We start from the raw sequence: 67,633 nt of genomic DNA, 5'->3' as shown, positions 1-67,633 counted from the left end.
GGCATTGTCACCGTTGCCCGGGGTGGCAGCGAGTTGTGTGTTCTGGTGGCCGTGGAGGGCGGCTCCCCTGGCCGCAAGGTTGGTGTCCTCGTGGGCAGCCGGGGAGCTAGCGTGGGGCTCAGCACTGTCATTGCCGTGGTGCAGCGTGGGGGGCCCCGAGCTGTGTGCGGGCCTTGGGGCCGAGGGAGCTGTGGGGAGTTGTTTGGGGCCTGGGGCCTGGCAGCTGCTGCTGCTGGCTTTGCTCGTCGTTTGCTTTGCGCAGGGGCCGAGGGTGGCGGAGAGCAGCTCCCGAGGACGTCCCAGGCCCCTGCAGTGCAGTGCAGGCGAGCGCGCCGCGGTGTTGGCGTGCGGAGGGGCCGCGTGCCGTGGCGGAGGTACGCAGCCACGGGCCGGGCCCCGGAGGGTTGGGGCTGTTTGGGAGGGGTTGGAGAGCCCCGAGGAGCCTTTTGGCTTGTGCTGCCTGGCCCCTCAGGGGTCTCGCTGGAGTCCTCCACAAGGGTGGGATGAGAGTGCCGTCGGGGCCCAGGGGGCTTGTCTCTTGGGGCTGTGGCCTGGTGGCAGCCGCTGATGGCCTCACTCCTCCTTTGCTTTGCACGGCGGCCGAGCGTGGCGGTGAGCAGCTGCCGAGGATGTCCCGGGCCCGTGCGCTGCAGTGTGCAGGCAAGCACGCTGGCGTTGGTGTGTGTGGCCCCGGGAGGAGGTGGTGGTGGGTGGAGGGGGTCCCTTCGCAGCAGAGCAGCTAAGCGGCTGCGTGCTGGGCTCCGGTGGGCAGGAGGTGCTTGGGAGGTTTGGGAGAGGTGGCAGGGCCCTTTTGGGTGGTCCCAGCTGGTGCCTCGGGGGGGATCCTCAGTGGAGTTGCCCAGGGCAGCAGGAAGGGAGTCCCCTAGGGCTGGGGAATGTGTGTCACGGAGGGGAGGGGGGGGTCAGCTGCTTGTTTCTGGGGCGGCTGGGGCCCATGTGCGGCCACTGCTGGTCTCGTTGCTGCTTTGCTTTGCATGCCGGACGAGCGTGGTGACGGCGGTCAGCTCCCGAGGGCGTCCTGGCGCTGAGCGGCTTGGCGGTGCACAGGTGATGGCACCAGTGTTTGCATGCGGGCCCCCCGCCCCCGGCTGCATCAGAGGTAAGCGTCTGCATGCCAGGCCAGCTGGGGGAGAGCTGGGTGTGCAGGCGGGGCCGGAGAGTGCCCAGGGCCCTTCTGGGTGGTCCTGCCAGGCGCCTCGGGGCTCTGGCTGGGGTTGCCCAGGGCAGGGGGTCCCCTGAGGCTGCAGCCTTTGGGGGCGCGCCTTTCTTTGGAGGGCTGGGACTGGCATGGAGCGCTGACGGCCTCGCTCCTCCTTTTCCTTTGCCCAGCAGCCAAGGGCGGCGGCGGCGAGCAGCTCCCGAGGGCATCCTGGGGCCGTGCGTCTTGGTGGCGGAGGCGAGCGCGCCGGCGGCACCTGAGGGAGGGCATTCGCTTTGCCCCTGAGAAACAACATGTGTCTCGTCCACTTTTGTAGAAAAGGAAAGACCTTATTAAAGAAATGATGCTCGCTGAGTGGCTCTTTGGGTTTGTCCGTTGCAGTCTCGAAGAGAGAGCGGTGTGCCTAACGAGGTCACTGCTACCGAGCAAAACAAAATAGCAAGGCAAGAAACAGCTCCCGGTGGAACTGCTCCCCCTGTGCTTTGGGAGTTTGTCTGGACGTCAGCTTGGCGTTCTGAAAGGCGCGCTCTTGCAAGCACGGGGAGTGCGTTTGCGACTTTCTGCTGGCCACCCACATGGAGCAGCAGCTGCTTGCTGGGCATATGGCAGCGTGCGCGTGGTGAGGGAACCGCCAGGGTGATGAGCGGCAGAGGAGCCTTTGGAAGCCAGCAGCAAAGAGCAAGAGCCGAGAAGCAGCAGATGGCAAAAGTGCTCTCGTGAGGCTGTTGAAGCCCAGGCAGTGTCCAGGCAGCTGAGGCCGGGCAAAGGCAAGGCTGCAGGCAGCTAGGGCTTTGACGTCTTTCCGAGGTAGTGGTGCTAGTACCCTCCTCTCAGCCTTCGAGAAGAAGCCCTGCTGCAAGGTAGCTCGATGCCTCTGAGTGCCTGTGCTCGGTGTTGACTTTTTCCCGTGTGTTTGTGATGGCTTGGCCGCTGAGCGCCAAAAGCAGCTGCAGCTCTTGTAAAAGGGCCTGTATGCCTGGAAGAGGCCTAGCCTTCTGCCTGCGCCATTTCCTTGCCAAAGGCTGCAAGTTGCTCAGGCCTTGCTCTTGATGCGCTGCCAAAGGTGCTGTAGCCCCCACACAGGTACTGTCCGCGTTCCAGTTGGCAGCACGCTGGGGAAGCCAAAACCGTCCCTGGCTTGTTTGAAATAAGGCAACCAGTGTTTCGCCTGAGACCACTGGTGCCTGTTTTGCCCACGGAAAACAGCCCTGGCCGCTGTGCGGTTTTCCCACTTGGGAACTCACGGAGCCCTTGCTGACGGGAAGGGCTGTGTTGGGACAGACCGCTCTCCCGCGATGCCTTGCTCTTCTGCTCTGCGCTAGCCCTCTGCTGTTAGCCAGCGCCAGCGAGAGGCTCCTGGAGCACAACTGGCCTTACCTAATGACCATGTTCATCCGAGGGCTCAGCAGCTTGACGTTCTGCACAGTGTGCACCTGTTGTCCCAAAGAAGGGTTCTTTCGCCCGGTGTGCAATGAGCCTAAACCACACAGAGTCGAGATATTTGTTTAATTCATTTCTGCGCAGAGATGGGTGCTAGGTGGTAACTCCACCAAGCTAGCACACCTCATTACTACACAGCTTACACTTTATACAGTTTAAGCAACAGTTCTCAGTATAGTTTACAAGGCCATTAAGTCCTCCTCATTCTTATTGGTTCTGTTAGGTCTCCTCTTCATTGGAAGTCACAGTATCCTCTTTTTCTACTCGGCATGCTCTATGGGGAAGGGGCTTTGATCAGCAGGGGGCTTCCCTGCTTGCAGGTGGGTTTTTTATTATGCTAATTAGGATAGTTCACCCGGAGTTCAAGTAGTTCTCTCTCCTCTGTTTATCAGCTGTTTTTGTTCTCTTCAGGTTTATTTGGGAACTTCCTTATCTGGTTGCCTTATAGTGTTGTCTTGCTCCTTCCTTCAAGGCCTTGTTTTGTTAACTACCTGTGAAAGACTGAATAATACCTTACTCTCCTTTTTCCCCATACCTCCAACACAACCACTCTGGCCTTTCTCGCTCTTCTCTTCACTTTTCCCCTGTAGCTTTTGCCTTGAGAACCGCTTCTGTAGCAGAGGAGCGGTCTTTCGTGCCAAAAACGTCCAAAGTGTAGAAGAGGTGGAAGCAGGTGGTCGCGTGCCTCAGGACACATAGCTGGAGACAGCGTGTGAGCAGGTGCGTGCACATGCGCGCGAGGCTGGCATTAGGCAAGCTAAAGGCCCCCTGGAGTTGAAGCTGGCCAGGGCCACGAAAGGCAACAAGAAAGGCTCCTAAGCATCCACCAGCAGCAAAAGGAAGGCGAGGGAAACTGGGGGCCTGCTGCGAGAGGGGGCGGGGGCCCTGGGCACAAAGGAGCCTGACAAGGCAGAGGTCCTGAAGGCTTTCTTCAGCTCAGGCTTCACCAGGAAGACCGGGCTTCAGCACTCGCAGGTGCCTGCGAGCAGAGGGGAAGGCTGCTCTAAGGGTGACTGCGCTCCCCAGTACAAGAGAGACCTGGCACTACTGGAGAGAGTCCAGCGGAGGGCTACAAAGATGATTGGAGGACTGGAGCACCTTTCCTATGAAGAAAGACTGCAAGAGCTGGGCCTGTTCAGCCTGGAGAAGAGAAGATTGAGAGGCGATCTCATAAACGTGTGCAAGTATCTGAAGGGGGAGTGTCAAGAGGATGAGGCCAGACTTTTCTCTGTGGTGCCCAGCAACAGGACAAGAGGCAATGGGCAGAAACTGAAGCACAGGAAGTTCCACCTCAACCTGAGAAAAAACTTCACTATGAGGGTGACAGAGCCCAGAGAGGTAGTGGAGTCTCCTTCCCTGGAGATATTCAAAACCCATCCGGATGTGATCCGGGGCAATATGCTCTAGAGGTCCCGGCTTGAGCAGGGAGGTTGGACTAGATGATCTCCAGAGGTCCCTTCCAACCTAAACAATTCTGTAATTCTGTGACCCTGGCTGGACGATCAGGTAAGGGAGCGTGGAAGCAAAGTGGACGCAGGCGCGTGCATGGGCCCGGGTGGGCTGCACGCGTGAGCGCGGCGGGCGCTGGCCCGTGTCATTGTAAGGCCACGCGCTATCATCTCGGAAAGGTCGTGGCGATGAGGCGAGGGGCCTGCGGACGGGAGGAGGGCAAAAGTGGCTCCAGCCTTCCAGAAGGGCAAGACGGAGGGTCTGGGAAACTCCGAGCAGCCTCTGCCCTGCACCTCCTCCTAGACAAGCCGAGCAAGGACAGGCTAGGTAAGCGGTCAGGGAGGTGCAGGCAACACTGCCTCGAGCGCTGGTCTCCGCGGGCTGTGCTCGGGGGCACAGGGAGCAGCGAGAGGCCAGGCACCACAGGTGTCCGCCAGGGCTCAATGCTGGAGCCAAGCGTGTGGAACATAGTGCTCAGGAGGTGGGCAAGAGAGGCTCGGCTACTGGCCGAGAGACCCTCAAAGCAAGTGGGTTGGGGGGGGTGGGTAACACAGGAAAGGACTTGCAGTCCGAGCTGCACGGGGAGCCGCGGGAACCGCGTGGCGGGGCTCGCTGATGGGAGGCTGCTGGAGGCACGGGCCGGCCGCCCAGGCGGGACTGGACTCGTTGCAGCCTACGGGCCCCTTAAAGCTATGCCAACTCTTCCCTTAGCTCAGCTGTGCTAAGCCTGAGAACCTGCTGTCCGGGAAGCAGCTAGACATTGTTGCCAAAAGGGCGACTAGGCCCGCCTGGCCCTGGTGGGCACTTGGTCAGGGTGTAGTTGCACACACTGGGCCTGCTAGCAGCTACTCTGCCAGGCACTGACAGGTGTGCCAGAGCTTGCACAGGTGTTCTCACTCCAGAGGTCTTCCTTAGCAGCCTGGCAGATGCAACTGAATGCACCTGCAGCAAGGTCACACAGGTGATGCAAGCCTGGGAGGAGTGGCTGATGGCCCAAGTTGCTGTGCTGCTTTTCCCAGGGCCCTGCAGAGGCTGGCAAAAGGGGCAGAGAGCAAGCTCCTGGCGTGCCACAAAGGCAAAGGGTGCGCCCCGGGGCGGGGGAGACGAAGAACGCGGGCACCGGTCCGTGCTAGGGGCCAGGCAGCTGGAGAGCGGCTCGGCGGAGAAGGCCCTGGGGGTGGTGGTGGTGCACGAGCTGAGCAGGAGGCAGCAATGTGCCCTTGTGGCCAAGAAGGTATCCTGGGAAGCATGAGAAGAGCATTGCCAGCAGGTAGCGGGGGAAGGGTGGGTGTGGGGGAGGCTCCTTGCCCTCTCCTCAGCCCTGGGCAGGCCACCCGCGGAGTACTGGCTCCAGCTGTGGGCTGCCCAGGACACGAGAGACATGGACCGACTGCAGCGAGTCCAGCAAAGGGTCACCAAGGCGAGGAAGGGGCGGCAGCCTCTCTCCTCGGAGGAGAGGCTGAGCAAGCTGGGAGCGTTCAGCCTGGAGAAGAGAAGGTGGCGGCGGGTGGAGCTTGGCAAGCTCTTCTCTGGTGCTGAGCTGGGCCTCTGCCTCGCACTGGCTAAGGGAGGGCATCGGAGGGGCCCAAGACCGCTTTTCTGCAACTTCAGGCGAGTGCGTGACCGTTGCGAGGGGCAGGGGGGCCTGATGCTTTGGTGTCAGGGTCTGAGTGGGCACGGTGTGGGTTTGGGAGGAGCGAGCAGAAGCGTGGACGGGCAGGTCTCTGGAGGCTGCACTTGGCACGCCAATGCTACGGGGGGGGTGGGGGGGGCAGGGGCCGAAGAGGGCTTCTCGGCAAGCGCTTGGTGGTGGGTGAGCTGTTGGAGAAGCTGTTGCATGCTGTGCGACTCTCGCCAAAGCAGAGAGTTGACTTGTCGTTAGTGCCACTCGTGTCCTGCGTGCCCACTGCAATCTCAGAAGAGCTGCGCTGGTGTGTGGGGAGGTTGGTGTTGGGCACTTGTGGGTGCAGAGAGCGAGCCTTGGGCTGCTTTTGGGACAGGTTTGCTGGAGTTGGTCTTGACCCCCCAGCTCCAGCCCCCGACCTGGTGTCATTTGGGAAAGCTGAACCGGGGGCCTTGGTCTTTTTTCCCTGCAACGTCCCCTCGGTGTGGTGCATCCGAATTGGGCGGCCATTGCTGGCTGGGGGAAGGGGTGCCTGCAGCCTGAGCAGCGTGCCCATCATGTCGCCCTTTTTGGTGTGGGCAGACGGAGCGTGGGCTGTGTGCCTGCAGCGTGGAGGGGGTGGTGGTGGGTCAGGTGAATGGGGGAGCTGCTGCCCTTGAGGAGAAGTGTGCTGGGAAAGAGTCGCCGTATAGCCTGCTTCTGCTGGCAAAGGTGAGCCTGCACTTTGCCACTGTGTTTGGTGGTGGGAAGAGAGAGAAAAGGGCCAGTGGGCAGGGGGCTCCTGGGGCCAGAGCGTTGGCGTTGGGTGTGGCGGGGCTGGCGGGGGTGGTTTGTCCAGGCAGCGGCTTCTTGCCGCCTTTGCTTTGCGTGGCGGCCGAGCGCCTGTCGTCTTCTTGGCAGGGTGTCCTTGTGTGAGGCAGCCTTTGCGAGAGCAAGTGTCGAGTGCTGCAGAGGGATCGGGAGGTTGCGGATGAGGCCGGAGCAGCGGGAGGGTTTCTGAGCATGGGCTTTTGGCTGCCTGGGGCCCTCGTGCCAGGCTTCTTGGCGTGCGGGTGCCACGGTGGGAGAGTTTGGTGGGGGGACTGGGGCGCTTGTTGGTCTTGCCGGGGAGGTAGTGCCTGTTGCTGAGGGCATTGTCACCGTTGCCCGGGGTGGCAGCGAGTTGTGTGTTCTGGTGGCCGTGGAGGGCGGCTCCCCTGGCCGCAAGGTTGGTGTCCTCGTGGGCAGCCGGGGAGCTAGCGTGGGGCTCAGCACTGTCATTGCCGTGGTGCAGCGTGGGGGGCCCCGAGCTGTGTGCGGGCCTTGGGGCCGAGGGAGCTGTGGGGAGTTGTTTGGGGCCTGGGGCCTGGCAGCTGCTGCTGCTGGCTTTGCTCGTCGTTTGCTTTGCGCAGGGGCCGAGGGTGGCGGAGAGCAGCTCCCGAGGACGTCCCAGGCCCCTGCAGTGCAGTGCAGGCGAGCGCGCCGCGGTGTTGGCGTGCGGAGGGGCCGCGTGCCGTGGCGGAGGTACGCAGCCACGGGCCGGGCCCCGGAGGGTTGGGGCTGTTTGGGAGGGGTTGGAGAGCCCCGAGGAGCCTTTTGGCTTGTGCTGCCTGGCCCCTCAGGGGTCTCGCTGGAGTCCTCCACAAGGGTGGGATGAGAGTGCCGTCGGGGCCCAGGGGGCTTGTCTCTTGGGGCTGTGGCCTGGTGGCAGCCGCTGATGGCCTCACTCCTCCTTTGCTTTGCACGGCGGCCGAGCGTGGCGGTGAGCAGCTGCCGAGGATGTCCCGGGCCCGTGCGCTGCAGTGTGCAGGCAAGCACGCTGGCGTTGGTGTGTGTGGCCCCGGGAGGAGGTGGTGGGGGGTGGAGGGGGTCCCTTCGCAGCAGAGCAGCTAAGCGGCTGCGTGCTGGGCTCCGGTGGGCAGGAGGTGCTTGGGAGGTTTGGGAGAGGTGGCAGGGCCCTTTTGGGTGGTCCCAGCTGGTGCCTCGGGGGGGATCCTCAGTGGAGTTGCCCAGGGCAGCAGGAAGGGAGTCCCCTAGGGCTGGGGAATGTGTGTCACGGAGGGGAGGGGGGGGTCAGCTGCTTGTTTCTGGGGCGGCTGGGGCCCATGTGCGGCCACTGCTGGTCTCGTTGCTGCTTTGCTTTGCATGCCGGACGAGCGTGGTGACGGCGGTCAGCTCCCGAGGGCGTCCTGGCGCTGAGCGGCTTGGCGGTGCACAGGTGATGGCACCAGTGTTTGCATGCGGGCCCCCCGCCCCCGGCTGCATCAGAGGTAAGCGTCTGCATGCCAGGCCAGCTGGGGGAGAGCTGGGTGTGCAGGCGGGGCCGGAGAGTGCCCAGGGCCCTTCTGGGTGGTCCTGCCAGGCGCCTCGGGGCTCTGGCTGGGGTTGCCCAGGGCAGGGGGTCCCCTGAGGCTGCAGCCTTTGGGGGCGCGCCTTTCTTTGGAGGGCTGGGACTGGCATGGAGCGCTGACGGCCTCGCTCCTCCTTTTCCTTTGCCCAGCAGCCAAGGGCGGCGGCGGCGAGCAGCTCCCGAGGGCATCCTGGGGCCGTGCGTCTTGGTGGCGGAGGCGAGCGCGCCGGCGGCACCTGAGGGAGGGCATTCGCTTTGCCCCTGAGAAACAACATGTGTCTCGTCCACTTTTGTAGAAAAGGAAAGACCTTATTAAAGAAATGATGCTCGCTGAGTGGCTCTTTGGGTTTGTCCGTTGCAGTCTCGAAGAGAGAGCGGTGTGCCTAACGAGGTCACTGCTACCGAGCAAAACAAAATAGCAAGGCAAGAAACAGCTCCCGGTGGAACTGCTCCCCCTGTGCTTTGGGAGTTTGTCTGGACGTCAGCTTGGCGTTCTGAAAGGCGCGCTCTTGCAAGCACGGGGAGTGCGTTTGCGACTTTCTGCTGGCCACCCACATGGAGCAGCAGCTGCTTGCTGGGCATATGGCAGCGTGCGCGTGGTGAGGGAACCGCCAGGGTGATGAGCGGCAGAGGAGCCTTTGGAAGCCAGCAGCAAAGAGCAAGAGCCGAGAAGCAGCAGATGGCAAAAGTGCTCTCGTGAGGCTGTTGAAGCCCAGGCAGTGTCCAGGCAGCTGAGGCCGGGCAAAGGCAAGGCTGCAGGCAGCTAGGGCTTTGACGTCTTTCCGAGGTAGTGGTGCTAGTACCCTCCTCTCAGCCTTCGAGAAGAAGCCCTGCTGCAAGGTAGCTCGATGCCTCTGAGTGCCTGTGCTCGGTGTTGACTTTTTCCCGTGTGTTTGTGATGGCTTGGCCGCTGAGCGCCAAAAGCAGCTGCAGCTCTTGTAAAAGGGCCTGTATGCCTGGAAGAGGCCTAGCCTTCTGCCTGCGCCATTTCCTTGCCAAAGGCTGCAAGTTGCTCAGGCCTTGCTCTTGATGCGCTGCCAAAGGTGCTGTAGCCCCCACACAGGTACTGTCCGCGTTCCAGTTGGCAGCACGCTGGGGAAGCCAAAACCGTCCCTGGCTTGTTTGAAATAAGGCAACCAGTGTTTCGCCTGAGACCACTGGTGCCTGTTTTGCCCACGGAAAACAGCCCTGGCCGCTGTGCGGTTTTCCCACTTGGGAACTCACGGAGCCCTTGCTGACGGGAAGGGCTGTGTTGGGACAGACCGCTCTCCCGCGATGCCTTGCTCTTCTGCTCTGCGCTAGCCCTCTGCTGTTAGCCAGCGCCAGCGAGAGGCTCCTGGAGCACAACTGGCCTTACCTAATGACCATGTTCATCCGAGGGCTCAGCAGCTTGACGTTCTGCACAGTGTGCACCTGTTGTCCCAAAGAAGGGTTCTTTCGCCCGGTGTGCAATGAGCCTAAACCACACAGAGTCGAGATATTTGTTTAATTCATTTCTGCGCAGAGATGGGTGCTAGGTGGTAACTCCACCAAGCTAGCACACCTCATTACTACACAGCTTACACTTTATACAGTTTAAGCAACAGTTCTCAGTATAGTTTACAAGGCCATTAAGTCCTCCTCATTCTTATTGGTTCTGTTAGGTCTCCTCTTCATTGGAAGTCACAGTATCCTCTTTTTCTACTCGGCATGCTCTATGGGGAAGGGGCTTTGATCAGCAGGGGGCTTCCCTGCTTGCAGGTGGGTTTTTTATTATGCTAATTAGGATAGTTCACCCGGAGTTCAAGTAGTTCTCTCTCCTCTGTTTATCAGCTGTTTTTGTTCTCTTCAGGTTTATTTGGGAACTTCCTTATCTGGTTGCCTTATAGTGTTGTCTTGCTCCTTCCTTCAAGGCCTTGTTTTGTTAACTACCTGTGAAAGACTGAATAATACCTTACTCTCCTTTTTCCCCATACCTCCAACACAACCACTCTGGCCTTTCTCGCTCTTCTCTTCACTTTTCCCCTGTAGCTTTTGCCTTGAGAACCGCTTCTGTAGCAGAGGAGCGGTCTTTCGTGCCAAAAACGTCCAAAGTGTAGAAGAGGTGGAAGCAGGTGGTCGCGTGCCTCAGGACACATAGCTGGAGACAGCGTGTGAGCAGGTGCGTGCACATGCGCGCGAGGCTGGCATTAGGCAAGCTAAAGGCCCCCTGGAGTTGAAGCTGGCCAGGGCCACGAAAGGCAACAAGAAAGGCTCCTAAGCATCCACCAGCAGCAAAAGGAAGGCGAGGGAAACTGGGGGCCTGCTGCGAGAGGGGGCGGGGGCCCTGGGCACAAAGGAGCCTGACAAGGCAGAGGTCCTGAAGGCTTTCTTCAGCTCAGGCTTCACCAGGAAGACCGGGCTTCAGCACTCGCAGGTGCCTGCGAGCAGAGGGGAAGGCTGCTCTAAGGGTGACTGCGCTCCCCAGTACAAGAGAGACCTGGCACTACTGGAGAGAGTCCAGCGGAGGGCTACAAAGATGATTGGAGGACTGGAGCACCTTTCCTATGAAGAAAGACTGCAAGAGCTGGGCCTGTTCAGCCTGGAGAAGAGAAGATTGAGAGGCGATCTCATAAACGTGTGCAAGTATCTGAAGGGGGAGTGTCAAGAGGATGAGGCCAGACTTTTCTCTGTGGTGCCCAGCAACAGGACAAGAGGCAATGGGCAGAAACTGAAGCACAGGAAGTTCCACCTCAACCTGAGAAAAAACTTCACTATGAGGGTGACAGAGCCCAGAGAGGTAGTGGAGTCTCCTTCCCTGGAGATATTCAAAACCCATCCGGATGTGATCCGGGGCAATATGCTCTAGAGGTCCCGGCTTGAGCAGGGAGGTTGGACTAGATGATCTCCAGAGGTCCCTTCCAACCTAAACAATTCTGTAATTCTGTGACCCTGGCTGGACGATCAGGTAAGGGAGCGTGGAAGCAAAGTGGACGCAGGCGCGTGCATGGGCCCGGGTGGGCTGCACGCGTGAGCGCGGCGGGCGCTGGCCCGTGTCATTGTAAGGCCACGCGCTATCATCTCGGAAAGGTCGTGGCGATGAGGCGAGGGGCCTGCGGACGGGAGGAGGGCAAAAGTGGCTCCAGCCTTCCAGAAGGGCAAGACGGAGGGTCTGGGAAACTCCGAGCAGCCTCTGCCCTGCACCTCCTCCTAGACAAGCCGAGCAAGGACAGGCTAGGTAAGCGGTCAGGGAGGTGCAGGCAACACTGCCTCGAGCGCTGGTCTCCGCGGGCTGTGCTCGGGGGCACAGGGAGCAGCGAGAGGCCAGGCACCACAGGTGTCCGCCAGGGCTCAATGCTGGAGCCAAGCGTGTGGAACATAGTGCTCAGGAGGTGGGCAAGAGAGGCTCGGCTACTGGCCGAGAGACCCTCAAAGCAAGTGGGTTGGGGGGGGGTGGGTAACACAGGAAAGGACTTGCAGTCCGAGCTGCACGGGGAGCCGCGGGAACCGCGTGGCGGGGCTCGCTGATGGGAGGCTGCTGGAGGCACGGGCCGGCCGCCCAGGCGGGACTGGACTCGTTGCAGCCTACGGGCCCCTTAAAGCTATGCCAACTCTTCCCTTAGCTCAGCTGTGCTAAGCCTGAGAACCTGCTGTCCGGGAAGCAGCTAGACATTGTTGCCAAAAGGGCGACTAGGCCCGCCTGGCCCTGGTGGGCACTTGGTCAGGGTGTAGTTGCACACACTGGGCCTGCTAGCAGCTACTCTGCCAGGCACTGACAGGTGTGCCAGAGCTTGCACAGGTGTTCTCACTCCAGAGGTCTTCCTTAGCAGCCTGGCAGATGCAACTGAATGCACCTGCAGCAAGGTCACACAGGTGATGCAAGCCTGGGAGGAGTGGCTGATGGCCCAAGTTGCTGTGCTGCTTTTCCCAGGGCCCTGCAGAGGCTGGCAAAAGGGGCAGAGAGCAAGCTCCTGGCGTGCCACAAAGGCAAAGGGTGCGCCCCGGGGCGGGGGAGACGAAGAACGCGGGCACCGGTCCGTGCTAGGGGCCAGGCAGCTGGAGAGCGGCTCGGCGGAGAAGGCCCTGGGGGTGGTGGTGGTGCACGAGCTGAGCAGGAGGCAGCAATGTGCCCTTGTGGCCAAGAAGGTATCCTGGGAAGCATGAGAAGAGCATTGCCAGCAGGTAGCGGGGGAAGGGTGGGTGTGGGGGAGGCTCCTTGCCCTCTCCTCAGCCCTGGGCAGGCCACCCGCGGAGTACTGGCTCCAGCTGTGGGCTGCCCAGGACACGAGAGACATGGACCGACTGCAGCGAGTCCAGCAAAGGGTCACCAAGGCGAGGAAGGGGCGGCAGCCTCTCTCCTCGGAGGAGAGGCTGAGCAAGCTGGGAGCGTTCAGCCTGGAGAAGAGAAGGTGGCGGCGGGTGGAGCTTGGCAAGCTCTTCTCTGGTGCTGAGCTGGGCCTCTGCCTCGCACTGGCTAAGGGAGGGCATCGGAGGGGCCCAAGACCGCTTTTCTGCAACTTCAGGCGAGTGCGTGACCGTTGCGAGGGGGAGGGGGGGCTGATGCTTTGGTGTCAGGGTCTGAGTGGGCACGGTGTGGGTTTGGGAGGAGCGAGCAGAAGCGTGGACGGGCAGGTCTCTGGAGGCTGCACTTGGCACGCCAATGCTACGGGGGGGTGGGGGGGGCAGGGGCCGAAGAGGGCTTCTCGGCAAGCGCTTGGTGGTGGGTGAGCTGTTGGAGAAGCTGTTGCATGCTGTGCGACTCTCGCCAAAGCAGAGAGTTGACTTGTCGTTAGTGCCACTCGTGTCCTGCGTGCCCACTGCAATCTCAGAAGAGCTGCGCTGGTGTGTGGGGAGGTTGGTGTTGGGCACTTGTGGGTGCAGAGAGCGAGCCTTGGGCTGCTTTTGGGACAGGTTTGCTGGAGTTGGTCTTGACCCCCCAGCTCCAGCCCCCGACCTGGTGTCATTTGGGAAAGCTGAGCCGGGGGCCTTGGTCTTTTTTCCCTGCAACGTCCCCTCGGTGTGGTGCATCTGAATTGGGCGGCCATTGCTGGCTGGGGGAAGGGGTGCCTGCAGCCTGAGCAGCGTGCCCATCATGTCGCCCTTTTTGGTGTGGGCAGACGGAGCGTGGGCTGTGTGCCTGCAGCGTGGAGGGGGTGGTGGTGGGTCAGGTGAATGGGGGAGCTGCTGCCCTTGAGGAGAAGTGTGCTGGGAAAGAGTCGCCGTATAGCCTGCTTCTGCTGGCAAAGGTGAGCCTGCACTTTGCCACTGTGTTTGGTGGTGGGAAGAGAGAGAAAAGGGCCAGTGGGCAGGGGGCTCCTGGGGCCAGAGCGTTGGCGTTGGGTGTGGCGGGGCTGGCGGGGGTGGTTTGTCCAGGCAGCGGCTTCTTGCCGCCTTTGCTTTGCGTGGCGGCCGAGCGCCTGTCGTCTTCTTGGCAGGGTGTCCTTGTGTGAGGCAGCCTTTGCGAGAGCAAGTGTCGAGTGCTGCAGAGGGATCGGGAGGTTGCGGATGAGGCCGGAGCAGCGGGAGGGTTTCTGAGCATGGGCTTTTGGCTGCCTGGGGCCCTCGTGCCAGGCTTCTTGGCGTGCGGGTGCCACGGTGGGAGAGTTTGGTGGGGGGACTGGGGCGCTTGTTGGTCTTGCCGGGGAGGTAGTGCCTGTTGCTGAGGGCATTGTCACCGTTGCCCGGGGTGGCAGCGAGTTGTGTGTTCTGGTGGCCGTGGAGGGCGGCTCCCCTGGCCGCAAGGTTGGTGTCCTCGTGGGCAGCCGGGGAGCTAGCGTGGGGCTCAGCACTGTCATTGCCGTGGTGCAGCGTGGGGGGCCCCGAGCTGTGTGCGGGCCTTGGGGCCGAGGGAGCTGTGGGGAGTTGTTTGGGGCCTGGGGCCTGGCAGCTGCTGCTGCTGGCTTTGCTCGTCGTTTGCTTTGCGCAGGGGCCGAGGGTGGCGGAGAGCAGCTCCCGAGGACGTCCCAGGCCCCTGCAGTGCAGTGCAGGCGAGCGCGCCGCGGTGTTGGCGTGCGGAGGGGCCGCGTGCCATGGCGGAGGTACGCAGCCACGGGCCGGGCCCCGGAGGGTTGGGGCTGTTTGGGAGGGGTTGGAGAGCCCCGAGGAGCCTTTTGGCTTGTGCTGCCTGGCCCCTCAGGGGTCTCGCTGGAGTCCTCCACAAGGGTGGGATGAGAGTGCCGTCGGGGCCCAGGGGGCTTGTCTCTTGGGGCTGTGGCCTGGTGGCAGCCGCTGATGGCCTCACTCCTCCTTTGCTTTGCACGGCGGCCGAGCGTGGCGGTGAGCAGCTGCCGAGGATGTCCCGGGCCCGTGCGCTGCAGTGTGCAGGCAAGCACGCTGGCGTTGGTGTGTGTGGCCCCGGGAGGAGGTGGTGGGGGGTGGAGGGGGTCCCTTCGCAGCAGAGCAGCTAAGCGGCTGCGTGCTGGGCTCCGGTGGGCAGGAGGTGCTTGGGAGGTTTGGGAGAGGTGGCAGGGCCCTTTTGGGTGGTCCCAGCTGGTGCCTCGGGGGGGATCCTCAGTGGAGTTGCCCAGGGCAGCAGGAAGGGAGTCCCCTAGGGCTGGGGAATGTGTGTCACGGAGGGGAGGGGGGGGTCAGCTGCTTGTTTCTGGGGCGGCTGGGGCCCATGTGCGGCCACTGCTGGTCTCGTTGCTGCTTTGCTTTGCATGCCGGACGAGCGTGGTGACGGCGGTCAGCTCCCGAGGGCGTCCTGGCGCTGAGCGGCTTGGCGGTGCACAGGTGATGGCACCAGTGTTTGCATGCGGGCCCCCCGCCCCCGGCTGCATCAGAGGTAAGCGTCTGCATGCCAGGCCAGCTGGGGGAGAGCTGGGTGTGCAGGCGGGGCCGGAGAGTGCCCAGGGCCCTTCTGGGTGGTCCTGCCAGGCGCCTCGGGGCTCTGGCTGGGGTTGCCCAGGGCAGGGGGTCCCCTGAGGCTGCAGCCTTTGGGGGCGCGCCTTTCTTTGGAGGGCTGGGACTGGCATGGAGCGCTGACGGCCTCGCTCCTCCTTTTCCTTTGCCCAGCAGCCAAGGGCGGCGGCGGCGAGCAGCTCCCGAGGGCATCCTGGGGCCGTGCGTCTTGGTGGCGGAGGCAAGCGCGCCGGCGGCACCTGAGGGAGGGCATTCGCTTTGCCCCTGAGAAACAACATGTGTCTCGTCCACTTTTGTAGAAAAGGAAAGACCTTATTAAAGAAATGATGCTCGCTGAGTGGCTCTTTGGGTTTGTCCGTTGCAGTCTCGAAGAGAGAGCGGTGTGCCTAACGAGGTCACTGCTACCGAGCAAAACAAAATAGCAAGGCAAGAAACAGCTCCCGGTGGAACTGCTCCCCCTGTGCTTTGGGAGTTTGTCTGGACGTCAGCTTGGCGTTCTGAAAGGCGCGCTCTTGCAAGCACGGGGAGTGCGTTTGCGACTTTCTGCTGGCCACCCACATGGAGCAGCAGCTGCTTGCTGGGCATATGGCAGCGTGCGCGTGGTGAGGGAACCGCCAGGGTGATGAGCGGCAGAGGAGCCTTTGGAAGCCAGCAGCAAAGAGCAAGAGCCGAGAAGCAGCAGATGGCAAAAGTGCTCTCGTGAGGCTGTTGAAGCCCAGGCAGTGTCCAGGCAGCTGAGGCCGGGCAAAGGCAAGGCTGCAGGCAGCTAGGGCTTTGACGTCTTTCCGAGGTAGTGGTGCTAGTACCCTCCTCTCAGCCTTCGAGAAGAAGCCCTGCTGCAAGGTAGCTCGATGCCTCTGAGTGCCTGTGCTCGGTGTTGACTTTTTCCCGTGTGTTTGTGATGGCTTGGCCGCTGAGCGCCAAAAGCAGCTGCAGCTCTTGTAAAAGGGCCTGTATGCCTGGAAGAGGCCTAGCCTTCTGCCTGCGCCATTTCCTTGCCAAAGGCTGCAAGTTGCTCAGGCCTTGCTCTTGATGCGCTGCCAAAGGTGCTGTAGCCCCCACACAGGTACTGTCCGCGTTCCAGTTGGCAGCACGCTGGGGAAGCCAAAACCGTCCCTGGCTTGTTTGAAATAAGGCAACCAGTGTTTCGCCTGAGACCACTGGTGCCTGTTTTGCCCACGGAAAACAGCCCTGGCCGCTGTGCGGTTTTCCCACTCGGGAACTCACGGAGCCCTTGCTGACGGGAAGGGCTGTGTTGGGACAGACCGCTCTCCCGCGATGCCTTGCTCTTCTGCTCTGCGCTAGCCCTCTGCTGTTAGCCAGCGCCAGCGAGAGGCTCCTGGAGCACAACTGGCCTTACCTAATGACCATGTTCATCCGAGGGCTCAGCAGCTTGACGTTCTGCACAGTGTGCACCTGTTGTCCCAAAGAAGGGTTCTTTCGCCCGGTGTGCAATGAGCCTAAACCACACAGAGTCGAGATATTTGTTTAATTCATTTCTGCGCAGAGATGGGTGCTAGGTGGTAACTCCACCAAGCTAGCACACCTCATTACTACACAGCTTACACTTTATACAGTTTAAGCAACAGTTCTCAGTATAGTTTACAAGGCCATTAAGTCCTCCTCATTCTTATTGGTTCTGTTAGGTCTCCTCTTCATTGGAAGTCACAGTATCCTCTTTTTCTACTCGGCATGCTCTATGGGGAAGGGGCTTTGATCAGCAGGGGGCTTCCCTGCTTGCAGGTGGGTTTTTTATTATGCTAATTAGGATAGTTCACCCGGAGTTCAAGTAGTTCTCTCTCCTCTGTTTATCAGCTGTTTTTGTTCTCTTCAGGTTTATTTGGGAACTTCCTTATCTGGTTGCCTTATAGTGTTGTCTTGCTCCTTCCTTCAAGGCCTTGTTTTGTTAACTACCTGTGAAAGACTGAATAATACCTTACTCTCCTTTTTCCCCATACCTCCAACACAACCACTCTGGCCTTTCTCGCTCTTCTCTTCACTTTTCCCCTGTAGCTTTTGCCTTGAGAACCGCTTCTGTAGCAGAGGAGCGGTCTTTCGTGCCAAAAACGTCCAAAGTGTAGAAGAGGTGGAAGCAGGTGGTCGCGTGCCTCAGGACACATAGCTGGAGACAGCGTGTGAGCAGGTGCGTGCACATGCGCGCGAGGCTGGCATTAGGCAAGCTAAAGGCCCCCTGGAGTTGAAGCTGGCCAGGGCCACGAAAGGCAACAAGAAAGGCTCCTAAGCGTCCACCAGCAGCAAAAGGAAGGCGAGGGAAACTGGGGGCCTGCTGCGAGAGGGGGCGGGGGCCCTGGGCACAAAGGAGCCTGACAAGGCAGAGGTCCTGAAGGCTTTCTTCAGCTCAGGCTTCACCAGGAAGACCGGGCTTCAGCACTCGCAGGTGCCTGCGAGCAGAGGGGAAGGCTGCTCTAAGGGTGACTGCGCTCCCCAGTACAAGAGAGACCTGGCACTACTGGAGAGAGTCCAGCGGAGGGCTACAAAGATGATTGGAGGACTGGAGCACCTTTCCTATGAAGAAAGACTGCAAGAGCTGGGCCTGTTCAGCCTGGAGAAGAGAAGATTGAGAGGCGATCTCATAAACGTGTGCAAGTATCTGAAGGGGGAGTGTCAAGAGGATGAGGCCAGACTTTTCTCTGTGGTGCCCAGCAACAGGACAAGAGGCAATGGGCAGAAACTGAAGCACAGGAAGTTCCACCTCAACCTGAGAAAAAACTTCACTATGAGGGTGACAGAGCCCAGAGAGGTAGTGGAGTCTCCTTCCCTGGAGATATTCAAAACCCATCCGGATGTGATCCGGGGCAATATGCTCTAGAGGTCCCGGCTTGAGCAGGGAGGTTGGACTAGATGATCTCCAGAGGTCCCTTCCAACCTAAACAATTCTGTAATTCTGTGACCCTGGCTGGACGATCAGGTAAGGGAGCGTGGAAGCAAAGTGGACGCAGGCGCGTGCATGGGCCCGGGTGGGCTGCACGCGTGAGCGCGGCGGGCGCTGGCCCGTGTCATTGTAAGGCCACGCGCTATCATCTCGGAAAGGTCGTGGCGATGAGGCGAGGGGCCTGCGGACGGGAGGAGGGCAAAAGTGGCTCCAGCCTTCCAGAAGGGCAAGACGGAGGGTCTGGGAAACTCCGAGCAGCCTCTGCCCTGCACCTCCTCCTAGACAAGCCGAGCAAGGACAGGCTAGGTAAGCGGTCAGGGAGGTGCAGGCAACACTGCCTCGAGCGCTGGTCTCCGCGGGCTGTGCTCGGGGGCACAGGGAGCAGCGAGAGGCCAGGCACCACAGGTGTCCGCCAGGGCTCAATGCTGGAGCCAAGCGTGTGGAACATAGTGCTCAGGAGGTGGGCAAGAGAGGCTCGGCTACTGGCCGAGAGACCCTCAAAGCAAGTGGGTTGGGGGGGGTGGGTAACACAGGAAAGGACTTGCAGTCCGAGCTGCACGGGGAGCCGCGGGAACCGCGTGGCGGGGCTCGCTGATGGGAGGCTGCTGGAGGCACGGGCCGGCCGCCCAGGCGGGACTGGACTCGTTGCAGCCTACGGGCCCCTTAAAGCTATGCCAACTCTCCCCTTAGCTCAGCTGTGCTAAGCCTGAGAACCTGCTGTCCGGGAAGCAGCTAGACATTGTTGCCAAAAGGGCGACTAGGCCCGCCTGGCCCTGGTGGGCACTTGGTCAGGGTGTAGTTGCACACACTGGGCCTGCTAGCAGCTACTCTGCCAGGCACTGACAGGTGTGCCAGAGCTTGCACAGGTGTTCTCACTCCAGAGGTCTTCCTTAGCAGCCTGGCAGATGCAACTGAATGCACCTGCAGCAAGGTCACACAGGTGATGCAAGCCTGGGAGGAGTGGCTGATGGCCCAAGTTGCTGTGCTGCTTTTCCCAGGGCCCTGCAGAGGCTGGCAAAAGGGGCAGAGAGCAAGCTCCTGGCGTGCCACAAAGGCAAAGGGTGCGCCCCGGGGCGGGGGAGACAAAGAACGCGGGCACCGGTCCGTGCTAGGGGCCAGGCAGCTGGAGAGCGGCTCGGCGGAGAAGGCCCTGGGGGTGGTGGTGGTGCACGAGCTGAGCAGGAGGCAGCAATGTGCCCTTGTGGCCAAGAAGGTATCCTGGGAAGCATGAGAAGAGCATTGCCAGCAGGTAGCGGGGGAAGGGTGGGTGTGGGGGAGGCTCCTTGCCCTCTCCTCAGCCCTGGGCAGGCCACCCGCGGAGTACTGGCTCCAGCTGTGGGCTGCCCAGGACACGAGAGACATGGACCGACTGCAGCGAGTCCAGCAAAGGGTCACCAAGGCGAGGAAGGGGCGGCAGCCTCTCTCCTCGGAGGAGAGGCTGAGCAAGCTGGGAGCGTTCAGCCTGGAGAAGAGAAGGTGGCGGCGGGTGGAGCTTGGCAAGCTCTTCTCTGGTGCTGAGCTGGGCCTCTGCCTCGCACTGGCTAAGGGAGGGCATCGGAGGGGCCCAAGACCGCTTTTCTGCAACTTCAGGCGAGTGCGTGACCGTTGCGAGGGGGAGGGGGGGCTGATGCTTTGGTGTCAGGGTCTGAGTGGGCACGGTGTGGGTTTGGGAGGAGCGAGCAGAAGCGTGGACGGGCAGGTCTCTGGAGGCTGCACTTGGCACGCCAATGCTACGGGGGGGTGGGGGGGCAGGGGCCGAAGAGGGCTTCTCGGCAAGCGCTTGGTGGTGGGTGAGCTGTTGGAGAAGCTGTTGCATGCTGTGCGACTCTCGCCAAAGCAGAGAGTTGACTTGTCGTTAGTGCCACTCGTGTCCTGCGTGCCCACTGCAATCTCAGAAGAGCTGCGCTGGTGTGTGGGGAGGTTGGTGTTGGGCACTTGTGGGTGCAGAGAGCGAGCCTTGGGCTGCTTTTGGGACAGGTTTGCTGGAGTTGGTCTTGACCCCCCAGCTCCAGCCCCCGACCTGGTGTCATTTGGGAAAGCTGAACCGGGGGCCTTGGTCTTTTTTCCCTGCAACGTCCCCTCGGTGTGGTGCATCCGAATTGGGCGGCCATTGCTGGCTGGGGGAAGGGGTGCCTGCGGCCTGAGCAGCGTGCCCATCATGTCGCCCTTTTTGGTGTGGGCAGACGGAGCGTGGGCTGTGTGCCTGCAGCGTGGAGGGGGTGGTGGTGGGTCAGGTGAATGGGGGAGCTGCTGCCCTTGAGGAGAAGTGTGCTGGGAAAGAGTCGCCGTATAGCCTGCTTCTGCTGGCAAAGGTGAGCCTGCACTTTGCCACTGTGTTTGGTGGTGGGAAGAGAGAGAAAAGGGCCAGTGGGCAGGGGGCTCCTGGGGCCAGAGCGTTGGCGTTGGGTGTGGCGGGGCTGGCGGGGGTGGTTTGTCCAGGCAGCGGCTTCTTGCCGCCTTTGCTTTGCGTGGCGGCCGAGCGCCTGTCGTCTTCTTGGCAGGGTGTCCTTGTGTGAGGCAGCCTTTGCGAGAGCAAGTGTCGAGTGCTGCAGAGGGATCGGGAGGTTGCGGATGAGGCCGGAGCAGCGGGAGGGTTTCTGAGCATGGGCTTTTGGCTGCCTGGGGCCCTCGTGCCAGGCTTCTTGGCGTGCGGGTGCCACGGTGGGAGAGTTTGGTGGGGGGACTGGGGCGCTTGTTGGTCTTGCCGGGGAGGTAGTGCCTGTTGCTGAGGGCATTGTCACCGTTGCCCGGGGTGGCAGCGAGTTGTGTGTTCTGGTGGCCGTGGAGGGCGGCTCCCCTGGCCGCAAGGTTGGTGTCCTCGTGGGCAGCCGGGGAGCTAGCGTGGGGCTCAGCACTGTCATTGCCGTGGTGCAGCGTGGGGGGCCCCGAGCTGTGTGCGGGCCTTGGGGCCGAGGGAGCTGTGGGGAGTTGTTTGGGGCCTGGGGCCTGGCAGCTGCTGCTGCTGGCTTTGCTCGTCGTTTGCTTTGCGCAGGGGCCGAGGGTGGCGGAGAGCAGCTCCCGAGGACGTCCCAGGCCCCTGCAGTGCAGTGCAGGCGAGCGCGCCGCGGTGTTGGCGTGCGGAGGGGCCGCGTGCCATGGCGGAGGTACGCAGCCACGGGCCGGGCCCCGGAGGGTTGGGGCTGTTTGGGAGGGGTTGGAGAGCCCCGAGGAGCCTTTTGGCTTGTGCTGCCTGGCCCCTCAGGGGTCTCGCTGGAGTCCTCCACAAGGGTGGGATGAGAGTGCCGTCGGGGCCCAGGGGGCTTGTCTCTTGGGGCTGTGGCCTGGTGGCAGCCGCTGATGGCCTCACTCCTCCTTTGCTTTGCACGGCGGCCGAGCGTGGCGGTGAGCAGCTGCCGAGGATGTCCCGGGCCCGTGCGCTGCAGTGTGCAGGCAAGCACGCTGGCGTTGGTGTGTGTGGCCCCGGGAGGAGGTGGTGGGGGGTGGAGGGGGTCCCTTCGCAGCAGAGCAGCTAAGCGGCTGCGTGCTGGGCTCCGGTGGGCAGGAGGTGCTTGGGAGGTTTGGGAGAGGTGGCAGGGCCCTTTTGGGTGGTCCCAGCTGGTGCCTCGGGGGGGATCCTCAGTGGAGTTGCCCAGGGCAGCAGGAAGGGAGTCCCCTAGGGCTGGGGAATGTGTGTCACGGAGGGGAGGGGGGGGTCAGCTGCTTGTTTCTGGGGCGGCTGGGGCCCATGTGCGGCCACTGCTGGTCTCGTTGCTGCTTTGCTTTGCATGCCGGACGAGCGTGGTGACGGCGGTCAGCTCCCGAGGGCGTCCTGGCGCTGAGCGGCTTGGCGGTGCACAGGTGATGGCACCAGTGTTTGCATGCGGGCCCCCCGCCCCCGGCTGCATCAGAGGTAAGCGTCTGCATGCCAGGCCAGCTGGGGGAGAGCTGGGTGTGCAGGCGGGGCCGGAGAGTGCCCAGGGCCCTTCTGGGTGGTCCTGCCAGGCGCCTCGGGGCTCTGGCTGGGGTTGCCCAGGGCAGGGGGTCCCCTGAGGCTGCAGCCTTTGGGGGCGCGCCTTTCTTTGGAGGGCTGGGACTGGCATGGAGCGCTGACGGCCTCGCTCCTCCTTTTCCTTTGCCCAGCAGCCAAGGGCGGCGGCGGCGAGCAGCTCCCGAGGGCATCCTGGGGCCGTGCGTCTTGGTGGCGGAGGCGAGCGCGCCGGCGGCACCTGAGGGAGGGCATTCGCTTTGCCCCTGAGAAACAACATGTGTCTCGTCCACTTTTGTAGAAAAGGAAAGACCTTATTAAAGAAATGATGCTCGCTGAGTGGCTCTTTGGGTTTGTCCGTTGCAGTCTCGAAGAGAGAGCGGTGTGCCTAACGAGGTCACTGCTACCGAGCAAAACAAAATAGCAAGGCAAGAAACAGCTCCCGGTGGAACTGCTCCCCCTGTGCTTTGGGAGTTTGTCTGGACGTCAGCTTGGCGTTCTGAAAGGCGCGCTCTTGCAAGCACGGGGAGTGCGTTTGCGACTTTCTGCTGGCCACCCACATGGAGCAGCAGCTGCTTGCTGGGCATATGGCAGCGTGCGCGTGGTGAGGGAACCGCCAGGGTGATGAGCGGCAGAGGAGCCTTTGGAAGCCAGCAGCAAAGAGCAAGAGCCGAGAAGCAGCAGATGGCAAAAGTGCTCTCGTGAGGCTGTTGAAGCCCAGGCAGTGTCCAGGCAGCTGAGGCCGGGCAAAGGCAAGGCTGCAGGCAGCTAGGGCTTTGACGTCTTTCCGAGGTAGTGGTGCTAGTACCCTCCTCTCAGCCTTCGAGAAGAAGCCCTGCTGCAAGGTAGCTCGATGCCTCTGAGTGCCTGTGCTCGGTGTTGACTTTTTCCCGTGTGTTTGTGATGGCTTGGCCGCTGAGCGCCAAAAGCAGCTGCAGCTCTTGTAAAAGGGCCTGTATGCCTGGAAGAGGCCTAGCCTTCTGCCTGCGCCATTTCCTTGCCAAAGGCTGCAAGTTGCTCAGGCCTTGCTCTTGATGCGCTGCCAAAGGTGCTGTAGCCCCCACACAGGTACTGTCCGCGTTCCAGTTGGCAGCACGCTGGGGAAGCCAAAACCGTCCCTGGCTTGTTTGAAATAAGGCAACCAGTGTTTCGCCTGAGACCACTGGTGCCTGTTTTGCCCACGGAAAACAGCCCTGGCCGCTGTGCGGTTTTCCCACTCGGGAACTCACGGAGCCCTTGCTGACGGGAAGGGCTGTGTTGGGACAGACCGCTCTCCCGCGATGCCTTGCTCTTCTGCTCTGCGCTAGCCCTCTGCTGTTAGCCAGCGCCAGCGAGAGGCTCCTGGAGCACAACTGGCCTTACCTAATGACCATGTTCATCCGAGGGCTCAGCAGCTTGACGTTCTGCACAGTGTGCACCTGTTGTCCCAAAGAAGGGTTCTTTCGCCCGGTGTGCAATGAGCCTAAACCACACAGAGTCGAGATATTTGTTTAATTCATTTCTGCGCAGAGATGGGTGCTAGGTGGTAACTCCACCAAGCTAGCACACCTCATTACTACACAGCTTACACTTTATACAGTTTAAGCAACAGTTCTCAGTATAGTTTACAAGGCCATTAAGTCCTCCTCATTCTTATTGGTTCTGTTAGGTCTCCTCTTCATTGGAAGTCACAGTATCCTCTTTTTCTACTCGGCATGCTCTATGGGGAAGGGGCTTTGATCAGCAGGGGGCTTCCCTGCTTGCAGGTGGGTTTTTTATTATGCTAATTAGGATAGTTCACCCGGAGTTCAAGTAGTTCTCTCTCCTCTGTTTATCAGCTGTTTTTGTTCTCTTCAGGTTTATTTGGGAACTTCCTTATCTGGTTGCCTTATAGTGTTGTCTTGCTCCTTCCTTCAAGGCCTTGTTTTGTTAACTACCTGTGAAAGACTGAATAATACCTTACTCTCCTTTTTCCCCATACCTCCAACACAACCACTCTGGCCTTTCTCGCTCTTCTCTTCACTTTTCCCCTGTAGCTTTTGCCTTGAGAACCGCTTCTGTAGCAGAGGAGCGGTCTTTCGTGCCAAAAACGTCCAAAGTGTAGAAGAGGTGGAAGCAGGTGGTCGCGTGCCTCAGGACACATAGCTGGAGACAGCGTGTGAGCAGGTGCGTGCACATGCGCGCGAGGCTGGCATTAGGCAAGCTAAAGGCCCCCTGGAGTTGAAGCTGGCCAGGGCCACGAAAGGCAACAAGAAAGGCTCCTAAGCATCCACCAGCAGCAAAAGGAAGGCGAGGGAAACTGGGGGCCTGCTGCGAGAGGGGGCGGGGGCCCTGGGCACAAAGGAGCCTGACAAGGCAGAGGTCCTGAAGGCTTTCTTCAGCTCAGGCTTCACCAGGAAGACCGGGCTTCAGCACTCGCAGGTGCCTGCGAGCAGAGGGGAAGGCTGCTCTAAGGGTGACTGCGCTCCCCAGTACAAGAGAGACCTGGCACTACTGGAGAGAGTCCAGCGGAGGGCTACAAAGATGATTGGAGGACTGGAGCACCTTTCCTATGAAGAAAGACTGCAAGAGCTGGGCCTGTTCAGCCTGGAGAAGAGAAGATTGAGAGGCGATCTCATAAACGTGTGCAAGTATCTGAAGGGGGAGTGTCAAGAGGATGAGGCCAGACTTTTCTCTGTGGTGCCCAGCAACAGGACAAGAGGCAATGGGCAGAAACTGAAGCACAGGAAGTTCCACCTCAACCTGAGAAAAAACTTCACTATGAGGGTGACAGAGCCCAGAGAGGTAGTGGAGTCTCCTTCCCTGGAGATATTCAAAACCCATCCGGATGTGATCCGGGGCAATATGCTCTAGAGGTCCCGGCTTGAGCAGGGAGGTTGGACTAGATGATCTCCAGAGGTCCCTTCCAACCTAAACAATTCTGTAATTCTGTGACCCTGGCTGGACGATCAGGTAAGGGAGCGTGGAAGCAAAGTGGACGCAGGCGCGTGCATGGGCCCGGGTGGGCTGCACGCGTGAGCGCGGCGGGCGCTGGCCCGTGTCATTGTAAGGCCACGCGCTATCATCTCGGAAAGGTCGTGGCGATGAGGCGAGGGGCCTGCGGACGGGAGGAGGGCAAAAGTGGCTCCAGCCTTCCAGAAGGGCAAGACGGAGGGTCTGGGAAACTCCGAGCAGCCTCTGCCCTGCACCTCCTCCTAGACAAGCCGAGCAAGGACAGGCTAGGTAAGCGGTCAGGGAGGTGCAGGCAACACTGCCTCGAGCGCTGGTCTCCGCGGGCTGTGCTCGGGGGCACAGGGAGCAGCGAGAGGCCAGGCACCACAGGTGTCCGCCAGGGCTCAATGCTGGAGCCAAGCGTGTGGAACATAGTGCTCAGGAGGTGGGCAAGAGAGGCTCGGCTACTGGCCGAGAGACCCTCAAAGCAAGTGGGTTGGGGGGGGTGGGTAACACAGGAAAGGACTTGCAGTCCGAGCTGCACGGGGAGCCGCGGGAACCGCGTGGCGGGGCTCGCTGATGGGAGGCTGCTGGAGGCACGGGCCGGCCGCCCAGGCGGGACTGGACTCGTTGCAGCCTACGGGCCCCTTAAAGCTATGCCAACTCTTCCCTTAGCTCAGCTGTGCTAAGCCTGAGAACCTGCTGTCCGGGAAGCAGCTAGACATTGTTGCCAAAAGGGCGACTAGGCCCGCCTGGCCCTGGTGGGCACTTGGTCAGGGTGTAGTTGCACACACTGGGCCTGCTAGCAGCTACTCTGCCAGGCACTGACAGGTGTGCCAGAGCTTGCACAGGTGTTCTCACTCCAGAGGTCTTCCTTAGCAGCCTGGCAGATGCAACTGAATGCACCTGCAGCAAGGTCACACAGGTGATGCAAGCCTGGGAGGAGTGGCTGATGGCCCAAGTTGCTGTGCTGCTTTTCCCAGGGCCCTGCAGAGGCTGGCAAAAGGGGCAGAGAGCAAGCTCCTGGCGTGCCACAAAGGCAAAGGGTGCGCCCCGGGGCGGGGGAGACGAAGAACGCGGGCACCGGTCCGTGCTAGGGGCCAGGCAGCTGGAGAGCGGCTCGGCGGAGAAGGCCCTGGGGGTGGTGGTGGTGCACGAGCTGAGCAGGAGGCAGCAATGTGCCCTTGTGGCCAAGAAGGTATCCTGGGAAGCATGAGAAGAGCATTGCCAGCAGGTAGCGGGGGAAGGGTGGGTGTGGGGGAGGCTCCTTGCCCTCTCCTCAGCCCTGGGCAGGCCACCCGCGGAGTACTGGCTCCAGCTGTGGGCTGCCCAGGACACGAGAGACATGGACCGACTGCAGCGAGTCCAGCAAAGGGTCACCAAGGCGAGGAAGGGGCGGCAGCCTCTCTCCTCGGAGGAGAGGCTGAGCAAGCTGGGAGCGTTCAGCCTGGAGAAGAGAAGGTGGCGGCGGGTGGAGCTTGGCAAGCTCTTCTCTGGTGCTGAGCTGGGCCTCTGCCTCGCACTGGCTAAGGGAGGGCATCGGAGGGGCCCAAGACCGCTTTTCTGCAACTTCAGGCGAGTGCGTGACCGTTGCGAGGGGGAGGGGGGCTGATGCTTTGGTGTCAGGGTCTGAGTGGGCACGGTGTGGGTTTGGGAGGAGTGAGCAGAAGCGTGGACGGGCAGGTCTCTGGAGGCTGCACTTGGCACGCCAATGCTACGGGGGGGTGGGGGGGCAGGGGCCGAAGAGGGCTTCTCGGCAAGCGCTTGGTGGTGGGTGAGCTGTTGGAGAAGCTGTTGCATGCTGTGCGACTCTCGCCAAAGCAGAGAGTTGACTTGTCGTTAGTGCCACTCGTGTCCTGCGTGCCCACTGCAATCTCAGAAGAGCTGCGCTGGTGTGTGGGGAGGTTGGTGTTGGGCACTTGTGGGTGCAGAGAGCGAGCCTTGGGCTGCTTTTGGGACAGGTTTGCTGGAGTTGGTCTTGACCCCCCAGCTCCAGCCCCCGACCTGGTGTCATTTGGGAAAGCTGAGCCGGGGGCCTTGGTCTTTTTTCCCTGCAACGTCCCCTCGGTGTGGTGCATCCGAATTGGGCGGCCATTGCTGGCTGGGGGAAGGGGTGCCTGCGGCCTGAGCAGCGTGCCCATCATGTCGCCCTTTTTGGTGTGGGCAGACGGAGCGTGGGCTGTGTGCCTGCAGCGTGGAGGGGGTGGTGGTGGGTCAGGTGAATGGGGGAGCTGCTGCCCTTGAGGAGAAGTGTGCTGGGAAAGAGTCGCCGTATAGCCTGCTTCTGCTGGCAAAGGTGAGCCTGCACTTTGCCACTGTGTTTGGTGGTGGGAAGAGAGAGAAAAGGGCCAGTGGGCAGGGGGCTCCTGGGGCCAGAGCGTTGGCGTTGGGTGTGGCGGGGCTGGCGGGGGTGGTTTGTCCAGGCAGCGGCTTCTTGCCGCCTTTGCTTTGCGTGGCGGCCGAGCGCCTGTCGTCTTCTTGGCAGGGTGTCCTTGTGTGAGGCAGCCTTTGCGAGAGCAAGTGTCGAGTGCTGCAGAGGGATCGGGAGGTTGCGGATGAGGCCGGAGCAGCGGGAGGGTTTCTGAGCATGGGCTTTTGGCTGCCTGGGGCCCTCGTGCCAGGCTTCTTGGCGTGCGGGTGCCACGGTGGGAGAGTTTGGTGGGGGGACTGGGGCGCTTGTTGGTCTTGCCGGGGAGGTAGTGCCTGTTGCTGAGGGCATTGTCACCGTTGCCCGGGGTGGCAGCGAGTTGTGTGTTCTGGTGGCCGTGGAGGGCGGCTCCCCTGGCCGCAAGGTTGGTGTCCTCGTGGGCAGCCGGGGAGCTAGCGTGGGGCTCAGCACTGTCATTGCCGTGGTGCAGCGTGGGGGGCCCCGAGCTGTGTGCGGGCCTTGGGGCCGAGGGAGCTGTGGGGAGTTGTTTGGGGCCTGGGGCCTGGCAGCTGCTGCTGCTGGCTTTGCTCGTCGTTTGCTTTGCGCAGGGGCCGAGGGTGGCGGAGAGCAGCTCCCGAGGACGTCCCAGGCCCCTGCAGTGCAGTGCAGGCGAGCGCGCCGCGGTGTTGGCGTGCGGAGGGGCCGCGTGCCGTGGCGGAGGTACGCAGCCACGGGCCGGGCCCCGGAGGGTTGGGGCTGTTTGGGAGGGGTTGGAGAGCCCCGAGGAGCCTTTTGGCTTGTGCTGCCTGGCCCCTCAGGGGTCTCGCTGGAGTCCTCCACAAGGGTGGGATGAGAGTGCCGTCGGGGCCCAGGGGGCTTGTCTCTTGGGGCTGTGGCCTGGTGGCAGCCGCTGATGGCCTCACTCCTCCTTTGCTTTGCACGGCGGCCGAGCGTGGCGGTGAGCAGCTGCCGAGGATGTCCCGGGCCCGTGCGCTGCAGTGTGCAGGCAAGCACGCTGGCGTTGGTGTGTGTGGCCCCGGGAGGAGGTGGTGGTGGGTGGAGGGGGTCCCTTCGCAGCAGAGCAGCTAAGCGGCTGCGTGCTGGGCTCCGGTGGGCAGGAGGTGCTTGGGAGGTTTGGGAGAGGTGGCAGGGCCCTTTTGGGTGGTCCCAGCTGGTGCCTCGGGGGGGATCCTCAGTGGAGTTGCCCAGGGCAGCAGGAAGGGAGTCCCCTAGGGCTGGGGAATGTGTGTCACGGAGGGGAGGGGGGGGTCAGCTGCTTGTTTCTGGGGCGGCTGGGGCCCATGTGCGGCCACTGCTGGTCTCGTTGCTGCTTTGCTTTGCATGCCGGACGAGCGTGGTGACGGCGGTCAGCTCCCGAGGGCGTCCTGGCGCTGAGCGGCTTGGCGGTGCACAGGTGATGGCACCAGTGTTTGCATGCGGGCCCCCCGCCCCCGGCTGCATCAGAGGTAAGCGTCTGCATGCCAGGCCAGCTGGGGGAGAGCTGGGTGTGCAGGCGGGGCCGGAGAGTGCCCAGGGCCCTTCTGGGTGGTCCTGCCAGGCGCCTCGGGGCTCTGGCTGGGGTTGCCCAGGGCAGGGGGTCCCCTGAGGCTGCAGCCTTTGGGGGCGCGCCTTTCTTTGGAGGGCTGGGACTGGCATGGAGCGCTGACGGCCTCGCTCCTCCTTTTCCTTTGCCCAGCAGCCAAGGGCGGCGGCGGCGAGCAGCTCCCGAGGGCATCCTGGGGCCGTGCGTCTTGGTGGCGGAGGCGAGCGCGCCGGCGGCACCTGAGGGAGGGCATTCGCTTTGCCCCTGAGAAACAACATGTGTCTCGTCCACTTTTGTAGAAAAGGAAAGACCTTATTAAAGAAATGATGCTCGCTGAGTGGCTCTTTGGGTTTGTCCGTTGCAGTCTCGAAGAGAGAGCGGTGTGCCTAACGAGGTCACTGCTACCGAGCAAAACAAAATAGCAAGGCAAGAAACAGCTCCCGGTGGAACTGCTCCCCCTGTGCTTTGGGAGTTTGTCTGGACGTCAGCTTGGCGTTCTGAAAGGCGCGCTCTTGCAAGCACGGGGAGTGCGTTTGCGACTTTCTGCTGGCCACCCACATGGAGCAGCAGCTGCTTGCTGGGCATATGGCAGCGTGCGCGTGGTGAGGGAACCGCCAGGGTGATGAGCGGCAGAGGAGCCTTTGGAAGCCAGCAGCAAAGAGCAAGAGCCGAGAAGCAGCAGATGGCGAAAGTGCTCTCGTGAGGCTGTTGAAGCCCAGGCAGTGTCCAGGCAGCTGAGGCCGGGCAAAGGCAAGGCTGCAGGCAGCTAGGGCTTTGACGTCTTTCCGAGGTAGTGGTGCTAGTACCCTCCTCTCAGCCTTCGAGAAGAAGCCCTGCTGCAAGGTAGCTCGATGCCTCTGAGTGCCTGTGCTCGGTGTTGACTTTTTCCCGTGTGTTTGTGATGGCTTGGCCGCTGAGCGCCAAAAGCAGCTGCAGCTCTTGTAAAAGGGCCTGTATGCCTGGAAGAGGCCTAGCCTTCTGCCTGCGCCATTTCCTTGCCAAAGGCTGCAAGTTGCTCAGGCCTTGCTCTTGATGCGCTGCCAAAGGTGCTGTAGCCCCCACACAGGTACTGTCCGCGTTCCAGTTGGCAGCACGCTGGGGAAGCCAAAACCGTCCCTGGCTTGTTTGAAATAAGGCAACCAGTGTTTCGCCTGAGACCACTGGTGCCTGTTTTGCCCACGGAAAACAGCCCTGGCCGCTGTGCGGTTTTCCCACTCGGGAACTCACGGAGCCCTTGCTGACGGGAAGGGCTGTGTTGGGACAGACCGCTCTCCCGCGATGCCTTGCTCTTCTGCTCTGCGCTAGCCCTCTGCTGTTAGCCAGCGCCAGCGAGAGGCTCCTGGAGCACAACTGGCCTTACCTAATGACCATGTTCATCCGAGGGCTCAGCAGCTTGACGTTCTGCACAGTGTGCACCTGTTGTCCCAAAGAAGGGTTCTTTCGCCTGGTGTGCAATGAGCCTAAACCACACAGAGTCGAGATATTTGTTTAATTCATTTCTGCGCAGAGATGGGTGCTAGGTGGTAACTCCACCAAGCTAGCACACCTCATTACTACACAGCTTACACTTTATACAGTTTAAGCAACAGTTCTCAGTATAGTTTACAAGGCCATTAAGTCCTCCTCATTCTTATTGGTTCTGTTAGGTCTCCTCTTCATTGGAAGTCACAGTATCCTCTTTTTCTACTCGGCATGCTCTATGGGGAAGGGGCTTTGATCAGCAGGGGGCTTCCCTGCTTGCAGGTGGGTTTTTTATTATGCTAATTAGGATAGTTCACCCGGAGTTCAAGTAGTTCTCTCTCCTCTGTTTATCAGCTGTTTTTGTTCTCTTCAGGTTTATTTGGGAACTTCCTTATCTGGTTGCCTTATAGTGTTGTCTTGCTCCTTCCTTCAAGGCCTTGTTTTGTTAACTACCTGTGAAAGACTGAATAATACCTTACTCTCCTTTTTCCCCATACCTCCAACACAACCACTCTGGCCTTTCTCGCTCTTCTCTTCACTTTTCCCCTGTAGCTTTTGCCTTGAGAACCGCTTCTGTAGCAGAGGAGCGGTCTTTCGTGCCAAAAACGTCCAAAGTGTAGAAGAGGTGGAAGCAGGTGGTCGCGTGCCTCAGGACACATAGCTGGAGACAGCGTGTGAGCAGGTGCGTGCGCATGCGCGCGAGGCTGGCATTAGGCAAGCTAAAGGCCCCCTGGAGTTGAAGCTGGCCAGGGCCACGAAAGGCAACAAGAAAGGCTCCTAAGCGTCCACCAGCAGCAAAAGGAAGGCGAGGGAAACCGGGGGCCTGCTGCGAGAGGGGGCGGGGGCCCTGGGCACAAAGGAGCCTGACAAGGCAGAGGTCCTGAAGGCTTTCTTCAGCTCAGGCTTCACCAGGAAGACCGGGCTTCAGCACTCGCAGGTGCCTGCGAGCAGAGGGGAAGGCTGCTCTAAGGGTGACTGCGCTCCCCAGTACAAGAGAGACCTGGCACTACTGGAGAGAGTCCAGCGGAGGGCTACAAAGATGATTGGAGGACTGGAGCACCTTTCCTATGAAGAAAGACTGCAAGAGCTGGGCCTGTTCAGCCTGGAGAAGAGAAGATTGAGAGGCGATCTCATAAACGTGTGCAAGTATCTGAAGGGGGAGTGTCAAGAGGATGAGGCCAGACTTTTCTCTGTGGTGCCCAGCAACAGGACAAGAGGCAATGGGCAGAAACTGAAGCACAGGAAGTTCCACCTCAACCTGAGAAAAAACTTCACTATGAGGGTGACAGAGCCCAGAGAGGTAGTGGAGTCTCCTTCCCTGGAGATATTCAAAACCCATCCGGATGTGATCCGGGGCAATATGCTCTAGAGGTCCCGGCTTGAGCAGGGAGGTTGGACTAGATGATCTCCAGAGGTCCCTTCCAACCTAAACAATTCTGTAATTCTGTGACCCTGGCTGGACGATCAGGTAAGGGAGCGTGGAAGCAAAGTGGACGCAGGCGCGTGCATGGGCCCGGGTGGGCTGCACGCGTGAGCGCGGCGGGCGCTGGCCCGTGTCATTGTAAGGCCACGCGCTATCATCTCGGAAAGGTCGTGGCGATGAGGCGAGGGGCCTGCGGACGGGAGGAGGGCAAAAGTGGCTCCAGCCTTCCAGAAGGGCAAGACGGAGGGTCTGGGAAACTCCGAGCAGCCTCTGCCCTGCACCTCCTCCTAGACAAGCCGAGCAAGGACAGGCTAGGTAAGCGGTCAGGGAGGTGCAGGCAACACTGCCTCGAGCGCTGGTCTCCGCGGGCTGTGCTCGGGGGCACAGGGAGCAGCGAGAGGCCAGGCACCACAGGTGTCCGCCAGGGCTCAATGCTGGAGCCAAGCGTGTGGAACATAGTGCTCAGGAGGTGGGCAAGAGAGGCTCGGCTACTGGCCGAGAGACCCTCAAAGCAAGTGGGTTGGGGGGGTGGGTAACACAGGAAAGGACTTGCAGTCCGAGCTGCACGGGGAGCCGCGGGAACCGCGTGGCGGGGCTCGCTGATGGGAGGCTGCTGGAGGCACGGGCCGGCCGCCCAGGCGGGACTGGACTCGTTGCAGCCTACGGGCCCCTTAAAGCTATGCCAACTCTCCCCTTAGCTCAGCTGTGCTAAGCCTGAGAACCTGCTGTCCGGGAAGCAGCTAGACATTGTTGCCAAAAGGGCGACTAGGCCCGCCTGGCCCTGGTGGGCACTTGGTCAGGGTGTAGTTGCACACACTGGGCCTGCTAGCAGCTACTCTGCCAGGCACTGACAGGTGTGCCAGAGCTTGCACAGGTGTTCTCACTCCAGAGGTCTTCCTTAGCAGCCTGGCAGATGCAACTGAATGCACCTGCAGCAAGGTCACACAGGTGATGCAAGCCTGGGAGGAGTGGCTGATGGCCCAAGTTGCTGTGCTGCTTTTCCCAGGGCCCTGCAGAGGCTGGCAAAAGGGGCAGAGAGCAAGCTCCTGGCGTGCCACAAAGGCAAAGGGTGCGCCCCGGGGCGGGGGAGACGAAGAACGCGGGCACCGGTCCGTGCTAGGGGCCAGGCAGCTGGAGAGCGGCTCGGCGGAGAAGGCCCTGGGGGTGGTGGTGGTGCACGAGCTGAGCAGGAGGCAGCAATGTGCCCTTGTGGCCAAGAAGGTATCCTGGGAAGCATGAGAAGAGCATTGCCAGCAGGTAGCGGGGGAAGGGTGGGTGTGGGGGAGGCTCCTTGCCCTCTCCTCAGCCCTGGGCAGGCCACCCGCGGAGTACTGGCTCCAGCTGTGGGCTGCCCAGGACACGAGAGACATGGACCGACTGCAGCGAGTCCAGCAAAGGGTCACCAAGGCGAGGAAGGGGCGGCAGCCTCTCTCCTCGGAGGAGAGGCTGAGCAAGCTGGGAGCGTTCAGCCTGGAGAAGAGAAGGTGGCGGCGGGTGGAGCTTGGCAAGCTCTTCTCTGGTGCTGAGCTGGGCCTCTGCCTCGCACTGGCTAAGGGAGGGCATCGGAGGGGCCCAAGACCGCTTTTCTGCAACTTCAGGCGAGTGCGTGACCGTTGCGAGGGGGAGGGGGGCTGATGCTTTGGTGTCAGGGTCTGAGTGGGCACGGTGTGGGTTTGGGAGGAGCGAGCAGAAGCGTGGACGGGCAGGTCTCTGGAGGCTGCACTTGGCACGCCAATGCTACGGGGGGGTGGGGGGGCAGGGGCCGAAGAGGGCTTCTCGGCAAGCGCTTGGTGGTGGGTGAGCTGTTGGAGAAGCTGTTGCATGCTGTGCGACTCTCGCCAAAGCAGAGAGTTGACTTGTCGTTAGTGCCACTCGTGTCCTGCGTGCCCACTGCAATCTCAGAAGAGCTGCGCTGGTGTGTGGGGAGGTTGGTGTTGGGCACTTGTGGGTGCAGAGAGCGAGCCTTGGGCTGCTTTTGGGACAGGTTTGCTGGAGTTGGTCTTGACCCCCCAGCTCCAGCCCCCGACCTGGTGTCATTTGGGAAAGCTGAGCCGGGGGCCTTGGTCTTTTTTCCCTGCAACGTCCCCTCGGTGTGGTGCATCCGAATTGGGCGGCCATTGCTGGCTGGGGGAAGGGGTGCCTGCGGCCTGAGCAGCGTGCCCATCATGTCGCCCTTTTTGGTGTGGGCAGACGGAGCGTGGGCTGTGTGCCTGCAGCGTGGAGGGGGTGGTGGTGGGTCAGGTGAATGGGGGAGCTGCTGCCCTTGAGGAGAAGTGTGCTGGGAAAGAGTCGCCGTATAGCCTGCTTCTGCTGGCAAAGGTGAGCCTGCACTTTGCCACTGTGTTTGGTGATGGGAAGAGAGAGAAAAGGGCCAGTGGGCAGGGGGCTCCTGGGGCCAGAGCGTTGGCGTTGGGTGTGGCGGGGCTGGCGGGGGTGGTTTGTCCAGGCAGCGGCTTCTTGCCGCCTTTGCTTTGCGTGGCGGCCGAGCGCCTGTCGTCTTCTTGGCAGGGTGTCCTTGTGTGAGGCAGCCTTTGCGAGAGCAAGTGTCGAGTGCTGCAGAGGGATCGGGAGGTTGCGGATGAGGCCGGAGCAGCGGGAGGGTTTCTGAGCATGGGCTTTTGGCTGCCTGGGGCCCTCGTGCCAGGCTTCTTGGCGTGCGGGTGCCACGGTGGGAGAGTTTGGTGGGGGGACTGGGGCGCTTGTTGGTCTTGCCGGGAAGGTAGTGCCTGTTGCTGAGGGCATTGTCACCGTTGCCCGGGGTGGCAGCGAGTTGTGTGTTCTGGTGGCCGTGGAGGGCGGCTCCCCTGGCCGCAAGGTTGGTGTCCTCGTGGGCAGCCGGGGAGCTAGCGTGGGGCTCAGCACTGTCATTGCCGTGGTGCAGCGTGGGGGGCCCCGAGCTGTGTGCGGGCCTTGGGGCCGAGGGAGCTGTGGGGAGTTGTTTGGGGCCTGGGGCCTGGCAGCTGCTGCTGCTGGCTTTGCTCGTCGTTTGCTTTGCGCAGGGGCCGAGGGTGGCGGAGAGCAGCTCCCGAGGACGTCCCAGGCCCCTGCAGTGCAGTGCAGGCGAGCGCGCCGCGGTGTTGGCGTGCGGAGGGGCCGCGTGCCATGGCGGAGGTACGCAGCCACGGGCCGGGCCCCGGAGGGTTGGGGCTGTTTGGGAGGGGTTGGAGAGCCCCGAGGAGCCTTTTGGCTTGTGCTGCCTGGCCCCTCAGGGGTCTCGCTGGAGTCCTCCACAAGGGTGGGATGAGAGTGCCGTCGGGGCCCAGGGGGCTTGTCTCTTGGGGCTGTGGCCTGGTGGCAGCCGCTGATGGCCTCACTCCTCCTTTGCTTTGCACGGCGGCCGAGCGTGGCGGTGAGCAGCTGCCGAGGATGTCCCGGGCCCGTGCGCTGCAGTGTGCAGGCAAGCACGCTGGCGTTGGTGTGTGTGGCCCCGGGAGGAGGTGGTGGTGGGTGGAGGGGGTCCCTTCGCAGCAGAGCAGCTAAGCGGCTGCGTGCTGGGCTCCGGTGGGCAGGAGGTGCTTGGGAGGTTTGGGAGAGGTGGCAGGGCCCTTTTGGGTGGTCCCAGCTGGTGCCTCGGGGGGGATCCTCAGTGGAGTTGCCCAGGGCAGCAGGAAGGGAGTCCCCTAGGGCTGGGGAATGTGTGTCACGGAGGGGAGGGGGGGGGTCAGCTGCTTGTTTCTGGGGCGGCTGGGGCCCATGTGCGGCCACTGCTGGTCTCGTTGCTGCTTTGCTTTGCATGCCGGACGAGCGTGGTGACGGCGGTCAGCTCCCGAGGGCGTCCTGGCGCTGAGCGGCTTGGCGGTGCACAGGTGATGGCACCAGTGTTTGCATGCGGGCCCCCCGCCCCCGGCTGCATCAGAGGTAAGCGTCTGCATGCCAGGCCAGCTGGGGGAGAGCTGGGTGTGCAGGCGGGGCCGGAGAGTGCCCAGGGCCCTTCTGGGTGGTCCTGCCAGGCGCCTCGGGGCTCTGGCTGGGGTTGCCCAGGGCAGGGGGTCCCCTGAGGCTGCAGCCTTTGGGGGCGCGCCTTTCTTTGGAGGGCTGGGACTGGCATGGAGCGCTGACGGCCTCGCTCCTCCTTTTCCTTTGCCCAGCAGCCAAGGGCGGCGGCGGCGAGCAGCTCCCGAGGGCATCCTGGGGCCGTGCGTCTTGGTGGCGGAGGCGAGCGCGCCGGCGGCACCTGAGGGAGGGCATTCGCTTTGCCCCTGAGAAACAACATGTGTCTCGTCCACTTTTGTAGAAAAGGAAAGACCTTATTAAAGAGATGATGCTCGCTGAGTGGCTCTTTGGGTTTGTCCGTTGCAGTCTCGAAGAGAGAGCGGTGTGCCTAACGAGGTCACTGCTACCGAGCAAAACAAAATAGCAAGGCAAGAAACAGCTCCCGGTGGAACTGCTCCCCCTGTGCTTTGGGAGTTTGTCTGGACGTCAGCTTGGCGTTCTGAAAGGCGCGCTCTTGCAAGCACGGGGAGTGCGTTTGCGACTTTCTGCTGGCCACCCACATGGAGCAGCAGCTGCTTGCTGGGCATATGGCAGCGTGCGCGTGGTGAGGGAACCGCCAGGGTGATGAGCGGCAGAGAAGCCTTTGGAAGCCAGCAGCAAAGAGCAAGAGCCGAGAAGCAGCAGATGGCGAAAGTGCTCTCGTGAGGCTGTTGAAGCCCAGGCAGTGTCCAGGCAGCTGAGGCCGGGCAAAGGCAAGGCTGCAGGCAGCTAGGGCTTTGACGTCTTTCCGAGGTAGTGGTGCTAGTACCCTCCTCTCAGCCTTCGAGAAGAAGCCCTGCTGCAAGGTAGCTCGATGCCTCTGAGTGCCTGTGCTCGGTGTTGACTTTTTCCCGTGTGTTTGTGATGGCTTGGCCGCTGAGCGCCAAAAGCAGCTGCAGCTCTTGTAAAAGGGCCTGTATGCCTGGAAGAGGCCTAGCCTTCTGCCTGCGCCATTTCCTTGCCAAAGGCTGCAAGTTGCTCGGGCCTTGCTCTTGATGCGCTGCCAAAGGTGCTGTAGCCCCCCACACAGGTACTGTCCGCGTTCCAGTTGGCAGCACGCTGGGGAAGCCAAAACCGTCCCTGGCTTGTTTGAAATAAGGCAACCAGTGTTTCGCCTGAGACCACTGGTGCCTGTTTTGCCCACGGAAAACAGCCCTGGCTGCTGTGCGGTTTTCCCACTCGGGAACTCACGGAGCCCTTGCTGACGGGAAGGGCTGTGTTGGGACAGACCGCTCTCCCGCGATGCCTTGCTCTTCTGCTCTGCGCTAGCCCTCTGCTGTTAGCCAGCGCCAGCGAGAGGCTCCTGGAGCACAACTGGCCTTACCTAATGACCATGTTCATCCGAGGGCTCAGCAGCTTGACGTTCTGCACAGTGTGCACCTGTTGTCCCAAAGAAGGGTTCTTTCGCCCGGTGTGCAATGAGCCTAAACCACACAGAGTCGAGATATTTGTTTAATTCATTTCTGCGCAGAGATGGGTGCTAGGTGGTAACTCCACCAAGCTAGCACACCTCATTACTACACAGCTTACACTTTATACAGTTTAAGCAACAGTTCTCAGTATAGTTTACAAGGCCATTAAGTCCTCCTCATTCTTATTGGTTCTGTTAGGTCTCCTCTTCATTGGAAGTCACAGTATCCTCTTTTTCTACTCGGCATGCTCTATGGGGAAGGGGCTTTGATCAGCAGGGGGCTTCCCTGCTTGCAGGTGGGTTTTTTATTATGCTAATTAGGATAGTTCACCCGGAGTTCAAGTAGTTCTCTCTCCTCTGTTTATCAGCTGTTTTTGTTCTCTTCAGGTTTATTTGGGAACTTCCTTATCTGGTTGCCTTATAGTGTTGTCTTGCTCCTTCCTTCAAGGCCTTGTTTTGTTAACTACCTGTGAAAGACTGAATAATACCTTACTCTCCTTTTTCCCCATACCTCCAACACAACCACTCTGGCCTTTCTCGCTCTTCTCTTCACTTTTCCCCTGTAGCTTTTGCCTTGAGAACCGCTTCTGTAGCAGAGGAGCGGTCTTTCGTGCCAAAAACGTCCAAAGTGTAGAAGAGGTGGAAGCAGGTGGTCGCGTGCCTCAGGACACATAGCTGGAGACAGCGTGTGAGCAGGTGCGTGCGCATGCGCGCGAGGCTGGCATTAGGCAAGCTAAAGGCCCCCTGGAGTTGAAGCTGGCCAGGGCCACGAAAGGCAACAAGAAAGGCTCCTAAGCGTCCACCAGCAGCAAAAGGAAGGCGAGGGAAACCGGGGGCCTGCTGCGAGAGGGGGCGGGGGCCCTGGGCACAAAGGAGCCTGACAAGGCAGAGGTCCTGAAGGCTTTCTTCAGCTCAGGCTTCACCAGGAAGACCGGGCTTCAGCACTCGCAGGTGCCTGCGAGCAGAGGGGAAGGCTGCTCTAAGGGTGACTGCGCTCCCCAGTACAAGAGAGACCTGGCACTACTGGAGAGAGTCCAGCGGAGGGCTACAAAGATGATTGGAGGACTGGAGCACCTTTCCTATGAAGAAAGACTGCAAGAGCTGGGCCTGTTCAGCCTGGAGAAGAGAAGATTGAGAGGCGATCTCATAAACGTGTGCAAGTATCTGAAGGGGGAGTGTCAAGAGGATGAGGCCAGACTTTTCTCTGTGGTGCCCAGCAACAGGACAAGAGGCAATGGGCAGAAACTGAAGCACAGGAAGTTCCACCTCAACCTGAGAAAAAACTTCACTATGAGGGTGACAGAGCCCAGAGAGGTAGTGGAGTCTCCTTCCCTGGAGATATTCAAAACCCATCCGGATGTGATCCGGGGCAATATGCTCTAGAGGTCCCGGCTTGAGCAGGGAGGTTGGACTAGATGATCTCCAGAGGTCCCTTCCAACCTAAACAATTCTGTAATTCTGTGACCCTGGCTGGACGATCAGGTAAGGGAGCGTGGAAGCAAAGTGGACGCAGGCGCGTGCATGGGCCCGGGTGGGCTGCACGCGTGAGCGCGGCGGGCGCTGGCCCGTGTCATTGTAAGGCCACGCGCTATCATCTCGGAAAGGTCGTGGCGATGAGGCGAGGGGCCTGCGGACGGGAGGAGGGCAAAAGTGGCTCCAGCCTTCCAGAAGGGCAAGACGGAGGGTCTGGGAAACTCCGAGCAGCCTCTGCCCTGCACCTCCTCCTAGACAAGCCGAGCAAGGACAGGCTAGGTAAGCGGTCAGGGAGGTGCAGGCAACACTGCCTCGAGCGCTGGTCTCCGCGGGCTGTGCTCGGGGGCACAGGGAGCAGCGAGAGGCCAGGCACCACAGGTGTCCGCCAGGGCTCAATGCTGGAGCCAAGCGTGTGGAACATAGTGCTCAGGAGGTGGGCAAGAGAGGCTCGGCTACTGGCCGAGAGACCCTCAAAGCAAGTGGTTTGGGGGGGGTGGGTAACACAGGAAAGGACTTGCAGTCCGAGCTGCACGGGGAGCCGCGGGAACCGCGTGGCGGGGCTCGCTGATGGGAGGCTGCTGGAGGCACGGGCCGGCCGCCCAGGCGGGACTGGACTCGTTGCAGCCTACGGGCCCCTTAAAGCTATGCCAACTCTTCCCTTAGCTCAGCTGTGCTAAGCCTGAGAACCTGCTGTCCGGGAAGCAGCTAGACATTGTTGCCAAAAGGGCGACTAGGCCCGCCTGGCCCTGGTGGGCACTTGGTCAGGGTGTAGTTGCACACACTGGGCCTGCTAGCAGCTACTCTGCCAGGCACTGACAGGTGTGCCAGAGCTTGCACAGGTGTTCTCACTCCAGAGGTCTTCCTTAGCAGCCTGGCAGATGCAACTGAATGCACCTGCAGCAAGGTCACACAGGTGATGCAAGCCTGGGAGGAGTGGCTGATGGCCCAAGTTGCTGTGCTGCTTTTCCCAGGGCCCTGCAGAGGCTGGCAAAAGGGGCAGAGAGCAAGCTCCTGGCGTGCCACAAAGGCAAAGGGTGCGCCCCGGGGCGGGGGAGACGAAGAACGCGGGCACCGGTCCGTGCTAGGGGCCAGGCAGCTGGAGAGCGGCTCGGCGGAGAAGGCCCTGGGGGTGGTGGTGGTGCACGAGCTGAGCAGGAGGCAGCAATGTGCCCTTGTGGCCAAGAAGGTATCCTGGGAAGCATGAGAAGAGCATTGCCAGCAGGTAGCGGGGGAAGGGTGGGTGTGGGGGAGGCTCCTTGCCCTCTCCTCAGCCCTGGGCAGGCCACCCGCGGAGTACTGGCTCCAGCTGTGGGCTGCCCAGGACACGAGAGACATGGACCGACTGCAGCGAGTCCAGCAAAGGGTCACCAAGGCGAGGAAGGGGCGGCAGCCTCTCTCCTCGGAGGAGAGGCTGAGCAAGCTGGGAGCGTTCAGCCTGGAGAAGAGAAGGTGGCGGCGGGTGGAGCTTGGCAAGCTCTTCTCTGGTGCTGAGCTGGGCCTCTGCCTCGCACTGGCTAAGGGAGGGCATCGGAGGGGCCCAAGACCGCTTTTCTGCAACTTCAGGCGAGTGCGTGACCGTTGCGAGGGGGAGGGGGGCTGATGCTTTGGTGTCAGGGTCTGAGTGGGCACGGTGTGGGTTTGGGAGGAGCGAGCAGAAGCGTGGACGGGCAGGTCTCTGGAGGCTGCACTTGGCACGCCAATGCTACGGGGGGGTGGGGGGGCAGGGGCCGAAGAGGGCTTCTCGGCAAGCGCTTGGTGGTGGGTGAGCTGTTGGAGAAGCTGTTGCATGCTGTGCGACTCTCGCCAAAGCAGAGAGTTGACTTGTCGTTAGTGCCACTCGTGTCCTGCGTGCCCACTGCAATCTCAGAAGAGCTGCGCTGGTGTGTGGGGAGGTTGGTGTTGGGCACTTGTGGGTGCAGAGAGCGAGCCTTGGGCTGCTTTTGGGACAGGTTTGCTGGAGTTGGTCTTGACCCCCCAGCTCCAGCCCCCGACCTGGTGTCATTTGGGAAAGCTGAGCCGGGGGCCTTGGTCTTTTTTCCCTGCAACGTCCCCTCGGTGTGGTGCATCCGAATTGGGCGGCCATTGCTGGCTGGGGGAAGGGGTGCCTGCGGCCTGAGCAGCGTGCCCATCATGTCGCCCTTTTTGGTGTGGGCAGACGGAGCGTGGGCTGTGTGCCTGCAGCGTGGAGGGGGTGGTGGTGGGTCAGGTGAATGGGGGAGCTGCTGCCCTTGGGGAGAAGTGTGCTGGGAAAGAGTCGCCGTATAGCCTGCTTCTGCTGGCAAAGGTGAGCCTGCACTTTGCCACTGTGTTTGGTGGTGGGAAGAGAGAGAAAAGGGCCAGTGGGCAGGGGGCTCCTGGGGCCAGAGCGTTGGCGTTGGGTGTGGCGGGGCTGGCGGGGGTGGTTTGTCCAGGCAGCGGCTTCTTGCCGCCTTTGCTTTGCGTGGCGGCCGAGCGCCTGTCGTCTTCTTGGCAGGGTGTCCTTGTGTGAGGCAGCCTTTGCGAGAGCAAGTGTCGAGTGCTGCAGAGGGATCGGGAGGTTGCGGATGAGGCCGGAGCAGCGGGAGGGTTTCTGAGCATGGGCTTTTGGCTGCCTGGGGCCCTCGTGCCAGGCTTCTTGGCATGCGGGTGCCACGGTGGGAGAGTTTGGTGGGGGGACTGGGGCGCTTGTTGGTCTTGCCGGGAAGGTAGTGCCTGTTGCTGAGGGCATTGTCACCGTTGCCCGGGGTGGCAGCGAGTTGTGTGTTCTGGTGGCCGTGGAGGGCGGCTCCCCTGGCCGCAAGGTTGGTGTCCTCGTGGGCAGCCGGGGAGCTAGCGTGGGGCTCAGCACTGTCATTGCCGTGGTGCAGCGTGGGGGGCCCCGAGCTGTGTGCGGGCCTTGGGGCCGAGGGAGCTGTGGGGAGTTGTTTGGGGCCTGGGGCCTGGCAGCTGCTGCTGCTGGCTTTGCTCGTCGTTTGCTTTGCGCAGGGGCCGAGGGTGGCGGAGAGCAGCTCCCGAGGACGTCCCAGGCCCCTGCAGTGCAGTGCAGGCGAGCGCGCCGCGGTGTTGGCGTGCGGAGGGGCCGCGTGCCATGGCGGAGGTACGCAGCCACGGGCCGGGCCCCGGAGGGTTGGGGCTGTTTGGGAGGGGTTGGAGAGCCCCGAGGAGCCTTTTGGCTTGTGCTGCCTGGCCCCTCAGGGGTCTCGCTGGAGTCCTCCACAAGGGTGGGATGAGAGTGCCGTCGGGGCCCAGGGGGCTTGTCTCTTGGGGCTGTGGCCTGGTGGCAGCCGCTGATGGCCTCACTCCTCCTTTGCTTTGCACGGCGGCCGAGCGTGGCGGTGAGCAGCTGCCGAGGATGTCCCGGGCCCGTGCGCTGCAGTGTGCAGGCAAGCACGCTGGCGTTGGTGTGTGTGGCCCCGGGAGGAGGTGGTGGTGGGTGGAGGGGGTCCCTTCGCAGCAGAGCAGCTAAGCGGCTGCGTGCTGGGCTCCGGTGGGCAGGAGGTGCTTGGGAGGTTTGGGAGAGGTGGCAGGGCCCTTTTGGGTGGTCCCAGCTGGTGCCTCGGGGGGGATCCTCAGTGGAGTTGCCCAGGGCAGCAGGAAGGGAGTCCCCTAGGGCTGGGGAATGTGTGTCACGGAGGGGAGGGGGGGGTCAGCTGCTTGTTTCTGGGGCGGCTGGGGCCCATGTGCGGCCACTGCTGGTCTCGTTGCTGCTTTGCTTTGCATGCCGGACGAGCGTGGTGACGGCGGTCAGCTCCCGAGGGCGTCCTGGCGCTGAGCGGCTTGGCGGTGCACAGGTGATGGCACCAGTGTTTGCATGCGGGCCCCCCGCCCCCGGCTGCATCAGAGGTAAGCGTCTGCATGCCAGGCCAGCTGGGGGAGAGCTGGGTGTGCAGGCGGGGCCGGAGAGTGCCCAGGGCCCTTCTGGGTGGTCCTGCCAGGCGCCTCGGGGCTCTGGCTGGGGTTGCCCAGGGCAGGGGGTCCCCTGAGGCTGCAGCCTTTGGGGGCGCGCCTTTCTTTGGAGGGCTGGGACTGGCATGGAGCGCTGACGGCCTCGCTCCTCCTTTTCCTTTGCCCAGCAGCCAAGGGCGGCGGCGGCGAGCAGCTCCCGAGGGCATCCTGGGGCCGTGCGTCTTGGTGGCGGAGGCGAGCGCGCCGGCGGCACCTGAGGGAGGGCATTCGCTTTGCCCCTGAGAAACAACATGTGTCTCGTCCACTTTTGTAGAAAAGGAAAGACCTTATTAAAGAAATGATGCTCGCTGAGTGGCTCTTTGGGTTTGTCCGTTGCAGTCTCGAAGAGAGAGCGGTGTGCCTAACGAGGTCACTGCTACCGAGCAAAACAAAATAGCAAGGCAAGAAACAGCTCCCGGTGGAACTGCTCCCCCTGTGCTTTGGGAGTTTGTCTGGACGTCAGCTTGGCGTTCTGAAAGGCGCGCTCTTGCAAGCACGGGGAGTGCGTTTGCGACTTTCTGCTGGCCACCCACATGGAGCAGCAGCTGCTTGCTGGGCATATGGCAGCGTGCGCGTGGTGAGGGAACCGCCAGGGTGATGAGCGGCAGAGGAGCCTTTGGAAGCCAGCAGCAAAGAGCAAGAGCCGAGAAGCAGCAGATGGCGAAAGTGCTCTCGTGAGGCTGTTGAAGCCCAGGCAGTGTCCAGGCAGCTGAGGCCGGGCAAAGGCAAGGCTGCAGGCAGCTAGGGCTTTGACGTCTTTCCGAGGTAGTGGTGCTAGTACCCTCCTCTCAGCCTTCGAGAAGAAGCCCTGCTGCAAGGTAGCTCGATGCCTCTGAGTGCCTGTGCTCGGTGTTGACTTTTTCCCGTGTGTTTGTGATGGCTTGGCCGCTGAGCGCCAAAAGCAGCTGCAGCTCTTGTAAAAGGGCCTGTATGCCTGGAAGAGGCCTAGCCTTCTGCCTGCGCCATTTCCTTGCCAAAGGCTGCAAGTTGCTCAGGCCTTGCTCTTGATGCGCTGCCAAAGGTGCTGTAGCCCCCACACAGGTACTGTCCGCGTTCCAGTTGGCAGCACGCTGGGGAAGCCAAAACCGTCCCTGGCTTGTTTGAAATAAGGCAACCAGTGTTTCGCCTGAGACCACTGGTGCCTGTTTTGCCCACGGAAAACAGCCCTGGCCGCTGTGCGGTTTTCCCACTCGGGAACTCACGGAGCCCTTGCTGACGGGAAGGGCTGTGTTGGGACAGACCGCTCTCCCGCGATGCCTTGCTCTTCTGCTCTGCGCTAGCCCTCTGCTGTTAGCCAGCGCCAGCGAGAGGCTCCTGGAGCACAACTGGCCTTACCTAATGACCATGTTCATCCGAGGGCTCAGCAGCTTGACGTTCTGCACAGTGTGCACCTGTTGTCCCAAAGAAGGGTTCTTTCGCCTGGTGTGCAATGAGCCTAAACCACACAGAGTCGAGATATTTGTTTAATTCATTTCTGCGCAGAGATGGGTGCTAGGTGGTAACTCCACCAAGCTAGCACACCTCATTACTACACAGCTTACACTTTATACAGTTTAAGCAACAGTTCTCAGTATAGTTTACAAGGCCATTAAGTCCTCCTCATTCTTATTGGTTCTGTTAGGTCTCCTCTTCATTGGAAGTCACAGTATCCTCTTTTTCTACTCGGCATGCTCTATGGGGAAGGGGCTTTGATCAGCAGGGGGCTTCCCTGCTTGCAGGTGGGTTTTTTATTATGCTAATTAGGATAGTTCACCCGGAGTTCAAGTAGTTCTCTCTCCTCTGTTTATCAGCTGTTTTTGTTCTCTTCAGGTTTATTTGGGAACTTCCTTATCTGGTTGCCTTATAGTGTTGTCTTGCTCCTTCCTTCAAGGCCTTGTTTTGTTAACTACCTGTGAAAGACTGAATAATACCTTACTCTCCTTTTTCCCCATACCTCCAACACAACCACTCTGGCCTTTCTCGCTCTTCTCTTCACTTTTCCCCTGTAGCTTTTGCCTTGAGAACCGCTTCTGTAGCAGAGGAGCGGTCTTTCGTGCCAAAAACGTCCAAAGTGTAGAAGAGGTGGAAGCAGGTGGTCGCGTGCCTCAGGACACATAGCTGGAGACAGCGTGTGAGCAGGTGCGTGCGCATGCGCGCGAGGCTGGCATTAGGCAAGCTAAAGGCCCCCTGGAGTTGAAGCTGGCCAGGGCCACGAAAGGCAACAAGAAAGGCTCCTAAGCGTCCACCAGCAGCAAAAGGAAGGCGAGGGAAACCGGGGGCCTGCTGCGAGAGGGGGCGGGGGCCCTGGGCACAAAGGAGCCTGACAAGGCAGAGGTCCTGAAGGCTTTCTTCAGCTCAGGCTTCACCAGGAAGACCGGGCTTCAGCACTCGCAGGTGCCTGCGAGCAGAGGGGAAGGCTGCTCTAAGGGTGACTGCGCTCCCCAGTACAAGAGAGACCTGGCACTACTGGAGAGAGTCCAGCGGAGGGCTACAAAGATGATTGGAGGACTGGAGCACCTTTCCTATGAAGAAAGACTGCAAGAGCTGGGCCTGTTCAGCCTGGAGAAGAGAAGATTGAGAGGCGATCTCATAAACGTGTGCAAGTATCTGAAGGGGGAGTGTCAAGAGGATGAGGCCAGACTTTTCTCTGTGGTGCCCAGCAACAGGACAAGAGGCAATGGGCAGAAACTGAAGCACAGGAAGTTCCACCTCAACCTGAGAAAAAACTTCACTATGAGGGTGACAGAGCCCAGAGAGGTAGTGGAGTCTCCTTCCCTGGAGATATTCAAAACCCATCCGGATGTGATCCGGGGCAATATGCTCTAGAGGTCCCGGCTTGAGCAGGGAGGTTGGACTAGATGATCTCCAGAGGTCCCTTCCAACCTAAACAATTCTGTAATTCTGTGACCCTGGCTGGACGATCAGGTAAGGGAGCGTGGAAGCAAAGTGGACGCAGGCGCGTGCATGGGCCCGGGTGGGCTGCACGCGTGAGCGCGGCGGGCGCTGGCCCGTGTCATTGTAAGGCCACGCGCTATCATCTCGGAAAGGTCGTGGCGATGAGGCGAGGGGCCTGCGGACGGGAGGAGGGCAAAAGTGGCTCCAGCCTTCCAGAAGGGCAAGACGGAGGGTCTGGGAAACTCCGAGCAGCCTCTGCCCTGCACCTCCTCCTAGACAAGCCGAGCAAGGACAGGCTAGGTAAGCGGTCAGGGAGGTGCAGGCAACACTGCCTCGAGCGCTGGTCTCCGCGGGCTGTGCTCGGGGGCACAGGGAGCAGCGAGAGGCCAGGCACCACAGGTGTCCGCCAGGGCTCAATGCTGGAGCCAAGCGTGTGGAACATAGTGCTCAGGAGGTGGGCAAGAGAGGCTCGGCTACTGGCCGAGAGACCCTCAAAGCAAGTGGGTTGGGGGGGTGGGTAACACAGGAAAGGACTTGCAGTCCGAGCTGCACGGGGAGCCGCGGGAACCGCGTGGCGGGGCTCGCTGATGGGAGGCTGCTGGAGGCACGGGCCGGCCGCCCAGGCGGGACTGGACTCGTTGCAGCCTACGGGCCCCTTAAAGCTATGCCAACTCTCCCCTTAGCTCAGCTGTGCTAAGCCTGAGAACCTGCTGTCCGGGAAGCAGCTAGACATTGTTGCCAAAAGGGCGACTAGGCCCGCCTGGCCCTGGTGGGCACTTGGTCAGGGTGTAGTTGCACACACTGGGCCTGCTAGCAGCTACTCTGCCAGGCACTGACAGGTGTGCCAGAGCTTGCACAGGTGTTCTCACTCCAGAGGTCTTCCTTAGCAGCCTGGCAGATGCAACTGAATGCACCTGCAGCAAGGTCACACAGGTGATGCAAGCCTGGGAGGAGTGGCTGATGGCCCAAGTTGCTGTGCTGCTTTTCCCAGGGCCCTGCAGAGGCTGGCAAAAGGGGCAGAGAGCAAGCTCCTGGCGTGCCACAAAGGCAAAGGGTGCGCCCCGGGGCGGGGGAGACGAAGAACGCGGGCACCGGTCCGTGCTAGGGGCCAGGCAGCTGGAGAGCGGCTCGGCGGAGAAGGCCCTGGGGGTGGTGGTGGTGCACGAGCTGAGCAGGAGGCAGCAATGTGCCCTTGTGGCCAAGAAGGTATCCTGGGAAGCATGAGAAGAGCATTGCCAGCAGGTAGCGGGGGAAGGGTGGGTGTGGGGGAGGCTCCTTGCCCTCTCCTCAGCCCTGGGCAGGCCACCCGCGGAGTACTGGCTCCAGCTGTGGGCTGCCCAGGACACGAGAGACATGGACCGACTGCAGCGAGTCCAGCAAAGGGTCACCAAGGCGAGGAAGGGGCGGCAGCCTCTCTCCTCGGAGGAGAGGCTGAGCAAGCTGGGAGCGTTCAGCCTGGAGAAGAGAAGGTGGCGGCGGGTGGAGCTTGGCAAGCTCTTCTCTGGTGCTGAGCTGGGCCTCTGCCTCGCACTGGCTAAGGGAGGGCATCGGAGGGGCCCAAGACCGCTTTTCTGCAACTTCAGGCGAGTGCGTGACCGTTGCGAGGGGGAGGGGGGCTGATGCTTTGGTGTCAGGGTCTGAGTGGGCACGGTGTGGGTTTGGGAGGAGCGAGCAGAAGCGTGGACGGGCAGGTCTCTGGAGGCTGCACTTGGCACGCCAATGCTACGGGGGGGTGGGGGGGCAGGGGCCGAAGAGGGCTTCTCGGCAAGCGCTTGGTGGTGGGTGAGCTGTTGGAGAAGCTGTTGCATGCTGTGCGACTCTCGCCAAAGCAGAGAGTTGACTTGTCGTTAGTGCCACTCGTGTCCTGCGTGCCCACTGCAATCTCAGAAGAGCTGCGCTGGTGTGTGGGGAGGTTGGTGTTGGGCACTTGTGGGTGCAGAGAGCGAGCCTTGGGCTGCTTTTGGGACAGGTTTGCTGGAGTTGGTCTTGACCCCCCAGCTCCAGCCCCCGACCTGGTGTCATTTGGGAAAGCTGAGCCGGGGGCCTTGGTCTTTTTTCCCTGCAACGTCCCCTCGGTGTGGTGCATCCGAATTGGGCGGCCATTGCTGGCTGGGGGAAGGGGTGCCTGCGGCCTGAGCAGCGTGCCCATCATGTCGCCCTTTTTGGTGTGGGCAGACGGAGCGTGGGCTGTGTGCCTGCAGCGTGGAGGGGGTGGTGGTGGGTCAGGTGAATGGGGGAGCTGCTGCCCTTGAGGAGAAGTGTGCTGGGAAAGAGTCGCCGTATAGCCTGCTTCTGCTGGCAAAGGTGAGCCTGCACTTTGCCACTGTGTTTGGTGGTGGGAAGAGAGAGAAAAGGGCCAGTGGGCAGGGGGCTCCTGGGGCCAGAGCGTTGGCGTTGGGTGTGGCGGGGCTGGCGGGGGTGGTTTGTCCAGGCAGCGGCTTCTTGCCGCCTTTGCTTTGCGTGGCGGCCGAGCGCCTGTCGTCTTCTTGGCAGGGTGTCCTTGTGTGAGGCAGCCTTTGCGAGAGCAAGTGTCGAGTGCTGCAGAGGGATCGGGAGGTTGCGGATGAGGCCGGAGCAGCGGGAGGGTTTCTGAGCATGGGCTTTTGGCTGCCTGGGGCCCTCGTGCCAGGCTTCTTGGCATGCGGGTGCCACGGTGGGAGAGTTTGGTGGGGGGACTGGGGCGCTTGTTGGTCTTGCCGGGAAGGTAGTGCCTGTTGCTGAGGGCATTGTCACCGTTGCCCGGGGTGGCAGCGAGTTGTGTGTTCTGGTGGCCGTGGAGGGCGGCTCCCCTGGCCGCAAGGTTGGTGTCCTCGTGGGCAGCCGGGGAGCTAGCGTGGGGCTCAGCACTGTCATTGCCGTGGTGCAGCGTGGGGGGCCCCGAGCTGTGTGCGGGCCTTGGGGCCGAGGGAGCTGTGGGGAGTTGTTTGGGGCCTGGGGCCTGGCAGCTGCTGCTGCTGGCTTTGCTCGTCGTTTGCTTTGCGCAGGGGCCGAGGGTGGCGGAGAGCAGCTCCCGAGGACGTCCCAGGCCCCTGCAGTGCAGTGCAGGCGAGCGCGCCGCGGTGTTGGCGTGCGGAGGGGCCGCGTGCCATGGCGGAGGTACGCAGCCACGGGCCGGGCCCCGGAGGGTTGGGGCTGTTTGGGAGGGGTTGGAGAGCCCCGAGGAGCCTTTTGGCTTGTGCTGCCTGGCCCCTCAGGGGTCTCGCTGGAGTCCTCCACAAGGGTGGGATGAGAGTGCCGTCGGGGCCCAGGGGGCTTGTCTCTTGGGGCTGTGGCCTGGTGGCAGCCGCTGATGGCCTCACTCCTCCTTTGCTTTGCACGGCGGCCGAGCGTGGCGGTGAGCAGCTGCCGAGGATGTCCCGGGCCCGTGCGCTGCAGTGTGCAGGCAAGCACGCTGGCGTTGGTGTGTGTGGCCCCGGGAGGAGGTGGTGGTGGGTGGAGGGGGTCCCTTCGCAGCAGAGCAGCTAAGCGGCTGCGTGCTGGGCTCCGGTGGGCAGGAGGTGCTTGGGAGGTTTGGGAGAGGTGGCAGGGCCCTTTTGGGTGGTCCCAGCTGGTGCCTCGGGGGGGATCCTCAGTGGAGTTGCCCAGGGCAGCAGGAAGGGAGTCCCCTAGGGCTGGGGAATGTGTGTCACGGAGGGGAGGGGGGGTCAGCTGCTTGTTTCTGGGGCGGCTGGGGCCCATGTGCGGCCACTGCTGGTCTCGTTGCTGCTTTGCTTTGCATGCCGGACGAGCGTGGTGACGGCGGTCAGCTCCCGAGGGCGTCCTGGCGCTGAGCGGCTTGGCGGTGCACAGGTGATGGCACCAGTGTTTGCATGCGGGCCCCCCGCCCCCGGCTGCATCAGAGGTAAGCGTCTGCATGCCAGGCCAGCTGGGGGAGAGCTGGGTGTGCAGGCGGGGCCGGAGAGTGCCCAGGGCCCTTCTGGGTGGTCCTGCCAGGCGCCTCGGGGCTCTGGCTGGGGTTGCCCAGGGCAGGGGGTCCCCTGAGGCTGCAGCCTTTGGGGGCGCGCCTTTCTTTGGAGGGCTGGGACTGGCATGGAGCGCTGACGGCCTCGCTCCTCCTTTTCCTTTGCCCAGCAGCCAAGGGCGGCGGCGGCGAGCAGCTCCCGAGGGCATCCTGGGGCCGTGCGTCTTGGTGGCGGAGGCGAGCGCGCCGGCGGCACCTGAGGGAGGGCATTCGCTTTGCCCCTGAGAAACAACATGTGTCTCGTCCACTTTTGTAGAAAAGGAAAGACCTTATTAAAGAAATGATGCTCGCTGAGTGGCTCTTTGGGTTTGTCCGTTGCAGTCTCGAAGAGAGAGCGGTGTGCCTAACGAGGTCACTGCTACCGAGCAAAACAAAATAGCAAGGCAAGAAACAGCTCCCGGTGGAACTGCTCCCCCTGTGCTTTGGGAGTTTGGACGTCAGCTTGGCGTTCTGAAAGGCGCGCTCTTGCAAGCACGGGGAGTGCGTTTGCGACTTTCTGCTGGCCACCCACATGGAGCAGCAGCTGCTTGCTGGGCATATGGCAGCGTGCGCGTGGTGAGGGAACCGCCAGGGTGATGAGCGGCAGAGGAGCCTTTGGAAGCCAGCAGCAAAGAGCAAGAGCCGAGAAGCAGCAGATGGCGAAAGTGCTCTCGTGAGGCTGTTGAAGCCCAGGCAGTGTCCAGGCAGCTGAGGCCGGGCAAAGGCAAGGCTGCAGGCAGCTAGGGCTTTGACGTCTTTCCGAGGTAGTGGTGCTAGTACCCTCCTCTCAGCCTTCGAGAAGAAGCCCTGCTGCAAGGTAGCTCGATGCCTCTGAGTGCCTGTGCTCGGTGTTGACTTTTTCCCGTGTGTTTGTGATGGCTTGGCCGCTGAGCGCCAAAAGCAGCTGCAGCTCTTGTAAAAGGGCCTGTATGCCTGGAAGAGGCCTAGCCTTCTGCCTGCGCCATTTCCTTGCCAAAGGCTGCAAGTTGCTCAGGCCTTGCTCTTGATGCGCTGCCAAAGGTGCTGTAGCCCCCACACAGGTACTGTCCGCGTTCCAGTTGGCAGCACGCTGGGGAAGCCAAAACCGTCCCTGGCTTGTTTGAAATAAGGCAACCAGTGTTTCGCCTGAGACCACTGGTGCCTGTTTTGCCCACGGAAAACAGCCCTGGCCGCTGTGCGGTTTTCCCACTCGGGAACTCACGGAGCCCTTGCTGACGGGAAGGGCTGTGTTGGGACAGACCGCTCTCCCGCGATGCCTTGCTCTTCTGCTCTGCGCTAGCCCTCTGCTGTTAGCCAGCGCCAGCGAGAGGCTCCTGGAGCACAACTGGCCTTACCTAATGACCATGTTCATCCGAGGGCTCAGCAGCTTGACGTTCTGCACAGTGTGCACCTGTTGTCCCAAAGAAGGGTTCTTTCGCCTGGTGTGCAATGAGCCTAAACCACACAGAGTCGAGATATTTGTTTAATTCATTTCTGCGCAGAGATGGGTGCTAGGTGGTAACTCCACCAAGCTAGCACACCTCATTACTACACAGCTTACACTTTATACAGTTTAAGCAACAGTTCTCAGTATAGTTTACAAGGCCATTAAGTCCTCCTCATTCTTATTGGTTCTGTTAGGTCTCCTCTTCATTGGAAGTCACAGTATCCTCTTTTTCTACTCGGCATGCTCTATGGGGAAGGGGCTTTGATCAGCAGGGGGCTTCCCTGCTTGCAGGTGGGTTTTTTATTATGCTAATTAGGATAGTTCACCCGGAGTTCAAGTAGTTCTCTCTCCTCTGTTTATCAGCTGTTTTTGTTCTCTTCAGGTTTATTTGGGAACTTCCTTATCTGGTTGCCTTATAGTGTTGTCTTGCTCCTTCCTTCAAGGCCTTGTTTTGTTAACTACCTGTGAAAGACTGAATAATACCTTACTCTCCTTTTTCCCCATACCTCCAACACAACCACTCTGGCCTTTCTCGCTCTTCTCTTCACTTTTCCCCTGTAGCTTTTGCCTTGAGAACCGCTTCTGTAGCAGAGGAGCGGTCTTTCGTGCCAAAAACGTCCAAAGTGTAGAAGAGGTGGAAGCAGGTGGTCGCGTGCCTCAGGACACATAGCTGGAGACAGCGTGTGAGCAGGTGCGTGCGCATGCGCGCGAGGCTGGCATTAGGCAAGCTAAAGGCCCCCTGGAGTTGAAGCTGGCCAGGGCCACGAAAGGCAACAAGAAAGGCTCCTAAGCGTCCACCAGCAGCAAAAGGAAGGCGAGGGAAACCGGGGGCCTGCTGCGAGAGGGGGCGGGGGCCCTGGGCACAAAGGAGCCTGACAAGGCAGAGGTCCTGAAGGCTTTCTTCAGCTCAGGCTTCACCAGGAAGACCGGGCTTCAGCACTCGCAGGTGCCTGCGAGCAGAGGGGAAGGCTGCTCTAAGGGTGACTGCGCTCCCCAGTACAAGAGAGACCTGGCACTACTGGAGAGAGTCCAGCGGAGGGCTACAAAGATGATTGGAGGACTGGAGCACCTTTCCTATGAAGAAAGACTGCAAGAGCTGGGCCTGTTCAGCCTGGAGAAGAGAAGATTGAGAGGCGATCTCATAAACGTGTGCAAGTATCTGAAGGGGGAGTGTCAAGAGGATGAGGCCAGACTTTTCTCTGTGGTGCCCAGCAACAGGACAAGAGGCAATGGGCAGAAACTGAAGCACAGGAAGTTCCACCTCAACCTGAGAAAAAACTTCACTATGAGGGTGACAGAGCCCAGAGAGGTAGTGGAGTCTCCTTCCCTGGAGATATTCAAAACCCATCCGGATGTGATCCGGGGCAATATGCTCTAGAGGTCCCGGCTTGAGCAGGGAGGTTGGACTAGATGATCTCCAGAGGTCCCTTCCAACCTAAACAATTCTGTAATTCTGTGACCCTGGCTGGACGATCAGGTAAGGGAGCGTGGAAGCAAAGTGGACGCAGGCGCGTGCATGGGCCCGGGTGGGCTGCACGCGTGAGCGCGGCGGGCGCTGGCCCGTGTCATTGTAAGGCCACGCGCTATCATCTCGGAAAGGTCGTGGCGATGAGGCGAGGGGCCTGCGGACGGGAGGAGGGCAAAAGTGGCTCCAGCCTTCCAGAAGGGCAAGACGGAGGGTCTGGGAAACTCCGAGCAGCCTCTGCCCTGCACCTCCTCCTAGACAAGCCGAGCAAGGACAGGCTAGGTAAGCGGTCAGGGAGGTGCAGGCAACACTGCCTCGAGCGCTGGTCTCCGCGGGCTGTGCTCGGGGGCACAGGGAGCAGCGAGAGGCCAGGCACCACAGGTGTCCGCCAGGGCTCAATGCTGGAGCCAAGCGTGTGGAACATAGTGCTCAGGAGGTGGGCAAGAGAGGCTCGGCTACTGGCCGAGAGACCCTCAAAGCAAGTGGGTTGGGGGGGTGGGTAACACAGGAAAGGACTTGCAGTCCGAGCTGCACGGGGAGCCGCGGGAACCGCGTGGCGGGGCTCGCTGATGGGAGGCTGCTGGAGGCACGGGCCGGCCGCCCAGGCGGGACTGGACTCGTTGCAGCCTACGGGCCCCTTAAAGCTATGCCAACTCTCCCCTTAGCTCAGCAGTGCTAAGCCTGAGAACCTGCTGTCCGGGAAGCAGCTAGACATTGTTGCCAAAAGGGCGACTAGGCCCGCCTGGCCCTGGTGGGCACTTGGTCAGGGTGTAGTTGCACACACTGGGCCTGCTAGCAGCTACTCTGCCAGGCACTGACAGGTGTGCCAGAGCTTGCACAGGTGTTCTCACTCCAGAGGTCTTCCTTAGCAGCCTGGCAGATGCAACTGAATGCACCTGCAGCAAGGTCACACAGGTGATGCAAGCCTGGGAGGAGTGGCTGATGGCCCAAGTTGCTGTGCTGCTTTTCCCAGGGCCCTGCAGAGGCTGGCAAAAGGGGCAGAGAGCAAGCTCCTGGCGTGCCACAAAGGCAAAGGGTGCGCCCCGGGGCGGGGGAGACGAAGAACGCGGGCACCGGTCCGTGCTAGGGGCCAGGCAGCTGGAGAGCGGCTCGGCGGAGAAGGCCCTGGGGGTGGTGGTGGTGCACGAGCTGAGCAGGAGGCAGCAATGTGCCCTTGTGGCCAAGAAGGTATCCTGGGAAGCATGAGAAGAGCATTGCCAGCAGGTAGCGGGGGAAGGGTGGGTGTGGGGGAGGCTCCTTGCCCTCTCCTCAGCCCTGGGCAGGCCACCCGCGGAGTACTGGCTCCAGCTGTGGGCTGCCCAGGACACGAGAGACATGGACCGACTGCAGCGAGTCCAGCAAAGGGTCACCAAGGCGAGGAAGGGGCGGCAGCCTCTCTCCTCGGAGGAGAGGCTGAGCAAGCTGGGAGCGTTCAGCCTGGAGAAGAGAAGGTGGCGGCGGGTGGAGCTTGGCAAGCTCTTCTCTGGTGCTGAGCTGGGCCTCTGCCTCGCACTGGCTAAGGGAGGGCATCGGAGGGGCCCAAGACCGCTTTTCTGCAACTTCAGGCGAGTGCGTGACCGTTGCGAGGGGGAGGGGGGCTGATGCTTTGGTGTCAGGGTCTGAGTGGGCACGGTGTGGGTTTGGGAGGAGCGAGCAGAAGCGTGGACGGGCAGGTCTCTGGAGGCTGCACTTGGCACGCCAATGCTACGGGGGGGTGGGGGGGCAGGGGCCGAAGAGGGCTTCTCGGCAAGCGCTTGGTGGTGGGTGAGCTGTTGGAGAAGCTGTTGCATGCTGTGCGACTCTCGCCAAAGCAGAGAGTTGACTTGTCGTTAGTGCCACTCGTGTCCTGCGTGCCCACTGCAATCTCAGAAGAGCTGCGCTGGTGTGTGGGGAGGTTGGTGTTGGGCACTTGTGGGTGCAGAGAGCGAGCCTTGGGCTGCTTTTGGGACAGGTTTGCTGGAGTTGGTCTTGACCCCCCAGCTCCAGCCCCCGACCTGGTGTCATTTGGGAAAGCTGAGCCGGGGGCCTTGGTCTTTTTTCCCTGCAACGTCCCCTCGGTGTGGTGCATCCGAATTGGGCGGCCATTGCTGGCTGGGGGAAGGGGTGCCTGCGGCCTGAGCAGCGTGCCCATCATGTCGCCCTTTTTGGTGTGGGCAGACGGAGCGTGGGCTGTGTGCCTGCAGCGTGGAGGGGGTGGTGGTGGGTCAGGTGAATGGGGGAGCTGCTGCCCTTGAGGAGAAGTGTGCTGGGAAAGAGTCGCCGTATAGCCTGCTTCTGCTGGCAAAGGTGAGCCTGCACTTTGCCACTGTGTTTGGTGGTGGGAAGAGAGAGAAAAGGGCCAGTGGGCAGGGGGCTCCTGGGGCCAGAGCGTTGGCGTTGGGTGTGGCGGGGCTGGCGGGGGTGGTTTGTCCAGGCAGCGGCTTCTTGCCGCCTTTGCTTTGCGTGGCGGCCGAGCGCCTGTCGTCTTCTTGGCAGGGTGTCCTTGTGTGAGGCAGCCTTTGCGAGAGCAAGTGTCGAGTGCTGCAGAGGGATCGGGAGGTTGCGGATGAGGCCGGAGCAGCGGGAGGGTTTCTGAGCATGGGCTTTTGGCTGCCTGGGGCCCTCGTGCCAGGCTTCTTGGCGTGCGGGTGCCACGGTGGGAGAGTTTGGTGGGGGGACTGGGGCGCTTGTTGGTCTTGCCGGGAAGGTAGTGCCTGTTGCTGAGGGCATTGTCACCGTTGCCCGGGGTGGCAGCGAGTTGTGTGTTCTGGTGGCCGTGGAGGGCGGCTCCCCTGGCCGCAAGGTTGGTGTCCTCGTGGGCAGCCGGGGAGCTAGCGTGGGGCTCAGCACTGTCATTGCCGTGGTGCAGCGTGGGGGGCCCCGAGCTGTGTGCGGGCCTTGGGGCCGAGGGAGCTGTGGGGAGTTGTTTGGGGCCTGGGGCCTGGCAGCTGCTGCTGCTGGCTTTGCTCGTCGTTTGCTTTGCGCAGGGGCCGAGGGTGGCGGAGAGCAGCTCCCGAGGACGTCCCAGGCCCCTGCAGTGCAGTGCAGGCGAGCGCGCCGCGGTGTTGGCGTGCGGAGGGGCCGCGTGCCATGGCAGAGGTACGCAGCCACGGGCCGGGCCCCGGAGGGTTGGGGCTGTTTGGGAGGGGTTGGAGAGCCCCGAGGAGCCTTTTGGCTTGTGCTGCCTGGCCCCTCAGGGGTCTCGCTGGAGTCCTCCACAAGGGTGGGATGAGAGTGCCGTCGGGGCCCAGGGGGCTTGTCTCTTGGGGCTGTGGCCTGGTGGCAGCCGCTGATGGCCTCACTCCTCCTTTGCTTTGCACGGCGGCCGAGCGTGGCGGTGAGCAGCTGCCGAGGATGTCCCGGGCCCGTGCGCTGCAGTGTGCAGGCAAGCACGCTGGCGTTGGTGTGTGTGGCCCCGGGAGGAGGTGGTGGTGGGTGGAGGGGGTCCCTTCGCAGCAGAGCAGCTAAGCGGCTGCGTGCTGGGCTCCGGTGGGCAGGAGGTGCTTGGGAGGTTTGGGAGAGGTGGCAGGGCCCTTTTGGGTGGTCCCAGCTGGTGCCTCGGGGGGGATCCTCAGTGGAGTTGCCCAGGGCAGCAGGAAGGGAGTCCCCTAGGGCTGGGGAATGTGTGTCACGGAGGGGAGGGGGGGGGGTCAGCTGCTTGTTTCTGGGGCGGCTGGGGCCCATGTGCGGCCACTGCTGGTCTCGTTGCTGCTTTGCTTTGCATGCCGGACGAGCGTGGTGACGGCGGTCAGCTCCCGAGGGCGTCCTGGCGCTGAGCGGCTTGGCGGTGCACAGGTGATGGCACCAGTGTTTGCATGCGGGCCCCCCGCCCCCGGCTGCATCAGAGGTAAGCGTCTGCATGCCAGGCCAGCTGGGGGAGAGCTGGGTGTGCAGGCGGGGCCGGAGAGTGCCCAGGGCCCTTCTGGGTGGTCCTGCCAGGCGCCTCGGGGCTCTGGCTGGGGTTGCCCAGGGCAGGGGGTCCCCTGAGGCTGCAGCCTTTGGGGGCGCGCCTTTCTTTGGAGGGCTGGGACTGGCATGGAGCGCTGACGGCCTCGCTCCTCCTTTTCCTTTGCCCAGCAGCCAAGGGCGGCGGCGGCGAGCAGCTCCCGAGGGCATCCTGGGGCCGTGCGTCTTGGTGGCGGAGGCGAGCGCGCCGGCGGCACCTGAGGGAGGGCATTCGCTTTGCCCCTGAGAAACAACATGTGTCTCGTCCACTTTTGTAGAAAAGGAAAGACCTTATTAAAGAGATGATGCTCGCTGAGTGGCTCTTTGGGTTTGTCCGTTGCAGTCTCGAAGAGAGAGCGGTGTGCCTAACGAGGTCACTGCTACCGAGCAAAACAAAATAGCAAGGCAAGAAACAGCTCCCGGTGGAACTGCTCCCCCTGTGCTTTGGGAGTTTGTCTGGACGTCAGCTTGGCGTTCTGAAAGGCGCGCTCTTGCAAGCACGGGGAGTGCGTTTGCGACTTTCTGCTGGCCACCCACATGGAGCAGCAGCTGCTTGCTGGGCATATGGCAGCGTGCGCGTGGTGAGGGAACCGCCAGGGTGATGAGCGGCAGAGAAGCCTTTGGAAGCCAGCAGCAAAGAGCAAGAGCCGAGAAGCAGCAGATGGCGAAAGTGCTCTCGTGAGGCTGTTGAAGCCCAGGCAGTGTCCAGGCAGCTGAGGCCGGGCAAAGGCAAGGCTGCAGGCAGCTAGGGCTTTGACGTCTTTCCGAGGTAGTGGTGCTAGTACCCTCCTCTCAGCCTTCGAGAAGAAGCCCTGCTGCAAGGTAGCTCGATGCCTCTGAGTGCCTGTGCTCGGTGTTGACTTTTTCCCGTGTGTTTGTGATGGCTTGGCCGCTGAGCGCCAAAAGCAGCTGCAGCTCTTGTAAAAGGGCCTGTATGCCTGGAAGAGGCCTAGCCTTCTGCCTGCGCCATTTCCTTGCCAAAGGCTGCAAGTTGCTCGGGCCTTGCTCTTGATGCGCTGCCAAAGGTGCTGTAGCCCCCCACACAGGTACTGTCCGCGTTCCAGTTGGCAGCACGCTGGGGAAGCCAAAACCGTCCCTGGCTTGTTTGAAATAAGGCAACCAGTGTTTCGCCTGAGACCACTGGTGCCTGTTTTGCCCACGGAAAACAGCCCTGGCTGCTGTGCGGTTTTCCCACTCGGGAACTCACGGAGCCCTTGCTGACGGGAAGGGCTGTGTTGGGACAGACCGCTCTCCCGCGATGCCTTGCTCTTCTGCTCTGCGCTAGCCCTCTGCTGTTAGCCAGCGCCAGCGAGAGGCTCCTGGAGCACAACTGGCCTTACCTAATGACCATGTTCATCCGAGGGCTCAGCAGCTTGACGTTCTGCACAGTGTGCACCTGTTGTCCCAAAGAAGGGTTCTTTCGCCCGGTGTGCAATGAGCCTAAACCACACAGAGTCGAGATATTTGTTTAATTCATTTCTGCGCAGAGATGGGTGCTAGGTGGTAACTCCACCAAGCTAGCACACCTCATTACTACACAGCTTACACTTTATACAGTTTAAGCAACAGTTCTCAGTATAGTTTACAAGGCCATTAAGTCCTCCTCATTCTTATTGGTTCTGTTAGGTCTCCTCTTCATTGGAAGTCACAGTATCCTCTTTTTCTACTCGGCATGCTCTATGGGGAAGGGGCTTTGATCAGCAGGGGGCTTCCCTGCTTGCAGGTGGGTTTTTTATTATGCTAATTAGGATAGTTCACCCGGAGTTCAAGTAGTTCTCTCTCCTCTGTTTATCAGCTGTTTTTGTTCTCTTCAGGTTTATTTGGGAACTTCCTTATCTGGTTGCCTTATAGTGTTGTCTTGCTCCTTCCTTCAAGGCCTTGTTTTGTTAACTACCTGTGAAAGACTGAATAATACCTTACTCTCCTTTTTCCCCATACCTCCAACACAACCACTCTGGCCTTTCTCGCTCTTCTCTTCACTTTTCCCCTGTAGCTTTTGCCTTGAGAACCGCTTCTGTAGCAGAGGAGTGGTCTTTCGTGCCAAAAACGTCCAAAGTGTAGAAGAGGTGGAAGCAGGTGGTCGCGTGCCTCAGGACACATAGCTGGAGACAGCGTGTGAGCAGGTGCGTGCGCATGCGCGCGAGGCTGGCATTAGGCAAGCTAAAGGCCCCCTGGAGTTGAAGCTGGCCAGGGCCACGAAAGGCAACAAGAAAGGCTCCTAAGCGTCCACCAGCAGCAAAAGGAAGGCGAGGGAAACCGGGGGCCTGCTGCGAGAGGGGGCGGGGGCCCTGGGCACAAAGGAGCCTGACAAGGCAGAGGTCCTGAAGGCTTTCTTCAGCTCAGGCTTCACCAGGAAGACCGGGCTTCAGCACTCGCAGGTGCCTGCGAGCAGAGGGGAAGGCTGCTCTAAGGGTGACTGCGCTCCCCAGTACAAGAGAGACCTGGCACTACTGGAGAGAGTCCAGCGGAGGGCTACAAAGATGATTGGAGGACTGGAGCACCTTTCCTATGAAGAAAGACTGCAAGAGCTGGGCCTGTTCAGCCTGGAGAAGAGAAGATTGAGAGGCGATCTCATAAACGTGTGCAAGTATCTGAAGGGGGAGTGTCAAGAGGATGAGGCCAGACTTTTCTCTGTGGTGCCCAGCAACAGGACAAGAGGCAATGGGCAGAAACTGAAGCACAGGAAGTTCCACCTCAACCTGAGAAAAAACTTCACTATGAGGGTGACAGAGCCCAGAGAGGTAGTGGAGTCTCCTTCCCTGGAGATATTCAAAACCCATCCGGATGTGATCCGGGGCAATATGCTCTAGAGGTCCCGGCTTGAGCAGGGAGGTTGGACTAGATGATCTCCAGAGGTCCCTTCCAACCTAAACAATTCTGTAATTCTGTGACCCTGGCTGGACGATCAGGTAAGGGAGCGTGGAAGCAAAGTGGACGCAGGCGCGTGCATGGGCCCGGGTGGGCTGCACGCGTGAGCGCGGCGGGCGCTGGCCCGTGTCATTGTAAGGCCACGCGCTATCATCTCGGAAAGGTCGTGGCGATGAGGCGAGGGGCCTGCGGACGGGAGGAGGGCAAAAGTGGCTCCAGCCTTCCAGAAGGGCAAGACGGAGGGTCTGGGAAACTCCGAGCAGCCTCTGCCCTGCACCTCCTCCTAGACAAGCCGAGCAAGGACAGGCTAGGTAAGCGGTCAGGGAGGTGCAGGCAACACTGCCTCGAGCGCTGGTCTCCGCGGGCTGTGCTCGGGGGCACAGGGAGCAGCGAGAGGCCAGGCACCACAGGTGTCCGCCAGGGCTCAATGCTGGAGCCAAGCGTGTGGAACATAGTGCTCAGGAGGTGGGCAAGAGAGGCTCGGCTACTGGCCGAGAGACCCTCAAAGCAAGTGGGTTGGGGGGGGTGGGTAACACAGGAAAGGACTTGCAGTCCGAGCTGCACGGGGAGCCGCGGGAACCGCGTGGCAGGGCTCGCTGATGGGAGGCTGCTGGAGGCACGGGCCGGCCGCCCAGGCGGGACTGGACTCGTTGCAGCCTACGGGCCCCTTAAAGCTATGCCAACTCTTCCCTTAGCTCAGCTGTGCTAAGCCTGAGAACCTGCTGTCCGGGAAGCAGCTAGACATTGTTGCCAAAAGGGCGACTAGGCCCGCCTGGCCCTGGTGGGCACTTGGTCAGGGTGTAGTTGCACACACTGGGCCTGCTAGCAGCTACTCTGCCAGGCACTGACAGGTGTGCCAGAGCTTGCACAGGTGTTCTCACTCCAGAGGTCTTCCTTAGCAGCCTGGCAGATGCAACTGAATGCACCTGCAGCAAGGTCACACAGGTGATGCAAGCCTGGGAGGAGTGGCTGATGGCCCAAGTTGCTGTGCTGCTTTTCCCAGGGCCCTGCAGAGGCTGGCAAAAGGGGCAGAGAGCAAGCTCCTGGCGTGCCACAAAGGCAAAGGGTGCGCCCCGGGGCGGGGGAGACGAAGAACGCGGGCACCGGTCCGTGCTAGGGGCCAGGCAGCTGGAGAGCGGCTCGGCGGAGAAGGCCCTGGGGGTGGTGGTGGTGCACGAGCTGAGCAGGAGGCAGCAATGTGCCCTTGTGGCCAAGAAGGTATCCTGGGAAGCATGAGAAGAGCATTGCCAGCAGGTAGCGGGGGAAGGGTGGGTGTGGGGGAGGCTCCTTGCCCTCTCCTCAGCCCTGGGCAGGCCACCCGCGGAGTACTGGCTCCAGCTGTGGGCTGCCCAGGACACGAGAGACATGGACCGACTGCAGCGAGTCCAGCAAAGGGTCACCAAGGCGAGGAAGGGGCGGCAGCCTCTCTCCTCGGAGGAGAGGCTGAGCAAGCTGGGAGCGTTCAGCCTGGAGAAGAGAAGGTGGCGGCGGGTGGAGCTTGGCAAGCTCTTCTCTGGTGCTGAGCTGGGCCTCTGCCTCGCACTGGCTAAGGGAGGGCATCGGAGGGGCCCAAGACCGCTTTTCTGCAACTTCAGGCGAGTGCGTGACCGTTGCGAGGGGGAGGGGGGCTGATGCTTTGGTGTCAGGGTCTGAGTGGGCACGGTGTGGGTTTGGGAGGAGCGAGCAGAAGCGTGGACGGGCAGGTCTCTGGAGGCTGCACTTGGCACGCCAATGCTACGGGGGGGTGGGGGGGGCAGGGGCCGAAGAGGGCTTCTCGGCAAGCGCTTGGTGGTGGGTGAGCTGTTGGAGAAGCTGTTGCATGCTGTGCGACTCTCGCCAAAGCAGAGAGTTGACTTGTCGTTAGTGCCACTCGTGTCCTGCGTGCCCACTGCAATCTCAGAAGAGCTGCTCTGGTGTGTGGGGAGGTTGGTGTTGGGCACTTGTGGGTGCAGAGAGCGAGCCTTGGGCTGCTTTTGGGACAGGTTTGCTGGAGTTGGTCTTGACCCCCCAGCTCCAGCCCCCGACCTGGTGTCATTTGGGAAAGCTGAGCCGGGGGCCTTGGTCTTTTTTCCCTGCAACGTCCCCTCGGTGTGGTGCATCCGAATTGGGCGGCCATTGCTGGCTGGGGGAAGGGGTGCCTGCGGCCTGAGCAGCGTGCCCATCATGTCGCCCTTTTTGGTGTGGGCAGACGGAGCGTGGGCTGTGTGCCTGCAGCGTGGAGGGGGTGGTGGTGGGTCAGGTGAATGGGGGAGCTGCTGCCCTTGGGGAGAAGTGTGCTGGGAAAGAGTCGCCGTATAGCCTGCTTCTGCTGGCAAAGGTGAGCCTGCACTTTGCCACTGTGTTTGGTGGTGGGAAGAGAGAGAAAAGGGCCAGTGGGCAGGGGGCTCCTGGGGCCAGAGCGTTGGCGTTGGGTGTGGCGGGGCTGGCGGGGGTGGTTTGTCCAGGCAGCGGCTTCTTGCCGCCTTTGCTTTGCGTGGCGGCCGAGCGCCTGTCGTCTTCTTGGCAGGGTGTCCTTGTGTGAGGCAGCCTTTGCGAGAGCAAGTGTCGAGTGCTGCAGAGGGATCGGGAGGTTGCGGATGAGGCCGGAGCAGCGGGAGGGTTTCTGAGCATGGGCTTTTGGCTGCCTGGGGCCCTCGTGCCAGGCTTCTTGGCGTGCGGGTGCCACGGTGGGAGAGTTTGGTGGGGGGACTGGGGCGCTTGTTGGTCTTGCCGGGGAGGTAGTGCCTGTTGCTGAGGGCATTGTCACCGTTGCCCGGGGTGGCAGCGAGTTGTGTGTTCTGGTGGCCGTGGAGGGCGGCTCCCCTGGCCGCAAGGTTGGTGTCCTCGTGGGCAGCCGGGGAGCTAGCGTGGGGCTCAGCACTGTCATTGCCGTGGTGCAGCGTGGGGGGCCCCGAGCTGTGTGCGGGCCTTGGGGCCGAGGGAGCTGTGGGGAGTTGTTTGGGGCCTGGGGCCTGGCAGCTGCTGCTGCTGGCTTTGCTCGTCGTTTGCTTTGCGCAGGGGCCGAGGGTGGCGGAGAGCAGCTCCCGAGGACGTCCCAGGCCCCTGCAGTGCAGTGCAGGCGAGCGCGCCGCGGTGTTGGCGTGCGGAGGGGCCGCGTGCCATGGCGGAGGTACGCAGCCACGGGCCGGGCCCCGGAGGGTTGGGGCTGTTTGGGAGGGGTTGGAGAGCCCCGAGGAGCCTTTTGGCTTGTGCTGCCTGGCCCCTCAGGGGTCTCGCTGGAGTCCTCCACAAGGGTGGGATGAGAGTGCCGTCGGGGCCCAGGGGGCTTGTCTCTTGGGGCTGTGGCCTGGTGGCAGCCGCTGATGGCCTCACTCCTCCTTTGCTTTGCACGGCGGCCGAGCGTGGCGGTGAGCAGCTGCCGAGGATGTCCCGGGCCCGTGCGCTGCAGTGTGCAGGCAAGCACGCTGGCGTTGGTGTGTGTGGCCCCGGGAGGAGGTGGTGGTGGGTGGAGGGGGTCCCTTCGCAGCAGAGCAGCTAAGCGGCTGCGTGCTGGGCTCCGGTGGGCAGGAGGTGCTTGGGAGGTTTGGGAGAGGTGGCAGGGCCCTTTTGGGTGGTCCCAGCTGGTGCCTCGGGGGGGATCCTCAGTGGAGTTGCCCAGGGCAGCAGGAAGGGAGTCCCCTAGGGCTGGGGAATGTGTGTCACGGAGGGGAGGGGGGGTCAGCTGCTTGTTTCTGGGGCGGCTGGGGCCCATCTGCGGCCACTGCTGGTCTCGTTGCTGCTTTGCATGCCGGACGAGCGTGGTGACGGCGGTCAGCTCCCGAGGGCGTCCTGGCGCTGAGCGGCTTGGCGGTGCACAGGTGATGGCACCAGTGTTTGCATGCGGGCCCCCCGCCCCCGGCTGCATCAGAGGTAAGCGTCTGCATGCCAGGCCAGCTGGGGGAGAGCTGGGTGTGCAGGCGGGGCCGGAGAGTGCCCAGGGCCCTTCTGGGTGGTCCTGCCAGGCGCCTCGGGGCTCTGGCTGGGGTTGCCCAGGGCAGGGGGTCCCCTGAAGCTGCAGCCTTTGGGGGCGCGCCTTTCTTTGGAGGGCTGGGACTGGCATGGAGCGCTGACGGCCTCGCTCCTCCTTTTCCTTTGCCCAGCAGCCAAGGGCGGCGGCGGCGAGCAGCTCCCGAGGGCATCCTGGGGCCGTGCGTCTTGGTGGCGGAGGCGAGCGCGCCGGCGGCACCTGAGGGAGGGCATTCGCTTTGCCCCTGAGAAACAACATGTGTCTCGTCCACTTTTGTAGAAAAGGAAAGACCTTATTAAAGAGATGATGCTCGCTGAGTGGCTCTTTGGGTTTGTCCGTTGCAGTCTCGAAGAGAGAGCGGTGTGCCTAACGAGGTCACTGCTACCGAGCAAAACAAAATAGCAAGGCAAGAAACAGCTCCCGATGGAACTGCTCCCCCTGTGCTTTGGGAGTTTGTCTGGACGTCAGCTTGGCGTTCTGAAAGGCGCGCTCTTGCAAGCACGGGGAGTGCGTTTGCGACTTTCTGCTGGCCACCCACATGGAGCAGCAGCTGCTTGCTGGGCATATGGCAGCGTGCGCGTGGTGAGGGAACCGCCAGGGTGATGAGCGGCAGAGGAGCCTTTGGAAGCCAGCAGCAAAGAGCAAGAGCCGAGAAGCAGCAGATGGCAAAAGTGCTCTCGTGAGGCTGTTGAAGCCCAGGCAGTGTCCAGGCAGCTGAGGCCGGGCAAAGGCAAGGCTGCAGGCAGCTAGGGCTTTGACGTCTTTCCGAGGTAGTGGTGCTAGTACCCTCCTCTCAGCCTTCGAGAAGAAGCCCTGCTGCAAGGTAGCTCGATGCCTCTGAGTGCCTGTGCTCGGTGTTGACTTTTTCCCGTGTGTTTGTGATGGCTTGGCCGCTGAGCGCCAAAAGCAGCTGCAGCTCTTGTAAAAGGGCCTGTATGCCTGGAAGAGGCCTAGCCTTCTGCCTGCGCCATTTCCTTGCCAAAGGCTGCAAGTTGCTCGGGCCTTGCTCTTGATGCGCTGCCAAAGGTGCTGTAGCCCCCACACAGGTACTGTCCGCGTTCCAGTTGGCAGCACGCTGGGGAAGCCAAAACCGTCCCTGGCTTGTTTGAAATAAGGCAACCAGTGTTTCGCCTGAGACCACTGGTGCCTGTTTTGCCCACGGAAAACAGCCCTGGCTGCTGTGCGGTTTTCCCACTCGGGAACTCACGGAGCCCTTGCTGACGGGAAGGGCTGTGTTGGGACAGACCGCTCTCCCGCGATGCCTTGCTCTTCTGCTCTGCGCTAGCCCTCTGCTGTTAGCCAGCGCCAGCGAGAGGCTCCTGGAGCACAACTGGCCTTACCTAATGACCATGTTCATCCGAGGGCTCAGCAGCTTGACGTTCTGCACAGTGTGCACCTGTTGTCCCAAAGAAGGGTTCTTTCGCCCGGTGTGCAATGAGCCTAAACCACACAGAGTCGAGATATTTGTTTAATTCATTTCTGCGCAGAGATGGGTGCTAGGTGGTAACTCCACCAAGCTAGCACACCTCATTACTACACAGCTTACACTTTATACAGTTTAAGCAACAGTTCTCAGTATAGTTTACAAGGCCATTAAGTCCTCCTCATTCTTATTGGTTCTGTTAGGTCTCCTCTTCATTGGAAGTCACAGTATCCTCTTTTTCTACTCGGCATGCTCTATGGGGAAGGGGCTTTGATCAGCAGGGGGCTTCCCTGCTTGCCGGTGGGTTTTTTATTATGCTAATTAGGATAGTTCACCCGGAGTTCAAGTAGTTCTCTCTCCTCTGTTTATCAGCTGTTTTTGTTCTCTTCAGGTTTATTTGGGAACTTCCTTATCTGGTTGCCTTATAGTGTTGTCTTGCTCCTTCCTTCAAGGCCTTGTTTTGTTAACTACCTGTGAAAGACTGAATAATACCTTACTCTCCTTTTTCCCCATACCTCCAACACAACCACTCTGGCCTTTCTCGCTCTTCTCTTCACTTTTCCCCTGTAGCTTTTGCCTTGAGAACCGCTTCTGTAGCAGAGGAGCGGTCTTTCGTGCCAAAAACGTCCAAAGTGTAGAAGAGGTGGAAGCAGGTGGTCGCGTGCCTCAGGACACATAGCTGGAGACAGCGTGTGAGCAGGTGCGTGCGCATGCGCGCGAGGCTGGCATTAGGCAAGCTAAAGGCCCCCTGGAGTTGAAGCTGGCCAGGGCCACGAAAGGCAACAAGAAAGGCTCCTAAGCGTCCACCAGCAGCAAAAGGAAGGCGAGGGAAACCGGGGGCCTGCTGCGAGAGGGGGCGGGGGCCCTGGGCACAAAGGAGCCTGACAAGGCAGAGGTCCTGAAGGCTTTCTTCAGCTCAGGCTTCACCAGGAAGACCGGGCTTCAGCACTCGCAGGTGCCTGCGAGCAGAGGGGAAGGCTGCTCTAAGGGTGACTGCGCTCCCCAGTACAAGAGAGACCTGGCACTACTGGAGAGAGTCCAGCGGAGGGCTACAAAGATGATTGGAGGACTGGAGCACCTTTCCTATGAAGAAAGACTGCAAGAGCTGGGCCTGTTCAGCCTGGAGAAGAGAAGATTGAGAGGCGATCTCATAAACGTGTGCAAGTATCTGAAGGGGGAGTGTCAAGAGGATGAGGCCAGACTTTTCTCTGTGGTGCCCAGCAACAGGACAAGAGGCAATGGGCAGAAACTGAAGCACAGGAAGTTCCACCTCAACCTGAGAAAAAACTTCACTATGAGGGTGACAGAGCCCAGAGAGGTAGTGGAGTCTCCTTCCCTGGAGATATTCAAAACCCATCCGGATGTGATCCGGGGCAATATGCTCTAGAGGTCCCGGCTTGAGCAGGGAGGTTGGACTAGATGATCTCCAGAGGTCCCTTCCAACCTAAACAATTCTGTAATTCTGTGACCCTGGCTGGACGATCAGGTAAGGGAGCGTGGAAGCAAAGTGGACGCAGGCGCGTGCATGGGCCCGGGTGGGCTGCACGCGTGAGCGCGGCGGGCGCTGGCCCGTGTCATCGTAAGGCCACGCGCTATCATCTCGGAAAGGTCGTGGCGATGAGGCGAGGGGCCTGCGGACGGGAGGAGGGCAAAAGTGGCTCCAGCCTTCCAGAAGGGCAAGACGGAGGGTCTGGGAAACTCCGAGCAGCCTCTGCCCTGCACCTCCTCCTAGACAAGCCGAGCAAGGACAGGCTAGGTAAGCGGTCAGGGAGGTGCAGGCAACACTGCCTCGAGCGCTGGTCTCCGCGGGCTGTGCTCGGGGGCACAGGGAGCAGCGAGAGGCCAGGCACCACAGGTGTCCGCCAGGGCTCAATGCTGGAGCCAAGCGTGTGGAACATAGTGCTCAGGAGGTGGGCAAGAGAGGCTCGGCTACTGGCCGAGAGACCCTCAAAGCAAGTGGGTTGGGGGGGGTGGGTAACACAGGAAAGGACTTGCAGTCCGAGCTGCACGGGGAGCCGCGGGAACCGCGTGGCGGGGCTCGCTGATGGGAGGCTGCTGGAGGCACGGGCCGGCCGCCCAGGCGGGACTGGACTCGTTGCAGCCTACGGGCCCCTTAAAGCTATGCCAACTCTTCCCTTAGCTCAGCTGTGCTAAGCCTGAGAACCTGCTGTCCGGGAAGCAGCTAGACATTGTTGCCAAAAGGGCGACTAGGCCCGCCTGGCCCTGGTGGGCACTTGGTCAGGGTGTAGTTGCACACACTGGGCCTGCTAGCAGCTACTCTGCCAGGCACTGACAGGTGTGCCAGAGCTTGCACAGGTGTTCTCACTCCAGAGGTCTTCCTTAGCAGCCTGGCAGATGCAACTGAATGCACCTGCAGCAAGGTCACACAGGTGATGCAAGCCTGGGAGGAGTGGCTGATGGCCCAAGTTGCTGTGCTGCTTTTCCCAGGGCCCTGCAGAGGCTGGCAAAAGGGGCAGAGAGCAAGCTCCTGGCGTGCCACAAAGGCAAAGGGTGCGCCCCGGGGCGGGGGAGACGAAGAACGCGGGCACCGGTCCGTGCTAGGGGCCAGGCAGCTGGAGAGCGGCTCGGCGGAGAAGGCCCTGGGGGTGGTGGTGGTGCACGAGCTGAGCAGGAGGCAGCAATGTGCCCTTGTGGCCAAGAAGGTATCCTGGGAAGCATGAGAAGAGCATTGCCAGCAGGTAGCGGGGGAAGGGTGGGTGTGGGGGAGGCTCCTTGCCCTCTCCTCAGCCCTGGGCAGGCCACCCGCGGAGTACTGGCTCCAGCTGTGGGCTGCCCAGGACACGAGAGACATGGACCGACTGCAGCGAGTCCAGCAAAGGGTCACCAAGGCGAGGAAGGGGCGGCAGCCTCTCTCCTCGGAGGAGAGGCTGAGCAAGCTGGGAGCGTTCAGCCTGGAGAAGAGAAGGTGGCGGCGGGTGGAGCTTGGCAAGCTCTTCTCTGGTGCTGAGCTGGGCCTCTGCCTCGCACTGGCTAAGGGAGGGCATCGGAGGGGCCCAAGACCGCTTTTCTGCAACTTCAGGCGAGTGCGTGACCGTTGCGAGGGGGAGGGGGGCTGATGCTTTGGTGTCAGGGTCTGAGTGGGCACGGTGTGGGTTTGGGAGGAGCGAGCAGAAGCGTGGACGGGCAGGTCTCTGGAGGCTGCACTTGGCACGCCAATGCTACGGGGGGGTGGGGGGGGCAGGGGCCGAAGAGGGCTTCTCGGCAAGCGCTTGGTGGTGGGTGAGCTGTTGGAGAAGCTGTTGCATGCTGTGCGACTCTCGCCAAAGCAGAGAGTTGACTTGTCGTTAGTGCCACTCGTGTCCTGCGTGCCCACTGCAATCTCAGAAGAGCTGCGCTGGTGTGTGGGGAGGTTGGTGTTGGGCACTTGTGGGTGCAGAGAGCGAGCCTTGGGCTGCTTTTGGGACAGGTTTGCTGGAGTTGGTCTTGACCCCCCAGCTCCAGCCCCCGACCTGGTGTCATTTGGGAAAGCTGAGCCGGGGGCCTTGGTCTTTTTTCCCTGCAACGTCCCCTCGGTGTGGTGCATCCGAATTGGGCGGCCATTGCTGGCTGGGGGAAGGGGTGCCTGCGGCCTGAGCAGCGTGCCCATCATGTCGCCCTTTTTG

This window comes from Struthio camelus, chromosome 3 (genome assembly GCF_040807025.1).
Source record: "Struthio camelus isolate bStrCam1 chromosome 3, bStrCam1.hap1, whole genome shotgun sequence".
Taxonomy (NCBI): Eukaryota; Metazoa; Chordata; class Aves; order Struthioniformes; family Struthionidae; genus Struthio; species Struthio camelus.
This window is presented reverse-complemented; position numbering follows the sequence as displayed.